At 49.4% G+C, this 71,103-nt stretch overlaps 1 protein-coding gene across 1 annotated transcript; it reads left to right on the top strand.

Moving 5' to 3' along the window:
- The first annotated feature begins 13,557 nt into the window (after positions 1-13,557).
- On the top strand, positions 13,558-33,173 carry LHX2 (LIM homeobox 2). Its single transcript, XM_070380106.1, has 5 exons — positions 13,558-14,214; positions 15,720-15,922; positions 16,829-17,232; positions 22,867-23,072; positions 32,856-33,173. The coding sequence occupies exons 1-5, from the start codon at positions 14,095-14,097 to the stop codon at positions 33,141-33,143; spliced, it is 1,221 nt and encodes a 406-aa protein (XP_070236207.1). The 5' UTR covers positions 13,558-14,094; the 3' UTR covers positions 33,144-33,173.
- Positions 33,174-71,103: the final 37,930 nt, after the last annotated feature.

Here is a 71,103-nt window from a genome sequence, read left to right as displayed (position 1 = left end):
AGGGATATTCCCTTCTGCCTTTCCAAACAACCCCCCACCCCCACCCCACCCCTGAACTTGCTGATCACTCTTTTAAGAACTCTCTCTTTAACAGCACATTCCCAGTTCCTACAAATTGCAAGCCCCACAGCTGACTTCAGGTCTCACCTTGAGAAAACCCTTCCTGAGCCCCCAGCCCAGGTCAGTTTCCCTGGATGTTTGGTTTCAACTGTACTCTCTACTCCTTCATGGCACTTGTACAACTGGCATGAAATAATCATGGAATTGGTATCCAGAGTCTCTCTCTCGGGATAGCCTGCAAATTGCATGAAGACAGACAGATGTGGGTTCAAGGCCTCTTAGTGTGTGATCTTGGGCAAGTCACATCCCTCTAAGTTTCAATTTCGTCACCTGTGAAACGGGAACGGTAACTACCTCTCTTTTAGGATTGTGGTTGGGATCATTCACGGTATGCCTCATGTGTCTATAGAAGGTTATTTATTCTGTCTAGCTTTTACTCAAAAAATTCATAATGAGGATTACACTGAGGATACAGCTATTCACAAGACAGGTTGTCTCTGAAGCCACATTCCATCCAGGAAACATCTTTGAAGCTTAAAAGTCATTCAGTGTATGTGTGTGTGTGTGTGTGTGTGTGTGTGTGTGTGTGTTAAGTCGGGGAGGAATAGGCTTTTTCCTGCTTGGGTTTAAGGACAGGAGAGAGTGTTGCCCTCCTGCTTGGTGTCAGTGAAGGAAGAACCAGCAAGTGCCAGGGCATGAGATGTTGAATCCATCTCTGAGATCTGCCCTGGGGACCACAGATGTTTCTCGCTAGAGGCTTTCCAGACCCCAGAAGAACCCACCTTTGGCTTTTGAGACCCCACGCTTGACCTTCCCAGCTGAACTGGCGTTTTGGTGGCTGTCTGGCCCAGGAGGCTGGGAGACTGGTTTTGCGGGGCACACTTGACACCTGGTGAGCCCTAGCCGCCAGGCAGCTGCCACAGTGACTGCTGCTCTTGGGTAAGTACGAACTCCAAGAGGGACAACCAGAGTCCAGGAACACTTCCCGCCTGCCCTCCCCGCGGCGGCGCCCCTCCCAACCACATCACCGAGAGCGAGCCACTTATTAACTCCTTTCAGACACGGAAACTGCAGCTGGGAGGGAGGAAGTGACTGGTCCGAGGTCTCAGAGCAGAGAAATGGACTAAGTTCTGATTCCGAGGCTGGGGCTGCTGCTTCAAGGCGGGAGAGATACATAGTCCTCCTGAGCATCGGGAGCAAGGAGGGGTGGAGAGTGAGGGGAGGCAGAAAGAAAGAAGAGAGTGTGGGTGATAATGGTGAGAACGACCGAGGAGAGAGGGTAAGAGAATCAGCACCACGGAGGCAGAGAAAACAGGCGCCGCGAGCAAGAGAGCTGGGGACAGCGGGAGGGACTGGGAGAGGAAGGTAGACAGAGAAACGCGACAGAGACCGGGAGATGGAGAGACACACGGGGAGGCGGGCAGAGACGGACCGACGGAACTGCCCGAGCTAGTGACAGTGCGGGGGGAGCGCGCGGCGGGCGCGGGCGGGCGGGCGGCGGGCGGGGGGAGGAGAGGCCAGGATGCGGCGCCGCGCGGGCCCCCGCCCCCGCCCCCGCCCGGGCCGCACGCGCCCGCAGCCGGATGACCGCCGCCCCGCCCGCGACGCCGGCCCGTGCGGACCCGAGGCGGCCGGCAGCTGGCGGCGCGGGCCGGGCCGGGGAGTCCCGAGCCCCGCAGCGACGGCGGCAGTGCCCCAGCTCGGCTGGCCCTGATTGATTTGTCAGCCGAGGGGATCCGCGCGACGGGTCCTCGGCTTCCCCAAGCGCGAGGCCTCCCTTCCGCGCCTCGCCCGGCTCCCGGGCCGGTCCCGCAGGCTGGAGCTCCCCTCCCCCCGCCCCGGGCCCCGACGCCCCTCCTCGTCCCCGCTCTCCGCGCCCCTCCTCCGGCTCGGCCGTGTTCGCCCGCGGGCCCTGGGGCTGCCCGCTGCCCCCTCGCCCCCCCTGGGCACCGTGCCAGCACCCCCAGCCCTCACCCTGCTGCTCCCCCCCAGCCCCGCGCCCCCGCCCCTCGCCCCTCGGCCCTGGCCCGGGGCCGCCCGCCGAGCCGGCCACACCCGCGGCGGAGGACTCGGAAAGGTAAGAGGGCTCCCCGGCCGCCCCGAGGGGCAGGGGGCTGCGGACGGGGGCACGGCGGGCACCCGCGTGCCGGGACTGGGAGACGCCGCTGCCACCGAGCGGGGACACGCGAGCTCCGCGGGCCGGGAGGGCGCTGGGCGAGTTAGAATCGCATCGGAGGACCCGGTGGGAATTTATGGGTGAGACAGTTGCCCGTCTTTCCGCCCTGGAACTCGGGGGTCTCACTCTGAGACAGAGATCTCTGCCCGTATCTTTTATCTTTTAAGGAATTCTCCTCCTCTCTCACCTTCATCTCAGAGTCTCTAAAAATTTATGGGACCGTTTTCCTCTGTCTCTTTTGAGGAATCACCTCTTTGCCTCTCTCTTTTTTCAGGCAAGAATCTCTTCTCATCCCGTTCCCCAAGTAAGCATAGTCTCTCCCTGCCTCACTGAGAAGGATTTTCTTCGTCTTTTTCACTCCCCAGTTGAGAAGCAGATTTTCTCTTCTCACAATTTACCACCGTCGTCTTCTCTCTTACCCATTATGAAGGCTAGAGTTCCTTCTCTGTCACCCTTTCACACCGTTTAATTCTGAGGATGCTGACTCCATTTGAGTTTTCAAGGAGGGGATGGACCTGTCTGTCTTTCTGGTGCAGGAGCCAGTTATGGGCACTCCTCACCCAAAACAGGTACCAGCCATCCCCATTAGCCTCCAGGCAAAGGGCAGCTGCCCAGGTGAATGGGGCATCTGTTTCCAGGGGCGAGGAGGGAAGACTTCACCCAGAAACAAAGAATTGAGACCAACTGAGACTGTCCCAGCCTCTTCCAAGACTGAAGAACCCCAGCTTCTGGGCTGAGGGCCCACATGGAGGCTCCCTCCCCCACCCCTTTAACTTTAAAATAGTTTAATGAACACAGAGAGAGAAATCATTTTTTTTTTTTTTTCTGCGTGGTGAGCAGTCTACAAAGAGAAAGGGTAAAGGAGGGAGAGGGCTTTAACTCTGATCCCCGCAATTAGTTCCCTGGGAGTGGGAAGGGGGGGCAACCTAGGAGCCTCAGTTCTTCAGATACAAAAGCATTTAGATCGCTTTAGACCGGTTAATCCTGAGTCTGGCTCGGGTCTCTTTTGTTTCCCAACTCCATTGTGGGTTTTGTGCAGTTTCTCTCTGTTCGCGTGATTGACTAGCCAATGGATGGTAATTATCCAAATGTCCCCTCTGTCCTTTGACTGACTTCTCCGTATTATGGGCAACTGTCATGCATTCTGTCATTCCATATCATATTACATGTATTATCATATGAAGTCTGCCCCCCTACCCCCGCATATAAAGGAGGGAGCCTCTGCCCAGATGCTGCTGCTTTTAGAAGGAAGGGCCCCGAGAAATTTGTTCTGGGCACGATTCGGAATACAGAGCAGGGGACTCCAGAAATGGGAGGTTCTGCAGGTAATTTGTTTTGCTGGCTGGGGTGGGGGTGGGAGGTGGTCTCTGGGGTTGGGGTTAGAAAGACTGTGCTGCAGACTTGGAGCAGGCTTGCCAGCTGGTATTCCTCTGACCCGATGATTGGAGCGGTTTCGACAGATTGGAGAAACTTAGAACCAGTTTCTGGTATTTTGACCTCGGAATATCAGAAAAGTCTGCAGGGCTGAGTCCTTTTTGGGGATATTGGAGCTTAGTGGCATGTGCTTAGGACATGAGATCAGCCCTTGAGATCCCAACATACACCCCTTCTACTTGTGTCTCTTCCTAGAACAAGCCCTTTGCACTCTTGTTCCCGTTTCCTGCCAAAGAGACTAGGGACAGAGGAGCCAGCCGTGTCTGTTCCAAACCCCTAGTATCTGATGCTGAATCTCAGAGAAGGGACAAGCTTTTCCAATGATGCTTTTTTTTTTTTTTTTTTACAGATACACTTAGTGCCCCTTGGTGCAATTGTGCATGCCATCACTTAAGAGGGAGGCAGGATTTATAACAAGGAGGCTTTGCAGATGGAGACTCTGGGGTCCTCTGAATCTGTGGGCAGGACTAGCCTTTCTTCTGCTAAAATGGGGGAGAAAATGTTTTATTATTACAGTGGATATGAAGTACCGCCCAGATGTACAGCCTCACAGTTAATTACCTTGTTCTTCATCAAATATATGAGCAATAAACTCTCCAGGAAGGGAAGGGTGTGTGTGTGTGTGTGTGTGTGTGTGTGTGTGTGTGTAAATAGATAGATGAAATCAGGAGAGAGAGAAACCAACACTGTTTTTAAGACCACAGAAAAAGATAGACTGTTTTATAGGAAGCTTGATACACTGCTGCAAGATGCTTTGAATTTTTCGATGATCAAATATACATGATCAAGCTGTGCATGTTAGGGTGTGAGGTGCACTGATGGTCAATGGCTATTGATCAGGCTGTTAAGTGTTTCTGCTCAGTTTTATAAATATAGATGGATCCCAAATGATTTAAAGAATTGGATAGTTAAGAAACTGGCATTCTACATTTCTTTGGAGAAAGGGAAATGGTTGGTCAGTTACAAAAAACACAAACCATTGTTTACTCCTCCCCCCACCCCACCCCCACCACACCTTGTAAAAGGAGAACTTCTTTTGCCAGGGGTATTCACGAACTGAGTAAAAATATTCCAAGTGTTTTGTTTGGGGTCTACTCAAAACAGTCACTTTACTTGAGCATTACACAGGCTGGGAGTCTACTTCCCTCTCTGTCTCTCTCTGTCTCTCTCTCACCCACCGATCCACCACCGCCCCCCCACACACAGAGGCAACCTCAATTTTGACCCAGACTGACGTGCTGCTGAAGAGATGGGGAGAGTGTCATTTTGGGGAGTAGGATCCAAGGTCCTTAAAACCCTTCTGGTTAGGAACAGGGTGAACTGGCCACATGGCCTTTCCAATTAGCTGATTTCTCACTAAAGATTTTTTAGAAAAGTGTGGGGGACATGGAGGAGTGAAGATTTAAAGATAACCTCTAATTGGTCTGGAAAAATTCAGCGAACACTTAGACAACCTCTCTATTTCTTTTACATTCTCTCTCTCTCTTTCCTCCTGTCTCTTTCACTTTGCCTCTAGAAATTAAAAGTGGACTTTGAAAGGAAGAGGCAATGAGGAACAGTTGAGAAGGGGGAGAAAAGAAAGCAAAGTCTTTATTTTTTAAAATTGTGTTGCATGGCAGTCTTATTTGTAATCATCCAATTAGTGGTTTTGTAAAAGGTCATGTTCAAGAAAATCAGCCTTCACCTAGATCAGTGAAACTTAAGCATACAGACAATTTATAGTTACGTTTTGGTTTTACATCTGTAAAAGACAGAGAGTGTGGATTTTAGATTTTTCTGTCTGGAAATAGCTTTTCCATCTAAGAGCCCCTCACTGGGGGAGCTCAGGCATTCCTATTGATAAATCCTCCCTGAAAATGGAACTGAAATTGGCATCCCTCAACAAAGTTGATTCACCTAGAAATGGATGAATCAGTCCTGATTGGGTGGACATGCCCTTTCACCTCACTGTGCCTGACCTATCACTTAATTAATCTCTCCCAGATGCAGAGCTGTTGACAATGCCAAAGATAAGCAGTATTTTGAACAAAGCAGAGAGCTTTTTAAAGCACAAGGCACAGGGAGGTTTGATGCTCTTAAAAATTTGTAAACCATCAGCATTTAGATGGAGTTTGTTACAGCTGAGACTCAGAGATGGTCCCATCTTTGCTAGAAACTTTCTAGGCTTTTCTTTAACTGCTGGTATCTATCTACACTCATTTTCTACCTCTCTTTTCTGTCTCTGGATCCCTTCTTCCTGCCACTCCCTCTCTCTGGATTCAGGCTATCCACGGCTAGTTTTCTCAAGATTGTCCTCTGCCTCCCAGCCTTGTCCCTGCCTCTTCAGATGCTTTTGATAGTATTAGGGCTATCGAGGTGGTCAGCTTCGAAGGCTTTGGGTGACAAAATATTGACTGCATCTGCTAGTGCCTTATGAAGGACATTTGTGCTGCAGGCACCTTGGTGACATACAGGGAGTAGTTCATTAATTAAAAGACTTGCTAATTGCTGCTTGAATGACTATACAGAGAGAATGAAATGAGTTTGTAAAAAATGACAATTTGGGGAATTTTTTTTTTTTTGCCTCAAACATTCTTATAAGCAGGTCCTAGGAAATGTGTTGCTTTTACTCATGCCTCTATCGTCAACTATTCAATTGAGCTTCAATTAATGATAATATATGGTCTGGGATCCTTACTGGGCTGACTGATGGAAGAGCTTTGTTGAATTTGGTGCAGGTGGCACTGTTTAATAAGCACAGGAAAGAGTGAATAATGTAGTGCTTGGAAAGAGAAGTAAATGCAAAATAGATCGCTCTAATTATGGCAGCCCCCAGAAATGGAGATGCAAGCTGAAATGGCCAACTACCCGGGAAATTCCAGAGATGATTGTCCCCTGCCTTTTTACTTTTGAGGACTGATGGTAGCTTAAAAGTAAATTTGGATGAGCTCATCTGCTTCAACACAAGCACAAATTCAAAATCTAGGTCTGATGACCTATCCACATTTGCGTTAACTGTCTAGAAGCCTTTAGCAGATAGTACAATTCAGCTCTAAAACAGGGCCATCTGAGCATTCCTTCCTGCAGGAGATCGGCACAAGCTCATTACTACCAGTCTTCATGCTTTACTGCAAAGTGTCAGGAGATTCTGTTTTTGTTTTTGTTTTGTTTTGTTTGAATTTCTTTATGCCTGGGAAAATGAGTCTATTGGAAATCAAAGTGTGAATACTTGAGCAAACAGAATTTCCCATATACCTGCAAGGGCCCGTAATGATTTTCATTCATGCAAAGATAATCGATGGAACATTAGTTGTTTTAATTAATGGAAGAATAAAAATGGGGGAGGGGGCAAGAGGTTGGGCTTCGGTTGAAGCTTATGTGGGAAATGACTCGTTCCTCACCTAAGGAGACAATGCCGGCTGCCCAAATAGCAGTAGAGGTTTGCTAATCAAGCCAGTGGAAAGTTGGGCTGGGGTAGAGAAAGGGCTCTGCTGAAAGCGCAGGGAGAGACGGTGACCACGCAGAGCATTTTCCCTTCCGTGCAACCTCACTGTTCCCCTCAGAAATGTACCAACCACTTCACAGGAGAGGAACCTTCTTCCTTCCCAGGAAGGTGCGATTTGTGCTAGGAACCAGTATGTTTTGTGATGGTAAAATAGTGCCAGTGGCTGGGAAGCCAAAATCAACATTCCTTAGCCGGGATTAAGGAAGGGCTGGGGCTGAATACTTGTGAGCTTCAGGAAATGGGCTGACGGACCAGACTGCGTGTGCTAGATGTGGGGCAATCCACATGCAGTAATGTGTCCTGTGTGTGCTGAGAGTCTCTGGTTGAGGACTTGTGGGAGAGCCAAGTCCAGCATCTTTAGCCAAAACCCCCTCTTTTTGTTCTATGGAAATGTTTACCAAATCCTCCTCCAGTCTAGTCAGCGCTAGCTGCGTACCTGCGTCGATTAGTGTATGTGAAGCTTATAAAAGGTTTATGAGGGAACCTTTGGTTGGAAATAGAGTTTAGGGGTATACTGCTGTTAGAGAGGGGTGGCAGAGATGTCTCTGAATGGAGAAAAGACTGTGGTAGGAATTTTTCCAGATTCAAGCGCATGTAGATACAAGAGTTGTCAGTCAAGAGTTCAGCTGCCTCCTCCCCCAACCCCACTTTTTTTCCCCATACAATCTTCCTGATTTTCCTTTTAGCAAAATGTGGTTCCCTGTGTGAGGAAATTCATTGCTTTTAGTTGTGCTCCTACCTAAAAAGCAACCAGATTAACAGAATGAGCAAAATTCTAGGACTAGGGTCCCTTCTAGGACTGAGTAGTATTCTGGGTTAGGTTAAGAAAAATCACTCTCAAGCAATAGTGGTAGGTACACCAGTTTTAAAAAATGACACGTTGCAATATTTACTTTTTTTGTGTGCTTCCAGGGCAGTTTACATCTTGCATGGAAATTAGAAGGTAGAGAGATGCAATTAGCTTTGTGTATTTGTTACAATAGTGCTTTCGGAATAATCTGATCTGACAGATTTACATTGTTGACAATGTGATTTAAGCGGACCCAGATACAAACTTTCCCCACCCTAATCAGTAATGGTAAATCCTCTGCTGAGATGAACACTCTCCAGCCTAGTATATTCATTTTTTTTTTGCCGATTCCCTGTAATAAAATTGAACATTTTGTCACCACTTTGAGAAACACTGCCAAACACCTTAAAACACATGTCACACGCCAGCAGCCCCTCATTTCCCTCCTCCGGGAGTTTCTACATCTGGAATCATAATCACAGATAAAAACCTTGACAAAATTGCATCTGAGCACATTCCTCTCCGCAGCCTTTACTTTCTCATAACATTTAATACAATATTAATACCTGCTACCGAAAGGCAGGAGGGAGAAAAGGGCTGCCAACCTCCACGTTTCCTGATGCATCATGTTCAAACCTGAAATTCACACTTCGTGTTTCATTTTAAGTTCAGTGCATTTAACAGGGCCCTAGAGAGAGGGCCCTGGTTAGTTCCCCAACCTGCTCAGCTGACGCCCTGGGAGGCGGTCTCGGAACTGTTCAGATCGCTGCAGGGATAAGAGGAGGAGGAATTGGGCTCTTCTCTGCCTGAGTCGGGCCAAGCCATTTATCTATCAACAGACGTGGTATTCTTCCTCAAAAAAACCTAAGAAGCAGCTAATTTATATTGTCAGTATGAGTAACCAGCAGATTTTTGGTAAGGTTTGACCAAGGCAAAAAGAGTTGATTTCATAAAGTGGCCATGCTTGAGCTGATTTGCTGCTGACTGACAGCCTCTCACATCAGTATAAAACACTCCCCTCTTTGCCTCTCCTGCCCAGGCCTGGGTAGAAGGGGGTCATTTTTGAAAATATGAGACTTTTCTGTCATCCTTGTGACTCGGCTTCACCCTATCTCTTCTTGGAGATGTCCACAACCCCACATTCCTGCATGGTGGCAAGGAATCACCATTCCTCTGCTAAACAAACTCAAGACAGAGGTTAGAGAGAAGGGGAAAGTGCAGGGAGCTTTCCCCACTGGGGGGTTCCTGGGGGCCTGTGTGATTCACTGGAAGTGGGCTTTCAGTTGGTAGTTTTGTTCAGTCCTCGCCATTCTCTAACCAGAATTAGAGTCAAGACAGACCCCAGCAATCCCAGGGAGCCCAACCAGCAATGCTCCCTCCCCTTTTTAAAGTTTTTAACCACCAGATTTTTGAAATGAATAACTAGCACCTCTAGTAACAGCCTCACTGTAGAGAGACACACCCCCATAAACACACACACACTTCCCTAAGCAAGACCTACTTCACAGCTGAGCAAGGTATATAATTTGCTGAAGGGTGCAACCCTGAGAACAGGAGACATTACACTTTACTCAGGGAACCGAGGCAGGCAACTGGCCCTGTGACTGCAGCCAACAGCTCTAAGAACACAGTTCCTCCTGCTGCAAGGCAGAGAAGAAACAGTTGTCTTCACCTCTTTCTTCTTTGCAGTTATTATCCAAAAGGCTTTCCCCACCCCAACCCCCAGCACAATCCTCAGTGTTTCAGGTCATCCGTTGGCTGTGCCCAAAGGGGGTCCCCGGCAGGCCGGTCTGGGGCCAAAGAGGGCGGCTCCCCCTGCGCGGAATCCTTCCCTGGTGGCTCCCAAATCAGGCGTTTTCTCTGCCTGCCTTTCCCTCGGGAGAGACTCGAGAGGCTGCAAAAATCTGGGCGCCCGTTCGCTCGCTTGTCAAGAAGCAAACTGTCTTCACATTCTCCAAGAGCAACATCCCTGCCTAGGAAAAGGAAAGAAGAGGCAAAATAAATAAAACCAGTTAATGTTGTAGTTAACTTGCAAATCAAGTAAATCTGTTGGTGCCGTATTTGAGAAATAAACCATCAGAGCGTCACAGCAAACACACACTTCTGAACGTCTTCATTTTGATTTAATGGTATATCAGCGTCAACTATCGCTTCCTCTGCTGGTACACACGGCCTGATGCCGCGGGAGGAGGGTGCCCATGTTTATCACCGAGTGAGATGACTAATTACACCTTGTCAATCACCGGCTATGAAGACATAAAACCAGCGCGCACAATGAAGTAGTTGCCTGCAGCGTCAATTAGTTGGCGATTCGGAGGTTATTGCGTGGCCCTGCTTTGGCCGCCTCTAATAACGGGACAGAGCGCCGGGAACGGCGCACTGATCAATCACCCTCCTTCCGCGGCTACCCGGCTCCCGCCCCCTCTTCCCCCGCCAGGCCCGGCCTCACTTTCTCTGGGCGGCATGTGCTTCCTCCCTCCCGGCCCCGGCTCCGTGGCGCCGGCAGCCCCGGGAAGTTTCCGAGCGGCAGCTCCGCAGCCGGCAGCCCGGAGCCCCGCAGCCTTCGGGGAGCGCCAGGGCTGGTGGCCCCTTTGTTGGAAGAGGCGTGGAGGGAGAGCTTTTGTTCTGAGTTAGTCACGGTGGCCGGCTGGAGGCTGCTACCTCATTATGCGCCGGGTCTGCCTGTCTGCGAGGAAGCAGATGGTGGGGAGGTAGGCAGCGGCGAGAGTAGCCAGACCTGAATTCCGTTCACCTGTCACCTCCCACAGAAGGCAGGTTCAAGCGACCTGGGGAGTCCTTTCCCGTACCTGGGGGAGGGGCGTCGAGGGGCCTCTGTTTCCGGCGCTTCCGAAGGTTCCATTTACCTGCGGATGCCTGCTCCCCCCACCCGCCGCCATCCTCGCGGCTGCGGCTTCTTGCACCGTGTAAATGTCACTCACGTGTCAAGATGTGTGTTTACAGCCTGTTCCTCTCCTTGTTTAGTCTCCGTGGACAGGGCTCAGCGGTTGTGCGATGTTCCCCTCACCGCTGGGGGAGATTAGCAAAGTTACCGGCCTCTGAATTCAGGGCTGGGGTGTGTGTGGTGTCGGGGGCGGGAGGGGTGCCCAGATCCCGTGGCGGGAAATGAAGTTTGAGCCCTTTGCCGACCCGAGCGCGTCCCAGCCAGACACGGAGGGATACATACGCGGGCGCACCCGGCGGCAATCCTGTCAGGGAATTCGGGGTCGGTCGGCGGTGGGTGTGGGCTGTTGGTCAGAGAGGTGGCGAAGAAAGCGTGTGCTTACAGACATGGGGGAAGTGAAGAGCCGCAGGGTGTGTTTCCACCTTTCTGGGGAAGCCCGCGGCAAAGAGTAACCGAGTGCTCCTCCCCCGCCCCGCAGCTCCGAAGGGAGCCAGCCCCTCGAGTTCTAGGAAACGCATTGCATCCTTCCAGCTTGGGCACAGAGCTGTACCACGGACAAACGCTCAAGTGCTGTTACATTTTTTTTCCCTACCCGTTGGGCAACCTCCCGATGAACCCCGGTGACTCCCAGATTAGATCTTCATTCCCTCCTTTCTTTGAAAGAAAGTGCCCCAGATGCGTCAGTAAAACATGCTTATGTGTACGCGTGCGGGCGTCAGTGTGCCTGGGCGCTGGCCTTGTGCAGGCGCTAGAGCACACACACGTCTGTGTGAACACTCGCGCACGCGCGTCTTTGGGTTGATGGTCCCGTTCCTCATTTGAGGGCATCTGTGCGTGTGCAGCATGTACACACATTCTTGTAACTTCGAAAGTTTTGCAAATATGCAAAACATGGTCTCAGAGAACCCTACACAGGCATCTCCATAGAGTTGTCTGAGAGTGCAACTTTACCTATAACTGCAATTTTCCAGTGTATAGATGCATCCTCCTGCCTGGCATTATATACTTACACTCGAAGTGTTTGCCAATGAAGATGAACATGTGCATTTGCACACAAAGCATGTCTGTGCTTGGGCATTACAAGCTCACATGTAGTTGTCTGAAATTCATGTAAGACTTGTGTAAAAGTATGTTTTGTACAGCCTCAGTTCTATGCCCTGTAAGGTAAACTACACAGATCCTGGCTAGCCCCTTACCTCTTATTGGCAATCAAGTCACTGCACACGAACCCGCCTCCAAGGCAGAGCCAGGAGACTGAGGTTCTGTAACTAGCTCATTCAGTTTTTCTCCACAATCACTTTTTATTCCCTAAATCCCTCTTCATCACCCACCCCGTCACTCCCAAGAGTCTCTTGGTGGAGCTTGAAGTCTGGGGGTTGGGGTGGTAGTTGGGACTCATGCGGCAGGCCAGGTTGTTGGAGAAGTGGTGCAGCCAAGCTGCAGGAAGGATGCCCTTCAGTAACTGGTCTGTGGCATGAGGCACCCAGCGGACAGCGCAATGGGCCTGTGGTTTTTAAGAACCTCAGTGATACCTAATGTAGCTCGGAGTGGGAAAGTTTTTAAAGGGAAGAAGAGAGGAAAGGAAGTGATGAAAGAATTTCCTTAGTGCCTACTATGTTCCAGGCATTTTACATTCGTGATCTCTTTCGCTCATCACATCCATGTGGAGAGGGCTTTCTTGTCCCTCACTTAAAAGATCAGAAACGGGCGTAGGGAAGTTAAGTCACTTGCCGAAGTTTACACTGCAAGTCAATGGCAGAACTAGGATCCGAACCCATGCCTTTCTCGTTCGTAAAGCCACGCTCACACTCACTCTTCCAGGTTGGAGAGAGACCGGGAAGAGAGAGTGGGAACTACACGCCGGGCCATTAATTGGGCCGTAGCTCGCTTGGAGCCAGGGTAAGCTGACTGGCCGCTCTCCCCGGGAGCCACAGCTCCCGCCGGTTCCTGCCGCTCTGGCTCAGCCGGGTCCGCAGGAGGCCTGCACGGCAGCCCGCAGCCTCGCAGCGCGAAGCCCAGGCGGAAGACAGGACTCGGCGGGAAGCGGCCGAAGGCTCCCCGAGCTCTGCTTCAGGCCGGCCTTCCCAGGCTTCCCCAGCCGGTGCCCGAGGGGCGGCTCCGGGCCGAGGGATTACCCGAGGGAGCCCTTCCTCAAGCATCTTCTGGCGGCTGCGCCTTCTTAGGATGGAGACGGCGGGGAGAGAAGGTTTAGTTTTCCTTCCCGAAGAAAATCGCAGCAAACTGTTTGTAGCTTAAAACTCCAAACCCCGCGCTCCCCCTCCTCCCTCGCTGGCTCCCGCCCCCGCCCCCCAGCCTCGCCCACCAGCTCCCACCATCTCGTCGCTCCTCTCCTCCTCTTGCGGTTCCCCTCCCTCTCGGGTCTCCCGCCTTCCCAGAGCACGCGCTGCCGGGGCCCGGGGTGCCGGGCGGCCAATGGCGCGGCGGCAGGACGTGATGTCAGGCGCGGCTGTAGAAAAGGCGCGGACGCTTGGCTGGCGCGGACTGCAGAGCCGGGGCTGGGCTCGGCGCGCTCTTGGAGAGCGTTGCGCGCGGCGGGGCCCGCGGCCGGCGGCTCCTCCTCCCACTCTGCTCCTCCTCCTTTTTCTCCTCCTCCTCCACCTCCGCCTCCTCCTCTTCCTCCTCCTCCTCTTCAATTCTCCTGGTGTCTCCGCTCGGCTAGCTGGCTCCGGAGAAACCCCTACTCCCATAGCCGACCCAGCGCCTAAGCGGGTCGCCTTGGGCTGGGGGCACACCCCGGGGAGGGGAGAGGTCCAGGCAGCTGGGCCGCCGCGGGCACCTAGTCGCTCCCTAGTGAGCCCCGACCGCAGCCGTCGCCGCCTCGGGCAGAGTTTGCGCTCCTGCTTTGCGCCCGGGGCGCCGAAGCCGGGCGGGCAATGCCCGCGGCGTGAAAGCGCCCGCGGCGGGGGCCGACCTCTGCCCTGGTCTCCTGCCCCCTCCCGCACCCCACCTCCTCCCCCACCCGCCCCGTGCCCTTGTGACCCTGGCTTTGGCGCCGCCGCCCAGGCGCCCCGCGATGTAGCTGCCCCCGCGCCTCGGCGGGAGGCGTCCTGGCCCGCGGGCGCCCGGGGCCCAGAGCCCGGCCTGGGGGCACAGCCGAGCTCGGGCGGGGCCGGGGCCGCGGTGGCGATGCACCGGGCCCGTTAGTGCGGGGAGCGCCAGGCAGCTGAGGCGGGGGGCAAGCCCTCCCGCGGAGGAGCCGCGCCCCCGGCCCCGCCGGTCCCGCCGCGATGCTGTTCCACAGCCTGTCGGGCCCCGAGGTGCACGGGGTCATCGACGAGATGGACCGCAGGGCCAAGAGCGAGGCTCCCGCCATCAGCTCCGCCATCGACCGCGGCGACACGGAGACGGTAGGCGCACGGCTGCGGGGTCCGGGCCAGAAGCTGGGACGCGGCCGGATCGGTCTGCGCCTTTGCTCTCCTAAGTTTGGGGGCACTTTGGGGAGTGTCCTTCGTGCCGCGCGGGACTGGACGCTGGGGATCTGCGGACAGGATGCAAGGCCCGTAGCTCCCGGCTCACGGGAAACCCGGCTGCTGGGGCGGAGGAGGGAAACAAGGTTGAGACCGAAATTTCAGACCCTAAAGGTGGAAGAGAGCATTTCTCCCGAAGTGGGAGCGAAGTCCTACCCGCGGCCCGATGGCTCTCTTCTCACTTCAAGGGGCTCTTTGGTCGCCAACCCCGCGCTCTCCTCGGCTCTGGCCGCCTTCGGCGCGGGGAAGGACGAACCAACCCGGCAGCACCGGGGTCTCCAGCCGACTGGAGCTACTCTCCGCCTCCTGGCAATCGGGGTTCCCGTCCCAGCACAGTTTCAGAGGTCGAAGTCTTCCAGGCCAGCGCTCTTCGTTGTTCGCATCTCGGGCCTCCTGGCTGGCCTCACTCGGCCCGGTTAGGGCTGGCCGTTCAGGCTCTGGCCTGGTTCTTGTGGAAGGAGAGTCCATTCGGATCTCCACACCTGGCTCCACCAGCCCAGCCCCAAATAGCCAGTTCCTTGCCTCCGACCTTCCTGGGGGCCAGACAAACAGACACTGCCCAAGCCAGGCCCCGCAGTGCCCTTTAGAGGCCAAGGAGGTGGGGAGCAGCAGCGAAGCTTCTCTGCTTGGAAAGCGAGAACAGCAGCCCCAGTGCCTCTTGTTTCCAAGCTCTTCTTCCGGAGTTGTACCCACTCAGCCTGTCAGGTTAGGAGAGGATTTGGATTGGGCCTGTCCTGCGTTGGGAGACTTTGAGGGTGCCCATGCACCACACTCAGCCTCTCTCAGGACCTAAGAGGGCCCCAGCCAATGTGGCAGAGGTGGTAGCCGCGCGCTATTTGCCCTGGCCTAAACCTCCGGCTTAAGAATTCAGAGATCACTGGGGTTAGGGGCCAAGAACTTGACCGAGTCTCTGGAGAGGAGTCTGGGTGGAGGGTGACTTTTATAATGGTCATCTTATCCCTTTTCTTGGGGCCCAGCAGAGTGGCTCCTTTAAGAAACAGTTTGGGGACAGCTTTTGGAGGGCTTGGCTGAAGTAGCCACGACTGCCCCCAGTCCTCCAACGAAGCATGAGCCCTTCGGGAAAAGAGCAGAGGGGACAGGAAGGGGGGAAAGTAAGGAGGAAGGTCTGTCCAGGCCAGCAGCCGGTCCCGGGCCTGCGACCGACTTGGGCTGCATGGGCGGACCTGGGTTCTGAGCCCCTTGGATATGGGCCTTTTGGCGTAGAGGAGGCGTACCACACACCCTGGCAGCCACCCCGCTGCGTTTAGGGCTAGCTCGAGCCACCGAGGGAGCTGCGGGTGCGTGCCTGTTTCCCCGCGGCGTGGCGGCGGTGGGGTCGCAGGCTGACGCAGGCGCTGCGGTCTCGCGCCTCCCTCCCTCCGCAGACCATGCCGTCCATCAGCAGTGACCGCGCTGCGCTGTGCGCCGGCTGCGGGGGCAAGATCTCCGACCGCTACTACCTGCTGGCGGTGGACAAGCAGTGGCACATGCGCTGCCTCAAGTGCTGCGAGTGCAAGCTCAACCTGGAGTCGGAGCTCACCTGCTTCAGCAAGGATGGAAGCATCTACTGCAAGGAAGACTACTACAGGTAGCCCCCACCTCGGGACCCACCGCCCCGGGGCAGCCAGGACCCCTGGTCTCAGATCCAGTCTTGTCCCAAGGGAGGGTTCCCTATGTAGATCCCCCCCTTCTCCAAGCCAGTACAAATTGACTGACATCCTTTTTAAGCAATAATCTGAGGGAACTCTTGGAAAGATCTGTGAAGTGTCGGTGGAGAGCCAGAGAAAAGCAGAAGCTGCCCTCTTTTTAGCTTAGACCAAAAATAAGCTTGAGTTGGGCACCCTTCTCCCTCTGAAGTTTCTTGGGTCAACTGGGGGGAACTGAAACAGGCACCCCCAGACCCAGGCAGTCTGGACTGGTGTGGAACAAAGTTGGAGACAGAGACGGGGATCAGATTGGGTGCATTTCCGGGTCTTTCCTGGAGATGGGAGTGAAAGCTGGTCAGGATTGAAGAACCGGAATCACTAACAGGCAGGCTCCAGGCTCCTTGGTTCTCTTCTCCTGGTTTAGGGTTAGGTCTGCTTATTTCAACCGCACCTCCCCTTCCCCTGCCTCTGTCTCTCTCCCTGTCTCTGTTTCTTAGGAATTACAAAGGTCTGTAGGATGCCCAGGCACTGGTGTGGAGGGCAGGGGTAGAGATTGAGGAAGGGATGAATGGGAAGTTTCCCTTACTCCCCAGCGAGGCTTTCCTAGGGCTTGCTCAGACTCTGGGTAAAGTAAAGCCTTTGTAGACACGAAAATGGTTAAGGGAAACTATGTTTCAGGGTTGGACCAGATATGGGCCAAAATCTAGTTCCCTCTTGCCCCATCCTCCAAGACCCGGTTGCCCGTCTTGAGTGGATTCCCACCAGTGGTAGCAGCGGTACCTGGAGGAGGGATACGAGGGGTACCCAACCGTGTGTCCCCACAGTCCCTCCCTCGATGGTCCCTACAGGCGCTTCTCTGTGCAGCGCTGCGCCCGCTGCCACCTGGGCATCTCGGCCTCGGAGATGGTGATGCGAGCTCGGGACTTGGTTTATCACCTCAACTGCTTCACGTGCACCACGTGTAACAAGATGCTGACCACGGGTGACCACTTCGGCATGAAGGACAGCCTGGTCTACTGCCGCTTGCACTTCGAGGCGCTGCTGCAGGGCGAGTACCCCGCGCACTTCAACCACGCCGACGTGGCGGCTGCAGCAGCGGCAGCCGCCGCGGCCAAGAGCGCCGGGCTGGGTGCAGCTGGGGCCAACCCTCTGGGTCTTCCCTACTACAATGGCGTGGGCACAGTGCAGAAGGGGCGGCCGAGGAAGCGCAAGAGCCCCGGGCCTGGGGCGGATCTGGCCGCCTACAACGCTGGTGAGTGCGAGGAGCCGCGAGCGGGCCCCGACGGGTTGAGGGAAGGTGCACAGAGTCAGAGGCTGAGGGCAAAGTGAATTTCAGTGTGCTGTACATGTTTACTGTCACTCTTGGCTTCCCCATGCCCACCAGATGACCTGGCAGAAAGCGCCATTAGCTCTCTGGGCTCCAGCCTTTGCGCCCTCGGCTGGAGTGGTCTTGATGCTCCCGGTGCAGTACCTCGAAGCCGAGAAATCTTTTAGAGGGTTTTTGTCTTGGGCCTTTTACCCACTTGGCTGAGCAGAAAGTGCAAGTATCGAGAAAGCATGGCAGAGCCGACACCACACAGGCTGTAGGCTGGCATGGCTGAGGGAGAGGATCTGGGGCAATGGTTGAGCGAGGCCGAGCGGCGGGGGTCCCAAGAGAAAGGACTGGCGGTGGCCCGGGGCCACCGAGTTTGGCCTGGCTTGCGGCCAGGTCATGTAAAGTTGTGCTGTGGGCGGCAGGCTCGGGAAACTTGGGCCCAGGAGCCTCTTGAGCAAAAGCGGGTTGTAGTGTCCTGCCCGATCCTCCTGTTCCACCAGGTCTCGGGTTCCCCCCCTGGTTCTTCTTCCGAGTTCCGGGTGACAGTGGGGCGCCGAGATGAGAGCTGCGACCCTCCAAAGCCGGCGCCCCAGGATGAGACCGAGAAGGCCTGGCTTTGCGCTGGGGTTGGGGTGGAGGGCTTGTTTCGAATTTCCGGCGTCTTTGAACCCTGTGTTGTTCCAGGAGAGGCTCTGCCCCCTCCCGCGTCCCTCCTAGCTCAGGACAGCTGCAGCGGTTCTGAGGCCCGTCAACATCTGCCCGAAGTCTGCACGGCTGGGAAGGTTTATGACTCCCTGGGCTTCTGAACTTGATAGAGTTTATTTGCAATTACTTTCTTTCTTTCGTTTGGGGCAGAATCGGATTCAGAGACTTTGTTTTCTTCCTCCTTTTCCCCTTAGTCTAATGTGCAAGTGGAAACAAAACAAAACCAAACCCCTGAACTGTGCGGAGAGGGCTGTGGTGGGGAAGAAGTCAGGATTATTTTCATCTTTAAAAATCTGAGCTGGCATGGGCAGGGGGTGGAGAATGATAGGTGGGTGGGGGTCCCCTGTTCGCTCCAACGAAGTTGTTTGTTGGGTGATCATGGGGCATATGTCTTGGTGTGTGGAGCTGGGAGGAAAATACAGCCCCCAGTCTGGTAAATGGTAAGGTGGCTGCAGCGAGGTCTGCAAGGCAGATTTAAGATTTGTTGAAAGCTCTGTAAGAGATGTGGCTTTCCAAAACTTGCATCCCTCGGTCACCCCCAACCCTGAACAGACTACCCTGAGTCCAGATCCGGTTCCCCAAAACAAAGCGGGTCTATTTATCAAGTGCGGTCGGCCTTCAGTAGAAAGCAGCGGGCGGGCTGGGCCACAGGGCTCCTGATGGGTGGGGAGCGGGACTATGTTTTCCCTGGGCAGACAGGTTTGCAATGGAAAGGTAGACGGTACAGCGATTTATTTGTGCTTTTTGCTGCTCCTCCACCTTCCCTGAGGAGGCCGCGCCACTCAGAGCAAGATGTGGCTGGAGGCTGAGTTTCAGAGAAGCTGGCACCTCTACAAGTCTGCCCCACGCATGCCTTCTCCTCCTTTTCTCTTTGGTCCCTTTCTCTTTTTTTCTCCTTTTGGGTCTCTAGGCCCCCGTTTCTCTCTCTGCGTGTGTCTCCAGGTTTCTCAGTTCCTGTCTCTTTCTCCATTCCGGTGTTCGTGTCTCTGGCCTTGGCCGGGCTTTCTAAGCTGGTGGAACCCGAGCAAGGCGCGCTGCCCGTGGCTGTGCGGATTGCTTACTCCGGGCTCCCGGACTAGATTGAGAAATGGGGGCGCCTCCCCGACCAGGCCTCCTTCTCCCCTGCCTGCTCCCGCTGAAGAGAAAGGGCCACAGTGTGGGCCGCGGGCTGTTGGGACTGGAAAGAGGGCCCCGTGGAGGGTGCGATTTCGGTGGTTATGTCCGGGCAAGTGTGTGTGTGTGTGTGTGTGTGTGCGCGCGTGATTCCGATTGTGAGGACTCGAGCTTGTTGGTGTGAATGTCCCACACCCAGGGGCCCAGCCACACGAACCCCCTGCAAAGCTCATCGCTGTGGGGGACAGTCGGTGGAGGAGCAGCGGCACCTTACTACGGGGCAGTGAGCTCGGGCAGAGTGGGGAGGGGGCGCCGTCGGTGCGCCCGGCCCTCGCTTAGGGAAGGACAGTTAGAGCGGCGGGGCCCGCAGGATCGGAAAGTCCTTCCGGGGCGGTGGCCGCCGCGGCTGGCCCTCCTCTGGAAGCCCCTCTGGTCCGAGATCTTAGCTCAGGTCCCGGAGGCAGAACTGAAACCTACCCGACCCCGGCCTCGGGCGCGGCAAGGCGGCCGGAGCCGGTTAGGGGCCCAGGCTCTGCGCCTCGCGTCCGAGTTTTCGCGCCGCCGCCACGGGAGTCCCGCGCGGACCGGCCGGATGCCCAGTTCCCCCAGCCCCAGCTTTGTGTGTGTGTGTGTGTGTGTGTGTGTGTGTGTGCGTGTGTGCGTGTGTGCGCGCGCGCCTGGCGGCGTAATTACTGATTTGATTCCAATCCATTATTTAGACAATTGAACCTACAATCTCGTCTTTAGTAAAATGAGGCGAAGTCAGATTTGATTACAGGTTCAGTCCCAGCGACAAGAGCTCGAAACCCGATGGGTTAATAACAGATCACGAGTAAATTATTCATGATTTTACGAGCTCTTTAGCTCCATTGAATCGGCCTAATTGAGAGGAAAAAAAAAAGAGAGAAAGCTTGGTTCTCCCCCTCCCCTCGTCCCCTTGCTCCTCCCCGGATCCGATCCTGGGGAATCTCACCCGGCTGGGAAGCTGGGGGCCAGAGTGAGGGGACCTGGGGCAGCAACCGAATCTGGGCCCAACAGCCGCTCCTTTGCCCCTAGTGCGGTCCCCTGCCCTTGCTGCTGGCCTTCCTGGGCCTCCCTACCTTGGGCCGAATTCTTTTCTGCCCTCCCCTCCTTTTTCATCCTTCCCCTTTTCCTCCCTACCCGGCCTGTAACGGCTTAGAAAAAGCCACGCCAAAGGGACCGGGCCTGCCCAAGACAGGGATTTAGTTCCTTAACCTGGACCCTCCACCACACCGCATCCCTACTATTTCTGGGCCTTGGTGACCCCTCTGGCTCTCTGTGTGTCTCCTGATTTTTTTCTGTCTTTGTAGCTGTCTCTCTCTGGTTCTTCCATATCCACTGCTTTCTTTTTCTCTCCCTCTCCTCTTTTTTCCTGGCTCTGTCCATCTTCCCCCATCCCCCTGCCCCCACCTCTCCTTTTCTCTCCATTCTCTCTTTTTTCTACATCTGTCTCTTTTTCTCCTTTTTCTGCCCTTTCCTTCTCCCTCCCCCAACCACCATCCGCGCCCCCCCCCAATATAGGCCGAGCTCAGGGCACATCCCTTGGGTGCATGGGGCGCCAGGGTCCCCATGGAGCTCATTAACAGCAGCAAGGCCCAGGTGGGGGCTGGGCGGAGGAATGGGCCCAGAGATCCCCTGTGGGGAGGCCTGCCCTACTCCCCAACCCCCCCCCACCTCCTGTGGAGCTGGGGACTAGGGGCAAGAAGAGGGTCTTTCCCCACAGCAGGGGGGCAGGGCAGTTTCCATGGATCACATTTGGAGTCATTCTCTGATCCCCTTTAAATTGCTGGATCCCCATTCTTTACTCTGGGTGCTCTCAGTGAGAGTAAAGCCCAGCTGGAGAACTTGGGTGCCTGGTTGCCTGTGGGAAGGGGACTTTAGGAGGTGTAGCTACTTGCTGACAACTTCAAGGTTAGGGATAAGACCTGCATCTTGCACACTTTTTCTGCAGGGGATTACTCCTCAGTTGGGCAGGGAGGAGTAGGCCACCAGGGGAGCAGGAGTGCTTCTGAGGTAGTATTGCCAGATAAAATGCAGGACTCCCAGTTAAATTTTAATTTTGGGTAAGCGACAATTTTTTTTTTTACTGTAAGTGTATCCCTTACAACATTTGAATTTTAAATAAAGGAAAAATACAATTTTTTAGTGTACGTGTATCCCACACAACATTTGAATTTTAATTCAATGAATAATTTTTTTTTAGTATAAGTGTATACAGTGCAATATTTGAGTTTTGGGCAAACAACAGATTAATTTTCAGTATAGGTATGTCCCATGCAGTATTTCAGATATCATTCTAAGAACTTGTTCATTGTTTATGTGCGATTCAAATTTAACTAGACAATCTGTATTTTTATTTGCTAAATCTGCAGCTCTGTTATGGGCATGTGATGAAACAGGAGATATATTCCCAGCTGCCCACTTTAGGGGGGACTGAATTAATCTCCTATGAGGTACTCCCCAAAGTAAGATGGCTCAGGATGTATTGAGGGGATCTTGGAGAAGGGTCCTGCATGTCCCCATCAGCCACCAGGTTGCTAAGCAACTTTCTGAAGCCCGAGTTTTCCATCCCTGTCCCCCACCCCTAGTGCCTTCCAGGCATTGGCAGCCCCAGCTGGGCCCCTTCTGGATAGGGACACGCTCCCCAAAGAGTCATGCTTCATCTTTGCCAGCCTTTGTGGTGTAGGGGAAAGAAACAGCAAGGAGGCAAGAACTGCAGTGTTGAATCTGGGCTCAGCCTTAACCAATGGTGTGGCTTCATTTCCCTTCCTGTTAGTTTCCTCATCTTTAAAATGGGGTGAATAGCAATTGGAGCAGTAGTGAAGCCCTCCCTAGCCCCACCCCCACCCCTTGTATGTAGGGCCAAAGGCATACCCTGGGTGTGGAATACATGTTAATTTCTTCCTCCAACTTCCTTCCCTTTCTGGCTAAGTACTGTGCCACTCCTCGAAATTTCCAAAGATCGCTTAACCTCTCTGCCTCATTGATCTCGTTTGTAAAACTGAAAAGCGGCTGCCTCACAGGAGTGGTGAGGATGAAGCTACAAAATACAATTTCCAACCTCCAGCCCAGCATTTCCGGCCCAGGGCTAAGGGGTCCTGCAGTACTTTGGGTGTGGGAACGGAGAGATGAAAGTGGGTGGAGGGTTTGGAACGTGAGTGGAAGTCTATGACTTCTAGGTGCCTGCCCCTGACCCTGTGTGGGAGCAAGGGGCAGGGAAGGCTGCAGACTGCATTTCTCCTTAGGAGTTCGGGGAGAAGCGGGAAGGTAATGGGCCTGCTGTGTCCGAGGTCAAGTGATTTCCCTTTAGGAGCCTCAGTTTCAACATCTGTAAAAAGGGGGGAAATAATGCTTGGCTCAAAAGGTTTTGAGGATGAAAATGTGCATGTAAAGCCCATTAGCACATCTTGTGGAGTTGAATGTCATTGACAAGTTGTCATTACTATTTTTATTGTAACATGGTGGCTCAGAATGTTTTTTGGAATTTCCTAGAGCTGGATTTGAATCCAGCATTTCCAAGCTGAGAGACCCCGGGTATATGGCTCAACCTCAAATTCCCCTATAAATCTATAAAATGGGATAATATCTCCATCTCAGCGGGGTGCGGCACCCGCAGTGTGGTCCTGAGGCTAGAAACATTTGGCGGATCGTGAGGTGGGTGTGGACTTGGCAGTGTAGGGGGGGGGAGCCTGGCCAGGAGGTTCACCTTCGGCCTCTGCCTTCCCTCCCCAGCCCTGAGCTGCAACGAGAACGACGCGGAGCACCTGGACCGAGACCAGCCGTACCCGAGCAGCCAGAAGACGAAGCGCATGCGCACCTCCTTCAAGCACCACCAGCTTCGGACCATGAAGTCTTATTTTGCCATTAACCACAACCCCGACGCCAAGGACTTGAAGCAGCTCGCGCAAAAGACAGGCCTCACCAAGCGGGTCCTGCAGGTCAGCTGGGCCGGGGCTACGGGTGGGGGCCTCGGTGGCGTCAGGACCTGAGGAACCTGTGAGGTGGAACCCCACAGCGGCTGTGGGCCGCGGAAGGACCTCCTGTTCTATGTCCGCGTATCTCTTTATCTTTCCCTGTTCTCTTTCTCCATCTTTTCAGTCTATCTCTGGCTGTATTTCAAGTCCCCCACCCCTACCCCCGCCCTTACTCTGAGGTGTTCTCTCTCCTCAAGTTTTTGTCCCTCGGTGTTTCTGTTTTGTGTCCCTCTGTCCTCTTTGTCTACACAATTTCTTTTCTTTCTTGTAAGCAATTCTTAGTTGCTATTTATTACTCAAGTGATACACAAATATGTTCATGTTGTAAAAGGTTCAAGCATTTCAGATAACTCTAGAGCTCCCCTCCCCACCCTGGCCCCTTATACCACAATGCCAGTCCAAGGCAACTGCTGTTAGCCCTTTGCTCCTTCTGCTGCTTGCTCCTCGCTTGCTCTCTCTAGTTTCTTTCTTTCTGTCTCTCTCTCTGGATTTTCCTTCTGTTTCTTTGTTGTTTCTTAGACTCTCCCAGAAGCAAGGTTTGGTAAGGGAGAGGGGTTAGGGCAGATCCCCTGGGTGGAAGTAGATGGGTGCCTCTGAAACTGAGCAGCCTTGCGCTTGTATGGAGTGTGCTCTCTCGATAGAGAGGATCCAGCGTTTTCACCAGATTTCCTAAGGGTCCCTCCATCCCCTCAAAGATGTTAAGAACCTCCTTTGGGGAGTCCAGGGTGACCCAAATTCACGACAGTGTCCTGGATCACCAATTTTTAAATCTTCAGCTCCTCCTCTTACTCATTTCCTTGATCCGTGGCCTTAAATCACTTAACCCCTCTGAGCCTCAGTTTCCTTATATATGAAATGGGCACAAAAATTATCTACATTACAGGAGCTATTGAGATAATATAAGTCCCCATCACGGTAGCTGGCACTTAACCACTCAGTGGATGGTGGGTGAGAGTAACATTAACTAGATTCATCAGTTAACATATTAAATAGTATAAACGATTATTCTGGTGGCTGGACTTCAGTTTCCCCATCTGTATAATAAGGTGGGAGAATATCTCCCTTTATAGCCAGTTTAACCAGTTTATTCCTCAGACCATGTGATTGTAGGGATAACAACGCACATTTTGAGGTAAGAAAATCGAGAGAAGTAGTGATCTGTCTGTGGTCTCATAATAGGAGGAGTGGTGCTGGGATTTGAGTGCAGGCTAGTCCGTCCCAACTTCCAGCCCCCAAGTCTTTGAGGACTGAGGGCCCAGGGGTGGCTGGCAACACCGGTAGGTGACGGGTGATGATGACCCTGAAGGCTGTGAAGCCACTCTAAGTTTTCCCGCGAGTCTGTTAGGACTTAAAAAAAAAAAACATTTTGGGGGTGACAGAAGTAGCAGAGGGGATTGTGGGGCGGGTGAGGATCCGCAGGTCTCCGGAGACCGTGGAGTCCGGGTGCCCAGTGCGGCGCACCAGGAGTGGGGTCAGGGGCAGCTTGGTCTTGCCGGTTCGGTGACGTAGCGGAGGGAACTGAGGGCCCGCCAATGGGACGCCGTTGCGCCTCTTGGGCCCGCCCCTCTCCCCCCTCCCCGCAGAGCTCCGCTAGCCCCGCGGTTGCGTTTGGGTCCGCCTTGCCCAAGGGTTTCTCTGGCTGGGGCTCGAGAAGAGGCGGGGACCCTGCCGCGTCCCCGCTCCGTTGGGGTCTCGGGTCCCGCTGGTCCATTTCCCTCGGACTTGTCCTTTTGGGGGTTAGATCAGAGGACCCTCCTTGGCGCCCCCTCTGTTCCTCAGCCCTGGGGAATTTGGACTGTAGGGAATTCCTGGGGGGAATTTGGATCTGCAGCCGCCAACTTCTCTCTGGTTAGTAGTCCTTTCTTTCTAAGATGCCCTTATGGTGAATTGGTGATTCTCACCTTTCCATGGAAAGGATACGTGAATCAAGCCCTTGGAGCAGGCAGGGTCAGGAACAGGGGCTTGAAGTCAGGCAGAGCTGGTTCCCTTCTGTCCCTGTACTCAGTTGGATGTGTGTTTTGGATGAACTAATTACTCCCTCTCTGAGCCATAACTCTCTTATCTGTAAAATGGGCACCATTATGGCACACACACCTCCACACTTAATCCAGATTAAATGAAATAAAGAGTAAGCACCTGTAGTTGGGTCTGAATGTGGAGTGAGGAGCCAGTCTCTTTCAGCCTTAGTAAGGCAGGTGGCTTGATTTAGGAGTGCTTTGCCATTTCCAGCATAGTTACCTTTCATCTGACCAAGTACCTATTGACATCAGGCCCTGGGGACCCAGAGATGGATGAGCCACAGCCCTGGCCCTGAAGAATTTCAACTATTAGGTGTCAAGACTGACCCACGATCAGTTTCCCCATAGTGTGATCAATTGGGAGGGGAGGGATTCTGTGGAAGACCAGGGGAGAGACCAGTTACCTACCCTGTGCATGAGGAAAGGTTCACCTCGGTGACCTGGGTCTAGGCTTGCCCCTCCTCCCCTAGAATCCTGAGCCAGGGCTCTTAGCACCTGCATGCCCTCTCCACATGGGGACTTGTAAGAGCCAGGACATAGGACTAGTTGACAGAGAGAGAACCACTGACAGTTATGGTATGTCTACTAATCAGTATATGCTTGAGTGGTCTCCTGTGTCTACTATGTGTTAAAAGGCTTATGACATACATTTACTCATCAAGTCCTCACTATCAGGCATCATGATAGTGATACTCCTCGACTGTATAGATGAGAACATTGAGGCCCAAATGATTTTCACTTGCCCCAGGTCACACTTTGCTGTTAAGTAGCAGAGCTGGATCCAAATCCAGGCCCATCTGATCAATGGGCATTGCTCCTTCTCCCTAAGCCAGTCCAGCAGAGACTGCCTCTGAGTATCGTTTAGAGCCTGAACGTCGCTGGGGTGAGGTCAGTTGTACCTGAAAGGCACGCTGGACCACTGTTCTCCCTCCTCCCCTTTCTCCCAATCTCCTGTACAAATCCTTAACATTCCCTAATGGCACAACGGGTCATGATTATGCAGCAGTTTGCGAAGCATTGTCTTTCCAGTCAGTCATCTGTCTCCCTTACCTTAATATTTACCTGCTCATTTGCAGATGAGCAGCTTAAGAACTAGTGAGATGAAGTGATTTACTTGAGGATACAGGAACCGGTATTGGCAGGGTGGGGCCCTCTCCCAGGTGTTCTGACTACTGATGGGCCAGCTGGGGGCAGTTTGGGGCCAAGCAGCCGGTGGGGCTTTGAAAGGTAACACCTTTCTGACATACCAGCAATGTGATTTGGACACTTTAACGTCTCCTCTCAGAGCCCACATCCTTGTCTTTGAAGTGGAGATAATAATAGTTCGCACCCTGAGAATTCCTGAGGATTGAGACAGTGAATGGGAAGCATGATACTGCTGCTACAAAGTAGGTGCCCATGAAATGGTTTCTCATCACTGGCTACACCAGCTTAATGGTGCTAGGCCTTGGGTGCCCCCTGCAGGTTGTGGTCTGCATGGTGGGGCAGGTTGAGGTTGAGGCTGTGTTCCCAGAAGTAGATGATGTAGGGGGTGTGTGTGTGTGTGTGTGTGTGTGTATCTAGGGGTTCTGGGCTGTTACCAAATCTGTGATACATAAGCACCATCAACATGGCGTGCCTGGGGTGCAGTATCCCTGCCGGAATTTGAAGCTGATATGACGTCCAGACTCAGTCCTCCCACTGACTCCCTGAATGGTTATGAGCAAGTGACTTAACCTCTCTGAGCTTCAGCTATAAAATGAGGATGATAATGCTTTCCTAGGTGGTTGCAGGGAGTAAATAAGATGACATGATGGGTAATTTATAAAGTACATATTAGGGACTCAATACATACTATATTTCATACACATGTACCTAGCACGGTTCAGTCTACCATTCCCTTTTGCACACATTTAAAAGTTTAATTATCTTCATTTTGCAGATGAGAAAACTGAGGTTCAGAGAGGCTAAAATCCTTGCACTGAGTCTCACAGCTAATCAGTAATGAGAGGAGTCAAGCCAGGATTGGTCTGATTCCGGAGCTTTTCCAGTATAGCATAGTATAGGGATTGAGATTCTCAGCGCCCCCTCCCCTTGGATCTGGTTGCTGAATGCAGCAGTGTGTATGTGTTAGTCACTCAGTCGTGTCCAACTTTTTTTGACCCCGTGGACTGTCGCCTGCCAGGCTCCTCTGTCCATGGAATTCTCCAGGCAAGAATACTGGAGCGGGTTGCCATTTCCTCCTCCAGGGGATCTTCCCCACCCAGGGATTGAACCTGGATCTCCTGCATTGCAGGCAGATGTTTTACTCTCTAAGCTATTAGGGAAGCCCTGAATGCAGCAGTACAGAAGGGAGACTAGGGAAGGAGTGAGTCGTAGATGCTACGTCTTGGTATGCAAGTGGGAATTCTGTTGTAAAGCCCTAGGGGCGTAAAACATGCTCAGAACTTTCACTACCAACAGCAGGACAGCCTTAATACTTGTCACCAGTCAGCAAAGTGACTGGGAGACAGAATGGCCCCTTGGACAGTGGTCCATTAAGACGTTAAGCTTTACCAATTCTTGGAGACCACTCCTCAGCACATCCATGCACCTCCGTGTTGCCTCTCTTTTCTCCTGGAGAGGTGTCAGGAAGACAGAATATTAAGGTGCCATAGACTTGGGGAAGGGGCTGATGAGCTGATGGATTTGGATGGGTGGAGGTCTCCCTAGGGGTTCTGGGTGTGACTTTGAAGGAGAATACATTTTAACAATCAACAGTTTAAAAACATTCTTCAGATGACATTAGTCATCACTAACCTATGTGAGAGCTCAAGACCCGAGGATACGAGCTTTCCTCTGTTCACTCACTTCAACACGTACCCTGAGCTGCCATCTTCTGGGTGGGGCATGAGGTACTGAGTATTCAGCGGTGACCCCAGCAGTGAACAGGCCTGGCTGGAACTGTATGGTCCAGGGGGAGACAATGTCCAGCAAGGTAGTGTATAAATAATTAAAATGGTGATAAGATTGAGCTCTATATTTTTCCATATATTTGAAATATCTCATAGTTAAAATATCTTTTAAGTGACTCCAGGACCATTTAAGTTTGCAATAGGCTACAGACTGACCGTGTTCTTCTCTTGGTGATCAGAGTACACTGGGGCTAGCACAGGTATTGAGAACTCTTGAGCAGATTCAGTGTTGTCTAATCCAACATTTCCCAAATGCTTTTGGCCACAGAGCTCTTATTTAACTCTTGACAAAAATAAAATAGAAGTGCTAGGATGGAAAAATATAGGGGCGCAACGAGAGCAGAAACGTGAGGCCCTGACCTGGGGAGGGTGGTGGTCGGGGTGGCTTCACTGAGAAGGTGAGGTTTAAACTAGGCCTTCAGTTCACTGAGCCTCAGCTTCCCCACCTGTAAAATGGGGACAGTGAACATTGTTCTCCTGCCGTTTGTGCAGGACTATAGAGACTGTTTGATCTGGAAACGGACAGCTGAAGTTGGAGGGAATTTTATAGATGATTTGGTCCAAATCTCCCATTTTAGAAGAAAGGAAACTGAAACCCATAGATGTAGACTAACTTGTCCAAGGCTCCACAGCAAAGTAGTTGTAGCCCTGGAGCTGGAATCAAGGGGTCATGATGTCCAGGCCACTGCTCACATTTTTTATTCTTTCAAGAAAACTTTCTTTAAAGTTTATAAATAGCCCCACCATACAGAAGGTTAGAAAAATAGAGGGGAAAATTACCCTTATGAGGACACAGGAAACCAATAATCCAGGTCTACAGTTTGGAGGTCAAGTAGTGGATGGGGGTATGGGCCCAGCCTGCAGGGACTCACCTCTCAGCTCTACCTCTTTGGCTGGACTGTAGGCCTCATTCTTCTCGCCTGACCATAATATTAGTGTCAGCCTTATATGGCACTAACCGGAGTTCACATGTGTAAAATGCTTAGAACATTGCTTGGCCGTTGCCTTGAGAGTGGATAATACTGATCGTTATTACTTGCTTTATGAAGTTATACCAGAGGATATGATTCATTATTCTTTTTTCCCTCACATAACATTCATTGCTTCCCTGGTGGCTCAGATGGTAGAGAATCTGCCTGCAGTACAGGAGACCTGGGTTCAATCCCTGGTTTGGGAAGATCCCCTGGAGGAGGGCAAGGCTACCCGCTCTAGTATTCTTGCCTGGAGAATTCCATGGACAGAGGAGCCTGGCAGGCTACAGCCCATGGGGTCGCAGTCGGACATGACGAGCGACTAAGCACACGTAGCACAACATTCGTTATAAGACGTTTGCTCTGCGACTGCGTGGCGTGGCTGGGTCCTGACTTCCACTTGTCCCATCTTTGGTAGATGCTTTGGGTGCAGCCATTAATTTTCACGTCATGAAAAAATGCCAGTGGACATTTTGGGGCTTGAAGCTTTGGTCTTCCTGCTGGTTTCCTTAGCGGTGGTTTTGAAGGGGATTTGTGGGCAAAAAGGGTTTCCCACTGGCCCTCCTGGCCTCCTTGATGAAAGAATCCTGAAGAAGGGGATTTGTGAGGCAAGGCGCAGCCTGCAGGGCCAGTGGGTATCTGAGGAGGGGGCATGCAGCCATGTGGGCTGCCTCATTCACCTGGGACTTAAGCCCCAACTGAGGCACCCCGCCCCCGCCCTGGGAGATGAATAGGGAGGGCTGGGTGGGTAGAGCAGGTCATCTTCCTTGCTGCGGTTGCCCTGGAGTCACAGCCTGTGAGCACCCCCAAGAGGCCATAGAGATGGTGTGGTGCGGGCCAGTCCCCTTCCTGTATAGACAGGGAAACTGAGGCAGACCCCGAGGTAGGAGACTTGCACAGGTCACTTGGGCAGTGGCAGAAGCACAACTGGAGTTATGAAGTTACAACCTGCGCTCTTTCCACTACACTACAGTTGCTTCTGTTTATTCACTCACGCATTCATTCATTTATTCATTCACTTGCTGACTCACTCAGGATCATGTGGCAGGGAGAGCATGGACTTTTTAACGGCAGATCATCCTGAATCCTAACCTCCGCTTGGCCTTCGTGTGACCTTGGGCAAGTGACTTTGCCTCTCTGAGCCTCCTCTCTGGTTTTCAGTCTATAAAATGGGGATAATGACAGTACCCCCCTACTTGGCCTGTCATGGAGATAAGTTGTGATGGTGCGTGTTAGAGGAGGGACTGGTGCCTGGCACAAAGAGCTCTGTAAATGTTATCTGTTAGTATTGCTATTAACTCAGTGTGTGTGACTTGACTCTTCATCTTTGCCAGTCCCTGTGTGATATCCCCAGGGACATGAAGATGGCTCAGACAGGGTCCCTGTTCTAATATCCTCTTGGGAGGGGATTTAAAAAAAAATACCCTGGAGAATTCTGGTGACGCCTGGCTTAGGGTGAGAAACAAACTCCACATAAACCCCCACGGCAACTGGCTTTTGCTTGAGTTGTTGACTTTCATCCACCAGATTCCCAGTGCCTCAGATCCAGTAAAGCAGAGAAGGCCGTTGTGAAAGATGGTGTCATTGTTTACAAACCACTGTTAGGGGCAACGCCGGAGCAATAGCAAACAGCCAGCAACTAACTGGTTCCAGCCCTTCCCAAGGGCTTGGAGCCCCAGACCAATGGGCGATGCACTGCCCCCCCACCCCACCCCCAGGCTTCCTGCTCCTGCTCGGAGAGTCAGACTCACAGGGTATTCATGGGGCCACACACTCTTAGGATAGGATGGTGGCAAGAGCATCAAGGCTCCAGCCTTCTTTGTCTCCCCCGTCTGCAATGACACTTTGGGGGAGTCGTCTTCTCTCTCTGAGGGTGTCTGGGGACACCTCCATCATTTTCTCTGTCAGTCATTCTCTGGCCCAGACAGACACACAGTCTCACCCCTGCAGATTTCTGTGGGTTGAGCAGGGAAGAAGCCCCGACCCCAACCAGTGCCTCTGGAGGCTGGTCTTAGAAGCACCGTCCTTATTTGTGAGCCCCCAGAAGAGGTGATGGGCTTGCTTTGGGCAGAAGGCCAGGGAAAATGTGCTTTCTTCCTGGAAGGAGCCAGCATGCATGGGAGAGAGCTTTGTTTCCCAACTTCACAGTGGCCATCTCTCTCCTTACCCCAGGATTCTTGAGGCTGTGCTTTTAAACTGAGCCCAAGTGGTATCAGGCCACCAAAAAGACAAGTTGGAGGCCACAAGCCCCCCTCTCTGGGGTGGTCCCCAGGGTAGGGTGGGGCCAGGAGTTGGTCCTTCCCATCCCTGTCTGAGACACAGGGAAGACAGGCAAATGCAGACACATCTGGAAATATGCAACTGGACACCCCAGAATCTGTAAAATTCCCTAAGCCCCTTTCTTTTATGGGGAGGTTTCTGGCGGGTGTTTTCCTCACGCAAAGGGAAGTGAAGGCGCCCAGCCCTTTGGCCTTTTTTTCTTTGCAAACTAGGACCTCCCACCCCCCTAGATTCTCTAGGCTTCTCCCGAAGTATTTTGAGGACCTCAGGGTACAGTGGGATCTCTCTATGCAGTTTGCTAGTGGTGGGGGGTGCTGCTGTGTGGACAAGTTTTGATGCTTCGTGTGTACAGGCTCGTGTGCAATGGTGTGGGCATGGATGTGTGCCTGTGTCTGCGCCAAGGGAAAAATGAAAGCAAACCCATATTCTCTCTCTCGGGCATTCTTTTCATACCAAGCTCAGTAACTGCCCTTTCCTCCCCCATGAAGGACGCTGGGACGAGGGCAGGTTGGGAGAGGGGGATCTTTAATTGGGCAGTTGTTCCCACTCTGCCTGGAGACCTGAAACCCAGTGGTCCAGGGTGCCTTCTCTGAGTGATGGTGGCAGGGATTAGGAGCGGTATCGTTTACCGACTTGAGTCCTCTGTGTTCTTTACACCCATTCTGGTATTTCCCAGACTTACCATGAAAAACTTGAAAATTGGTACCAACAAGGACTTGTGGGATTTTTGCCTGCTTAAAGTCGACTGCTGAGAAAAACCTGTCAACCATGGTCAAAAATGATGGAAATTTGGTTTGTGCGAATCTTCTAGAAGAGAAGAGAAATGCAACCTGAGCCACATACATAATTTTACATGGAAAATTTCCCAGTACCTTCGTTAAAACAAAAAGAAACTTGTAAAATTAATTGTAAGGCTATATCTTGTTTGGCCCAATTTTTCCAATAGAAAATATATTCATGAAAATAAAAGTGACCATTGAGATATTCTACCTCCTTCTGATATGGTTCTACCATTCTGATATATGGTTCTCAGCTACAGACCAGCTGTTTAGGGGCTAGGCTCATTTCAAGTGCTGGGTAGCCACATGTGGCTAGTGGCTAGGATATTAGAGAGTGGGGCTGAGTTCTGGAATCTTCTAACAAGGGGAGACCCCCATTACAGGCAGTTTGAGGAAAGGATGTTTTTATTGTATTAAGAACAAAGAATTGCCAGCCAAACCTTTTAAAAAAAAAAAAAAATTTTTTTTTTTAAATTTATTTGGCTGTGTTGTGTCTTAATTGCAGTACTGGGGGTCAATTAATGCCCCGAGGTATAAGGGACCCTGACTCCCCAACCAGGGATCAAACATGTGTCCCCTGCATTGGAAGGCTGATACCCCCAGGGAAGTCCCTAGCCAGACTTTTAAATAAATCCCCCCCCACCCCCATTCGAGCAGAACCCCCATTAGCATCTCTGGGCTTAAACAGTTGGAGCGATCTTTGCTCATCTCCTGTTCCTGCCCGCCCCGCCTTCCTCTGATCACCCCTTCCCTCTCCCCGACGCAGGTCTGGTTTCAGAACGCCCGGGCCAAGTTCAGGCGCAACCTCTTACGGCAGGAAAACACGGGCGTGGACAAGTCGACGGAGGCGGCGCTGCAGACAGGGACTCCGTCGGGGCCGGCCTCGGAGCTGTCCAACGCCTCGCTCAGCCCCTCCAGCACGCCCACCACCCTCACAGACTTGACTAGCCCCACCCTGCCGACTGTGACGTCCGTCTTAACTTCTGTGCCTGGCAACCTGGAGGGCCACGAGCCTCACAGCCCCTCGCAAACGACTCTTACCAACCTTTTCTAATGACTCTCGGCCCCACCCCCACCTCTGCCCCCGCCCCACAATTTCTTTAAAAAAGAAATTATCTTTAGTTGAATTCCAAGTGTATTTTAAAATAGAGGCTTTGAGCAACTAACTAACCACATTTTAGGATCTCGCCTGGAAACTGAGGAAGAAAATAATTGCGCCCCCCCACCCCCGGCTGACACAGCTCTGTGGACTGGAATTACTTGGAAGATCTATCTGCAACACAACATTTGTGTCACTGTACAGTTTTGTGGACTGAGCGAGGAAAAACAACAAATAATTTAAGTTGGCTAGAGCTTCTGTATTTTCAAAGACTGCCACGTGCCTTAGGAATACTGTTTTATCTCCATACTTTGGATGACTTGTTCATTTTTTCTCTCCCTCTTTTTCTCTGTATATTTATGACCAGAGCAAAAATGTAAAAAAAAAAAAAGGAAAAAAAAAGTTTGTTACTTTGAATAGTCCTAAACAGAAAAGAAAAAAAAAAAAAAGGAAAAAAATCAAACCCCCTCCAACGGTCGCTTTGTTGTTTTAGAATTTTAAGGTGGAAGTCTGTTCGAATATCAGAATTTGTAAAATCTAACAAGTAATAAAACCACTTATTGAAACTAGTTGGTGCTGCTGCTGTTGAGTGAGGTGTGAAATTCACAGGACTTATAAAAGTCTTACCGAAACCCAGAGATAAATTCCAAAGTCTTCCCCTCTTTATCTATGATATTTAATTATAATGATTTATAAATATTTATAATATTTGTGGGGTCCCTCTTTGTGCCAGACTTTGGGCTGCTTGTTGGGAACCAGAGATGAAGTAGACACAATCCTGCCCTTAAGGAATTTAGAGTGGAGGCAGCGACAGACAAGAGATCATCTTAGCATGTGTGTTATGTACCAAGTGAGGAGTGTGTAAGCAGAATGCCATTCATTTATGCATTTGGTCTTTCAAAGATTAAATAAGTGTGCCATGCTGGATACATGTGACAAAGGTCAGAGGCCATCACACCTGCCTTTTCTGCTCTTCTCTGGGCTGGAAGGGTATGTCACGCAAGGAGGGAGGCCTGTTCGCATACGGAATGAATGCCGTCACCAAAGGGCAGCTTAAGCTCAAGCTTTCCTAATGAAAGACACAGAATTTCAGAATCTTCCACTGGGGCAAAACCAAATGAATTCGGTTCCTTTACTAACAAAGCGTCAGGTAATCACAGAAATCCAGAGCAAAGATGCATCCAGAGAGGACGGACGACGAGAGCAGGCCGAATGACGCTGGACTCTACTGTTGAGCAGTGTGAGCTGAAGGAAGTCGTTTCATCTCTCCCGGTCCCAGTTTCCTCAGCGAGGGGTCAATCATGACCCTTATGTGACAGCTGTAGTAGCGGTGAAGGGAGATGTGTTGAAGGGCCCAGCAGAGGACCTGGCATCCGCAGGAGCTCAGTGTATTTCATGGAATGACAAGTGACATCTTAGGACCACCTTGCAGGTGGAGAGCAGGAATGTGTGTATCCAGGCATTGCCTTGCTAGATGGATCAAGCAGGTGTGGCAGCGGTCCACTGGGCATCTTACATCCCACCGTGTTTTGCCCCAAGCTGTGCCACAGTGCACTGTTTTTGTTACCAGCTCGATCGAATGCCAGCCATCCTCTAGCACAAAGCCCCGCAGTGGCCCACCAACTTGAAAATCCGGAGGGAAAATCATGGCTGCTTTGAAGAGACAACAGCCAGGCAAGATTGGGCAGGGGAGCAGTCCAGCCCAGGACGGTGATCTGTCTCCCTTCCGCCTCCTGCCATCATGATGGGGAGCTGGCTGGAGAAGGGAATAGGGAAGAAATGTAAAGCCTGAAGTGCCTCACTTTCTGAAATGTTAAACACACCCACACTCACAAAACACTATTGTTGCTATTTAATGCCTGGTAAATAGAGATCAATCAATTTTTTGAAAACTTTTATACTGATGTATAATGTGCATAAAGGGTGCATTTCTGAAAATGAACAGCTTGATTGCTGTTTCCAAATGGACACACCCATGTAACTACCACCCAGATCAAGACACAGGATATTGACAGCACCCAGAAGTCTCCCTTGGGCCCCCTCCCTGTCAGCCCCTCCCAAGGTGGCTCCTATTCTGACTTGTAGCACCAGGGATTAGTTTTATCTGGTTTTGATCGATACATTTTTGTTGAATGAATTCAGGATTGCCCAAGACTAACCAACTTGCCTGGGGTCAGGCAGCTAGTGGTAGAGGAGCCAGGATTTGAACCAGATCTGTCTCCAGATGCCAAGCTCTCAACCTCAAACAGATACATTCATACTCACACACCCAAGCATGGAGGTTAAGAGCCTCAACTTTTCTGCCTGTCAAATAGAATAATAGAATCTACACCTCATTGATGACTGGGTAAGAGAATGCAAGCAGAGGACCTGGCCCATGGACAGCCACACATATATACCCTGACTCCACAGACATGCACACGTATACTCTTGAGGCATTAAAAGGATGGATAGACCCACAGGCTAAGATGCTCACTCCCAGACAGCCGCACATATCTTGCAGACAGACATAAACAGGCCCAGACGCTCACAGACCACCCCACACAGGGAGACCCGCACACAAACCCGGATGTGTACATATGCAAACATTTGCAGGCACCCAGACGCCCCCGCAGAGCCAGGCTGTGCCCCTGCTCAGGCCCGGACAGAGCCGAGTCTGATCCGTATCTCTGTCAGCACTGCCACCCAGACAGAGCAGGCCCTGGAATGATGCCCGGGGGTCCCCCGCCCCCTACTTGGGAGCAACTTCTGTAGCAGCACCCGCTGTTGGGCCAGGGAAGGGGGCGCTGCAGAGGAGGCTCTGCTCTCCCCAGAGTCCAGACTGAGAATAACATACACGGAGTGCGACACTCAGAGAGGACAGGGACAGGGAGGTGGGGAGGGAGGCAAAGAGTGGGACACAAAGAGAAAGGGACGGTGATGAAGACACACAGGCAGAGACGGAGAGGACAATAGGGACAAAGATAAGGGCAGAGAGGCAGAAGGACAGATCCCTAACAGACAGGGAAAGGGAGACGGAAAGAGAGAACAGCCACAGAGTAGCGAGAGAGATGGAAAGAGAGGGAACAGCCACAGAGTAGTGAAGAGGCAGAGAGACACAGACAGGGACCCAGGTTAAGAGACAGAGTCACAGGTGGACGGACGGCGTGATGGAGACAAAGGAGATGGAGGCTGAGAAGAATCAGAGATAAAGGGAGGTCCTGAGAGATAAAGGGAGAGCCAACAGAGACTGAGACAGAGCAAGGTAAACAGGTATGGTCGCTTTGAGGCTGGTGAAAAGTGACAGAGGGAGAAGGTGGCACCGGAAGGACAGCAGAAATAGAGGCTCAGGTTGGAGGGCAGGCACTTGGTGGGGCAGGGGCGGAGTCTGGGCTCAGGCTGCCAGCCCAGCTCTGTCCCCTGGTGATGGGAGGGAGGAGATGTTGTCATCATTGCCACATGAGACTCTGAGGCAGGTTCCCACCTCCCTATATGCTCCTCCAGAGGGGACCAAGGGACCATCACCAAAGCCTTTTGGGCTCCAACCTGCTGTGAACACAGAGAGCCTCCTGGTTCCTGAGACCTACACCCAGGAACAGGCATTTCCATTTCCAAACTGCAAATTAGGCAATTTGCAGGGGCTGACGTCTTGACTATGAATGTGCTCCGTTCTGTCCCATCCTATGAAGTCTCCTTTCCCCTGGAGCAGGGACATAGGGGGCAGATGGAAAAGACCTTCCACAGTCTTCTTTGCCTTGCAAGAATTCTGGCAAGGTACTTAGTCACTCTAGACCTCAGTATCTTAATCTGTAAAATGGGACCAATAGTATCCACCTTATATAGAGGTATTGTTAGGATTCCATAAATGAGTGTACACAATGCTATATTCGTGGTCTGACTAAATATTAAGGGAGCTACAGGGGAGAGGTGAGAAATTGTTTGAAGAAGTTGGGAGAGACTCCAAGAAGGTGTTGTGTGAGTTGGGATCTTGGACAAACCAAAAGTGACCTGGTGGAGAAGGGGAGAAGGTGAGCATTCCTGGTGAGAACACAGCAGTACAGGCAAGGGGATTCAGAGCACCCTGGGGAGTGGGGAGTAATTTGATGGCTGCGGGTGCTCTGGGAGGTGGGTCAGCTTCAGCTCACAGACACCTTGGATACCAGCTGGGGCTTGGCCCTGGGGGCTTGGGGAGATACCTCTGATCGCCATGCTCTTTCCTGAGCAGACCGCCTTCCCCACCCTGTACTCAGGTCGGAGTCCCACGTGGCAGAACCAGCTTCCTGGAGAGGAAGAGTTGGCCACTGTGGCTGGTGGGTCCTGCTGGCAAGAGTGGACACCTCCAGGCTTCATCTGCCAGCTGAAGCCCCAGGGAGGGGCTATCCTGGATCCTCCAGCCCCTGGAAACTCTAGGAGTGCCAGCAGGTCCTTCGTACCATCCTTTCCACCTTTCCCTTCCTCTCTTCCTCCCTTCTCCATGGCCCGGTGCTGGGCATTGAGGTCTGCAGTGCCCAATGGCTCAGTCATGTCTGACTCTATGACCTGATGGACTGTAGCCTAAAGGTACCCAGCCAGTGAGCATCAGAACTAGGTTCATCTTGCTAAAGGACATTTGTTGTTGTTGTTCAGTTGCCCAGTCGTGTCCTACTGTTTGAGACCCCATGGACTGCAGCACACCAGGCTTTCCCATCCTTCACTGTCTCCCGGAGTTTGCTCAAACTCATGTCCATTGAGTTGATGACCCCAACCAACTATCTCATCCTCTGTCATCCCCTTCTCTTCCTGCCTTCAATCTTTCCCAGCATCAGGGTCTTTTCCAATGAGTCAGCTCTTCGCATCAGGTGGCCAAAGTATTGGAGTTTCAGCTTCAGCATCAGTTCTTCCAATGAATATTCAGGGTTGATTTCCTTTAGGATTGACTGGTTTCATCTCCTTGTTGTCCAAGGGACTCTCAAGAGTCTTCTACAGCACCACAGTTTGAAGGCATCAGTTCTTCGGTGCTCACCCTTTTTTATTGTCCAGCTCTCACATCCATACATGACTACTGGAAAAACCATAGCTTTGACTAGATGGACCTTTGTTGGCAAAGTAATGTCTCTGCTTTTTAATATGCTGTCTAGGTTGGTCATAGTTTCTTCAGGCATGTCCTGTGCTGGTCACTGAGGATACCAGTGATAAGACAGCCCCTGCCCTTGTAGCACTCAGAGTCTTGTGAAGGATACCAATGTCAAATAACCTCAAAGTGACTATGGATGTCTGTGACAAGGTGTATGTGAGACCATACACACAGGTGAGGGAAAGAACAGCTTCCTGGAGGAAGGTGTCACAGAGACCAGATTCATGAGTGGGAATTAACTCAGCAAGTGGGAGGGGAAGGTGGAGAAAAAGGAGTAGCAGCATGTACAAAGGTCCTGAGTCGAGCAGGTCCGAGGCACTCAGAGGTAGCTAGAATGCCTGGAGCTTTCAGAGTAAGTCTGAGTGGTGGGAATTTGGGGCTGGAGACATGGCCATTTGCTTTCCAGGCAACTTGCCTGTATCTTTATTCCAAGAGCACCAGGAAACTGGAAAAGATGTCCGGGCAGTTGGGAACAAAGATAAAGGTGCAGTCAGATGATGGGGCACCCGACTGCATGGAGGCAGAGGAGATGGGCTGGCTATGGGAGGGAAAAAGGGGACAGAGCCACAACTGGGTGGATGGTAGTGCCTTTCGAGGCAATGGGAAAATCTGTTGGGAAGAGGTCGGGGGGCAGGGGAAATGACCAGGGATTTGGAGTTTATGATGCCTTTAAGACATTGAAGTGCTGACCCGTCCTTCCCATCAAGGGGCCCTGAGTCGCGGGAGGGAGGTGTGAAAGGCACTTGGGACATTTACATTGCTTCTCTTCTTTGAGTTTCCCATCCCTCCTGAGCAAGTGGGTCCTTAAGCTGGTGTGTGAGACTTAAGTCACGAGTTGGCCTCTGCCCACCTCTCTGGTGCAGGACTCGGGCCCTGTCCATCTCTGGGTTTAAAGCCAGCCAAGTACACACCAAATTCACCCATGCTTTATACGCTGGGTGAGCCCTCTGCCTGGGGGTCCTTCCCCCTTCTCCCTTCAAAAACTCCTGCTCAGTTGCTCCCTCCTTTATGGACGCTTGCTTGCTTAGCCTTCTTCCCTCCTGACCCTGTTGTAACTCGGGCCCTCAGAGTTAACTTACCACACAAGCAGTGATGTGTGTCTGTCCCCATTCACACCCTGCCACAGGCTCCCTGGGGCTGGCCCCTTCCTGCCTAGGTCAGCACAGCCAGCACACCGCTGGACACGGGGGTTCCTAGTAACATATCTAGAGCAAGTGAGCAAAGTCATGATGAATATGTAGGTGCATGCTTAAGGACTATTTTACTCTCTCACCACTGTAAGCTCTATGACTCAGTGTCCCTGTGTTCTTTATATCACACCCAGTCCGGTGCCTGGCAGGTGGTGGGTCCTTAAAAAAAAACACCTCCTAGATCCCGGAGAGATTAAGTGTCAGCATGGCCTTCCTGCGGATCAGAATCTGGCCCTTACACCTTTGGCCCTAGACGCTGTGCTGCTACCTACTTCTGAGATCCTGGGCGAATTACTTAACCTCTCTGAACTTCTAGCATCTTAAATCTGTAAAACGGAGGTAGTGCTTAACACCTACTTCACAGAGTTTCGTGAACACTGAAGGATATAACTCAGAGTGCCTGGCATGTAGGATGCTCTGCTGGGGTGGGGGTGGGGGGACGGGGGGAAGTGTTGCTATTTATTGAATTCAATTCAGTCTTTCACTTCAGGCACCTTTATGAGTCTTTGCTCCAACAGAAGAGGCAAGGGAGGGGGCTCCACTGTGGGACGGCCTCAGAATTTCTCAGCCAGAGGCTGGGGTGGGGGTGAGCTTCGAGGCGGTTCCGGGCAGAGGGGGTGGCTGCGGAGCCTGGAGCTGCTCGAGGAGGCCTCTGGGGACTGGGGAGGGGGCGGAAGCCGGAGCTGAGGTCGGATCCGGCAGGGTGAGGAGTCGAGACATCCTGCGGGGGCGCCCGCGGAGACCTAACCGAAGCTCCGGGGAGCCGCGCCGGCACCGTGGGGACTGGAAGAGGGACGCCAGGGGTGGGGCAACAGAGCCCCCGCAGCGACCGGGCGAAGGGCTCCCCCTGGCGGTGCACCGCGGCATTGCTCTGGTGGGGTCCGCACTGTTGAAATACCCTTCAGGGAGGTCAGATATCTGTTGTTTTAGTCGCTAAGTCTTTCGACCCGATAGACTGTAGCCCGCAAGGCTTCTCAGGCCATGGAATTTCCCAGGCAAGAATACTGGAGTGGGTTGCCATTTCCTCTTCCAGGGATCCTCCCGACTCAGGGCTTGAACCCTCATCTCCTGCATTGGCAGGCATTTTCTGTACCACTGAGCCACCTGGGGAGCCTCAGCTGAGAGACCTGAGAGCTATTCTATTTGGGGCTCTGGACGCTTTCCTCCGCTTCTGCTTTGGAGTCCCTAAGGTGTGCCAGGTACTGCATTAGGCAGTGTCCAGGGCTGTGACGGCATGGACTCACACAGCTCAGGGATTGGCACCCAGGAGGTCCCACCAAATGTCCTCCTTTCCTTTAGGCTCAGTCCTGCAAGCCTCTGGGCAGACATGTTGGGCTTAAGCCTGAGGTGTTCCCCAAGTATGGAAAGAGAAAAGGAAGTGCAATTCCAATTCCAGGCACCCATCCTGGGCTCCTCTGGGGGCTCACTCTGCACCTCCCTTCCCAGTGGCCTCCATGAATGAGGACTGAAGCCCATCTGCCTGGTGTGTGATGGGTGGGCAGGTGTGGGGTGTGCTGGGTATAGATTGGGGGGAGGTGTGTTTTGATGTCAGTTTCTGTTTGTGTCATGTTGGTGTGTATGTTAATTTGGGGGTGTCTAAAGGCAATGGCACCCCGCTCCAGTACTCTTACCTGGAAAATCCCATGGATGGAGGAGCCTGGTAGGCTGCAGTCCACGGGGTTGCTAAGAGTCGGACACGACTGAGCGACTTCACTTTCACTTTTCACTTTCATGCATTGGAGAAGGAAATGGCAACCCTTTCCAGTGTTCTTGCCTGGAGAATCCCAGGGACGGGAGAGCCTGATGGGCTGATGTCTATGGGGTCACACAGAGTCGGACACAACTGAAGTGACTTAGCAGCAGCAGCAGCAGCATGTCTTTGTTGGGGGTTTCCCAGGAGGCGCAGTGGTAAAGAACCCACCAGCCAATGCAGGAGATGCAAGACACTCAGGTTTGATCCTTGGGTGGGGAATATCTCCTGGAGTAGGAAGTGATAGCCCACTCCAGTATTCTTACCTGGAAAATTCCATTGACAGAGGAACCTGGTGGAGTAGTCTGTGGGATCGCAAAGAGTCAGACATGACTGACCATGTATGCGTGCACACATGTCTTTGTTGAGATGTGTGTGTCTGTGATCAGGTGTGTGCATCTTTGTTCAGGGATGTTTGTCCATGTGCGTCTATGACTAGGAGTGTGTGTCTGTGTCTGTGATCCAGAGTGTGTGTGTTTGTGATTAGGCATGTGTGTCTTTGTTCAAGGGTGTGTTTAAACACAGGGATAAGAGTTCAGATGAACACAGGTGTTCAAGGGGGTGTCTGTGTACTCCAGGTGGGGGGTAGGAATGCTGCAGTTTGGGGGTTTGTGTTATGGGGCTAAGGGTGATCTGGGCCTGCCTGAGGAGGGGGTGAAAAGCCCTAACCATGTTTGTACCCAACAGAGGAGTGGCCAGGCCCCTACCCTGTCCCCTTACTGCAGCCCGTCAGGACCAGTGCTTTCCTTTCCTCCCTCTTCCCTAAGCCCTACCCATATTGAGTCTAGCTCTCTATGTTCATCTTGGAGATGAAGAAACCAGGCCTCGAGCAGGGAGAGACTGGCCCAGGACTCTCAGCCAGAGGGCAGTGGAGCCAGGGTCCTGGCCAGACTGCCAGCTCCAGCCTGAATTCTTTCTTCTCCAGGAGGGCACTGCACACCTTGCGCCCAGCCTGGGGCGGGGGTGGAGATGGGTTTCTGGGCTGGGCTGCGTGGGGAGTAGGGCACAAAGGCCCAGTGTCTGCCCTGGCCTCTCCAGCCTGGCCCTGCCCTGTTCCGGGAGCCGGGTGGGTGTCCAGCGCCAGGCTGGGCGAAGAGGGCCACCTGTGACATCCATGCTCACCTGGGCCTGGCCCCAGTGCTGGACCCACCTGCCCCAGCGCCCCGTGTGCTGACTCTCACTGGGTGTGACCAGGAACTAACACTTTGCCCACATTCGGGGCTCATCGTGCCAGCTCTCAGCTGGCACCCACTCAGGCCCAAAGTGCTTCAGCTTGCCCTGCTTAGAGGAGGGGTTGATGAGTAATTAGGATCGTGATGATACCAACACATATATTAATAGAATCATAATAGTGGCTACTGTTTGCCGAGGCCTCACTATGTGCCATGTCTAAGGTTTGAAACAAGTTCAAGGGTGGCAATGGTGCAGGGTGGTTAGGACCTTGGGTTCTGGCGCCAACCAGACTGCTAGGATGATTCCCTTGCCAACAGTTCCCTTGGGCAAGGTCTTACAATCTCCCTGCCTCAATTTTTCCAGCTGTAAAGTGACTGGAGATGGGTTAACATACAAAAATCACTTGAGAATCCTGTCTGGCAATGACTAAGTGTGCAACAAATACTACCTCTCACCACTGTGATCTCCTTGGTGCCTCACGGCATCCTAGGAAGTACATACTATTATCCTCACTTTACAGATGAGGAAACTGAGGCTGAGCCATTAGCCATACATTGCAAAACAAGGGGGCATCCAGGCTGGGTCCCGGGAGCAGGCCTGATACCAAAGCCTGTGTCCGAGGCTGTGTTCCCCACACAGGCCTTGACGTGATAGTCCGTAGCTGATAAGCTCAGTTCTCTGAGAGTCCAGAAGGTGCATCAGCTTGTTAGAATCTTACCAGAGCCTGAAGATGGTATTTAATGTTAGCATCTCCCCCGATGAATGGAGAAATTGCAGTCCACAGAAAGTGCCTGGCCCAAGGTTGCACAGCAAGCGAGTGGCAGAGCCAGCACTTGACTCCAGGTCTTTCCACTGTTAAATAGCATAGTATGTGTTAGTCGCTCAGTCATGTCTGAGTCTTTGCAACCCCATGGACTGTAACCTGCCAGGCTCCTCTGTCCATGGAATTCTCCAGGCAAGAGTACTGGAGTAGGTAGCCAATTCCTTCTCCAGGGGATCTTCCAGACCCAGGGATCAAACCCAGGTCTTCTGCAGTGCAGGCAGATTCTTTACCACCTGAGCCACCAGGGAAGCCCTAAATAGCATCATTTTATGTAATTAGGGTTTCAGGGTGTTCCTACTGTGTGCCAGGTGTCATGTTAGCAGTGTGCCCACTTTAGCTTTTGTGATTCATATAATATTCTCTTTTTAAAAATTTATTTATTTTTAATTGGGGGATAATTACAGTGCTGTGTTGGTTAGTGATTCCTTGCTCTCTGTAATCCTCTATCTCTATCCTCTAGGCTGGGTCCCCTTAGAGGACAGAGCCAGAATGTGATTTATCTCTGGGTGCCCAAGGCCTGGCCTGCAGGGAGTGCATAGTCTGGGGTGGTAACATGGGTGAAGAGGGCTGCTAGAAGGAGCGGATGAAGGGGGACTTGGGAGGGAATGTAAGTGGGGCACCTACCTAGCCCTCCCTGGGGGTCAGGAAAGGGTACCTCGAAAAGCAGATATTTGTGTCAAGATGGAAAGGGCAGGTAGGCATAATATATTTACATCTGTGGTGACTTGTTTCTGTGTGATGCTGTGTGCCTGACATAACAATGATAAGTGTGATTTAAAAGTTTTAGGGAGTTCCCTGGTGGCCTAGTGGTTAGGATTCTGGGCTTCCACTGTTGAGACACAGATTTAATCCCTGGTCGGGGAACTGAGATACTTACAAGCTGCATGGTGCAATTAAAAAAAAAAAGTTTTATAGTCATTATCACATTTAATCCTCAAAATGTCTCATTTAATTCTCAGTACTTGAGGTTGCTACAAGAATTAGCCCTATCTTAGGGACTTCCCTAGTGATCCAGTGGTTAAGATTCTGCCCTTCCAATGCAGGGGACCTGGGTTTGATCCCTGGTTGGGGGACTAAGATCCTACATGCCATGCAGTGGGGCCAGAAAAAATAATAATAAAAAATAAAATAGCCCTATTTTATAAAGATACTTGGGCATAAGCTGATGAGGTTCTGGAGCTGCTGGAGCTGGAATTGCAACCTTGGTCATCTCCCTCCCTCCAGGCAAAGATGGAAAGGGGATAGGGATTGGGTAAGAAAACCCTCAGCTGTCTCATTTCTTTCCATCCAACACCTCTGTGAAGGTGCCTTAGCGCTCCTTAGTTTTAGAAGCAAGAAAGGAGGTGCCATGTGAAGATGAGGTTTCCCCCCTAATTTCTTGCTAGCTCTGCTTCCCTGGTGGCTCAGATGGTAAAGCGTCTGCCTGCATTGCGGGAGACCCAGGTTCAATCCCTGGGTCAGGAAGATCCCCTGGAGAAGGAAATGGCAATCCACTCCAGTACTCTTGCCTGGAAAATTCCATGGATGGAGGAGTCTGGTGGGCTATAGTCCATGGGGCTGCAAAGAATCGGACACAACTGAATGATTTCACTTTCTTTCTGCCCATCTTCAGTTCTTCCCTGGTTCCCATACCTCCATCACCGTGTTGCCCCAGAGCAGGGCCAGGCATGCACCAAGCACTCAATGGAGTGGTGCTGATGGATGCCTGGACCAGCCCCTCCTGGGCTCCAGGCTTGGGCGAGGACAGGGCCAGAGTTGGAGGCCCAGGCTGGTGCTAGGGCTATGGGAGAGTGGTTAAGAATGAGCATTAATTAAATGCCTCCTGCATGCTGGGCTCACGTGCAGGGTGGCTTGGGCTTGAGGGTAGGGGCTCTGGGTGGCCTCCGAAGAGCTGGGCTTCTAGCACATGGGACCCCCAGAGTTTCGCTGGAGCCCCCAGGGGAGCTGTCAGGACAGAGCCTCTCCGGGGTGAGCCAGCGTCTGGGGCCCACGGCTCTGAGCAGGCCAGGAAACGCCTGCTGGTGCATTTGTTTTTCCATCAACAACAGGCTTACGTAAACTCCTCGCCGGCTCTGAAGGCTGCCAGCACTGGGGAGGCGGCCTTATCTGATGGGGGCTCTGCCAGGGCCGGGGTTCCCTGCGTGTCCCAGCACAGGCCCCATGGAGAGAGCCCCACAGTGGGTGGGGGGGCGGGGCTTGGCACCGGGCCCGTTTGTCCCCCAAGATTACCAGGGGGAGCCAATCTCTGCCCCAGACTCCAGTTCCATGTTTCCAGTCCTGCATATGCCCATCAGGTACAGTACCCGCTGTACCTGTGCCCCACAAAGGGAAGCAAGTGGGCTGCAGTGAGGTGTTAGGGTTGCCCAGTCACCCCAGGTTTGTGCTGACCCAGTGGTTCTCAGAATACAGCTTGCTTGGGAGAAGAGTTTGGTTCACAAGCCTTACCTTTAGAGATTTCTGATTTAATAGGTCTGGGGTGGGACACGCTATCAACAAAAAAATAAAAACTTTTTAGTTAGAAAACACTTCAAAATTACAGGAAAAGTAGGAATTTTAATACAGCAAATTCCCATACAACATTCTTAGAGTTACCAATTGTTTTTTTGTGTGTGTAGTTGTTGGTTTATTTATTTATTTTTGGCCACACTGTGTGGCACGTGGGGTTCCCTGACCAGGGGTGGAACTTGTGGCCCCTGCAACGGAAGCTTGAAGCCTTAACCACTGGACCTCCGAGGAATTCCCTGTAGAGTCACAATTGTTAGCCTTTTGCCACTTTTGCTTTCACTGTCTCGCTCTCCATACTCTCCCCTTCCAATTCTTGACATGGATATTATGTATTATTCCCACTTTACAGATGGGGAAAACTAAGGTTTAAGAGCTGAAATAACTTGTCCAAGAAAGTGGTGGAGCTGACATGTAAACGCAGATCTCAGATGCAAACTGTCACCATTTTTCCTTCTTTATGATTTTCTTGTGTTTAATACTTTGGATTTTTTGGCATTATTCACACTTGCACATAGTATTGGAAGGTATTACGTATGCTGTTTCCTCACTTTAGTATCTTAGCTCCTTACTTAAAGGCAGGGTTTGTTACCAGTTTCATGTGTATCTGTTCAGAAATACTCTAATACGAACAAAGCTAGTGGAGGTGATGGAATTCCAGTTGAGCTATTTCAAATCCTGAAAGATGATGCTGTGAAAGTGCTTCACTCAATATGCCAGCAAATTTGGAAAACTCAACAGTGGCCACAGGACTGGAAAAGGTCAGTTTTCATTCCAATCCCAAAGAAAGGCAATGCCAAAGAATGCTCAAACTACCACACGATTGCACTCATCTCACACGCTAGTAAAGTAATGCTCAAAATTCTCCAAGCCAGGCTTCAGCAATACGTGAACCGTGAACTTCCAGATGTTCAAGCTGGTTTTAGAAAAGGCAGAGGAACCAGAAACCAAATTGCCAACATCCACTGGATCATGGAAAAAACAAGAGAGTTCCAGAAAAACATCTATTTCTGCTTTATTGACTACGCCAAAGCCTTTGACTGTGTGGATCACAATAAACTGTGGAAAATTCTGAAAGAGATAGGAATACCAGACCACCTGACCTGCCTCTTGAGAAATGTGTATGCAGGTCAGGAAGCAACAGTTAAAACTGGACATGGAACAACAGACTGGATCCAAATAGGAAAAGGAGTACGTCAAGGCTGTATATTGTCACCCTGCTTATTTAACTTCTATGCAGAGTACATCATGAGAAACGCTGGGCTGGAAGAAGCACAAGCTGGAATCAAGATTGCCGGGAGAAATATCAATAACCTCAGATATGCAGATGACACCACCCTTATGGCAGAAAGTGAAGAGGAACTCAAAAGCCTCTTGATGAAAGTGAAAGAGGAGAGTGAGAGAGTTGGTGTAAAGCTCAACATTCAGAAAACGAAGATCATGGTATCTGGTTCCATCACTTCATGGGAAATAGATGGGGAAACAGTGGAAACAGTGTCAGACTTTATTTTTTTGGGCTCCAAAATCACTGCAGATGGTGACTGCAGTCATGAAATTAAAAGACACTTACTCCTTGGAAGAAAAATTATGACCAACCTAGATAGCATATTGAAAAGCAGAGACATTACTTTGCCAACAAAGGTTCGTCTAGTCAAGGCTATGGTTTTTCCAGTGGTCATGTATGGATGTGAGAGTTGGACCATAAAGAAGGCTGACCGTCAAAGAATTGATGCTTTTGAGCTGTGGTGTTGGAGAAGAGTCTTGAGAGTCCCTTGGACTGCAAGGAGATCCAACCAGTCCATCCTAAAGGAGATCAGCCCTGGGTGTTCTTTGGAGGGAATGATGCTGAGGCTGAAACTCCAGTACTTTGGCCCCCTCATGAGAAGAGCTGACTCATTGGAAAAGACTCTGATGCTGGGAGTGATTGGGGGCAGGAGGAGAAGGGGATGACAGAGGATGAGATGACTGGATGGCATCACCAACTCGATGGACGTGAGTCTGAATGAACTCCGGGAGATGGTGATGGACAGGGAGGCCTGGTGTGCTGCGATTCATGGGGTCGCAAAGAGTCAGACACGACTGAGTGGCTGAACTGAACTGAACTGCACTGATGGCCTAGTTTCCCCACAAATGGTGGTGTTTTGTTCATGTTGTTCTGCTCCTTGCTTCCTCCTTGCCCTTAGCTACATAGATTTTTCCACACTGTAAATATAAAACTGTTCCATTCTTTTAAAACAGTCCAGGCAATCCCCTGGCAGTCCAGTGGTAAAGACCTGGTACTTTCACTGCCAGGTCCTGGGTTCAATCCCCGTTTGGAGGACTAAGACCCTGTAAGCCTCTGTACGGCCATAGAAAAAAGCAAACAACAACAAAACCCCCATAAAAAACAGTCCATAGTATTACACCAAATAGATGTTCCACAATTCATTTCACTGTTGCTCTGCTGATGGCAAGTTAGGCTGTTTCTAATCTATTGTTATTATAAGCAAAGCTGCAACAAGTAGCCACATCTATACATCAAGTTGCATGTGTACAAGTGTATTTGTATGGCAGATTCCTAGAAATAGACTGACTGGGCTAAAGGGTATGTAGGTTTTTAATTTGCTTAGACATTGCCAAGTCTTTCTTCAGGGAGGTTGCACCAATTTGCCGTCCCACTTGCAATGAATGAGAATGCCTGTTTCCCACACCCTTGCCAACACAGCATGTTATCAAACTTTTTGATCTTTGTCAATCTGTTAGATATAAAATGATATCTCGTAGCTGTAATTTCATTTCTCCTGCTACAAGGGAGGTTGACCGTGTTTTCATATGACTAAGAATCATTTACATTTCCTTTCCTGGGAACTGTTTGTTTATATACTTTGCCTATCTTTTAATTAGGTTGGTTTTTTCCCTTCCTGATATGTAAGAGTTCTGAAAATAGCAAGAATATTAGCCCTTTCTCAATAACATCTGATATGTCTATAATATATATGCCTTTTGACTTTGTTTGTGTTACTTTTCATGAAGAATTAAAATCATTTTTTGTGGCCAAATTTATCAATCTTTTCATTTATGGGTTCTTTTTTTCTTTTTTTTTGCCATACTTCATGGCATATGGGATCTTAATTCCCCTACCAGGGATTGATCCTGTGCCCCCCTGTGGTGGAAGCACTGGGTCTTCACCACTAAACCACCAGGGAAGTCCCTAGATTTATTTATTTTTTTAATTATACTTTTAAAGGCCTTCCTTACTCTGAGAATCCTTTTGCAGTTATTCCCCAGTTTTATTCTAGAATTTGCTTTGGTATGCAGTGTGAGGTAGGGGTTCAGCTGTTTCTTCGGATGTCTGTTTTGCTGACCCACTGCTATTTACTGAATAATTCACCTTTTTATTATTGGTGAGTAATGTTACATATATCTGTATGAATTTTGGCAAAATATCAATAGGAATTTTAAAAGAAGCAAGCTGACTCTAAAGTCCTTATGGCAAAATAAGTAAGGGAATTCTGAGAACCTGAAAAAGAAGAGTAATGGAGGGTACTGGTTTTGACAGATATCAGAGCACAGCATAAATCTACAATGGGCATCCCTGGTGGCTCAGTGGTAAAGAATCCACCTGCCAATGCAGGAGTCCTGGGTTTGATCCCTGAGTCAGGAAGATCCCCTGGAGAAGGAAATGGCAACCCACTCCATTATTCTTGCCTGGGAAACCCCATGGACAGAGGGGCCTGGTGTGCTACGGTTCATGGGATCTCAAAAGAGATGGACATGACTGAGCAACTAAACAATACAACAAGCTTACAGTATTTTCAACAGTCTGCCACTGGTGCATTTTAGACAGATGGATCAATAGAACAGAACAGGAAATGTGAAACCATATTTGTAGTGGGTAAAACTGTATCTCCCCCAAAGATATGTTCAAGTCCTAAGCCCTAGGACTCAAAAGTATGATCTTATTGGAAATAGAGTCTTTGCAGATGTAATCAAGTTAAAATGAGATCATACTGAATTAGGGTCATTTTGGATTAGGTTTTAACCCAGTAGCTGGTGTCCTGATAAGAAGAGGGAAATTTGGAGGAGAGGTCCTGTAGGCCAAGGCAGAGATTGGCATTCTGCTGCCATAACCCTAGGAATGCCAAGGCAGCTACCAGAAGGTACGACAGGCTAACTGGGTGATTTGTTCCACCAGAGTCACCAGAGGGAGCCTGGCCCAGCTGACATCTTGATTGCAGACTTCTAGGCCCCAGAACTTTGAGAGAAAAACTTTCTGCTACTTAAAGTTACCCAGTTTGTGCTAATTTGCTATAGCAGCCCTTGGGAAACTGATATCGTAGCCAAATGCCTAGGGGAACTTAGTCTGTGACAAATGTAACCACTGCCTTCTATCATCTCAGATAGTTTTGTCTGTTCTTGAACTCCATATCCATGGTGTAATACGGTAAGGACTCTCTTGCGTCTGGCTTCCTCGGTACAACACAGTAAAGATGTGATTCATCCACGTTGCAGCTGCCGGCGGTTCATTCCCTTATGGCCGTGTCGTGCCCTGTCACAGAAATACACGACAGCTCGGCGATCCAGTTTCCTGTTGATGGCACTTAGTCCTTTCCAGGTCTGGGTCCGTTATGAACCCGGCAGCTATGAACACACATATCAGGTATTCTGGTCGACGTATGCACTCAAGTCTTGAGCATACACCCAGGAGTGGAAAAGCACATATTGATGTTACCTTTGTTATAAAACAGGTTTGGAAAGATTGACAAATGATTTGTTGTTGCTTTAAAAGGAGTATGTAGAGAGTGTTGTATGGGAGGTGAATTCAGAGCTCTCTGGCCCCCCAGTTCTAGTGTCCAGGCTGTGTGGTTGGATTCCAGAGGGGAAAGTCAAGACAGGCATGGAGGATGAGGCATGGAGGACAAGAGCTGTGTCGGCTTTCAGGCCCCTCCCAGGGAGGAGAGGACAAGGTCGCCCAACACAGTGTCTCGATGGCAGTGTGCTGACACTATGGGCAGTGGGCAGAACTATGAGGTTCCTGTAAAGAGTCTGCTTTGGGGCCTTACTCTCCCCACCTGTGCAATGGGCTGGGGAGTCGACTCAGTGCATTTCTGAGGCTTTGGGGTCTTTGAGCATCTGCCTGACAGTTTTTTCTTTCAGCCCCTTTCTTCTGCGCCCCCAGGCTGCTGTCTGAGGCAGTATTGACTCTGGCAGGTTTTAAAGGGGTAGGGGGAAGGTCTCTGAGCCCTACAGCTTCTTCCAGAATGAACTCTGTGATCAGGGCCCCAGAGACCTCCTCCCGCTCTACCCAGGCCTCAGGCTCCCTGAGTATCCAAGGGAAGAAGGGATGAGGCGTGCCAGCCTCAGCTATTTCCATGAAGTCAGAACAGCTGCCGTGCAGAGTCTGGGAAGTTGTTGTTCTGCCAGGGGGGCACCCCAAGGGAGATGCCAGAAGCAGGGCCCTGGCCACATCTGGGCGATCAGATCACCCCCAGATGAGCTCAGGACTTGCCCCCATACCTAGCGGCTGAACAGAAGTCCTCACCAGCCCAATCAGATATTCTTTGGTCTGGTGAAAACTGTCAGCAGGGCATTCAAGTGACTCCACAGCCCAGCACCACCACCCACAGGTGCCAGCCGAAGACACACACTAACCCGGGAATAATGCTTAGCAGTCCATGGTAGCATTCACTCGTTTGGAAAAAAAATGAAAACTGAACTAAAAATCTCAGAATGGCTCTGGATCAACATCCTCTCCCTGCCCCTCCTTGAACTACGGTTCTTCTGTGGGGGTATTCACTCCCTTGGTGGTTTGCTGGGAGGATTAAATGAGATGATGTCTACAAAGTGCTTCTCTCTGTGCCATCAGCAGTGATACACCAGATTGTATTGTTGCGGTAGGATCACGTAGCCCTTGGGAGGCAGTCCTGGGAGCCGGGGCTTTGACCAGGGAGGGCTTCTATACACAAGGCACGTGAGTGTTATCTACAGCTTGAAAGCATATGGGACCCTTCAGAGTCCTTTTTAGGTATGTTCTCCGGCTCTCCTTTGAATGTGTTTACAAAGTCCTGCCTCACAGGGCTTTCCTTTGTCAACCACACCCACTGTCCAGTTCTTCTGGGCACTGGGTTTCAGAACTGTTGGACCTGAGCCCTGTGTAAACAGCTGATTAGAGTGTATCAGGAGTAGTATTGATACTACTAATAATAACAATAGTATCATAACAAAGGGGCTTCCCTGGTGACTCAGTGGTAAAAAACCCATTTGGTCCCTGGGTTGGGAAGATTCTCTGGAGAAGGAAATGACAACCTACTCCAGTATTCTTGCCTAGGGACAGAGGAGTCTGGCGGGCTACAGTCCATGGGGTTACAAAACAGTCGGACACAATTTAGCAACTAAAAAGAAAACAAAACAATAATAGCAATACAATTGATATTATTGCATGTCTGGATATTTGTATCCGCATTATGAAGAAATAGCCACATGAATCGTTTGAAGGGTATATTTAGGACGGTCAGACTTGTTCTGTTAGTTCGCTCAAGCTGTCATAACAAAAATAATACATACTAGGCTAATAAACAGCAGAAATTTATTTCTCACAGTTTGTAAGTCCAAGATCAAAGATCTATAAGATTGGTGTTGGGTGAAGACCTCTTCCTGAGTCAAAGACAGCCATCTGTCATCACGTGGCAGAAGTGTAAGGCGCTCTCAGGAAAGCTCTTTTATAAGGGCACTAACCCCATTCATGAAGGCTTTGCCCTCTTGATCCAGTGAAGTGAAATGAAGTGAAGTGAAAGTCACTCAGTTGTGTCCGACTCTTTGCAACCCCACGGACAATACAGCCCATGGAGTTCTCCAGGCCAGAATACTGGAGCCATTTCCTTCTCCAGGGGTCTTTCTAACCCAGGGATCACACCCAGGTCTCCCACATTGCAGGTGGATTCTTTACCAGCTGAGCCACAAAGGAAGCCCAAGAATATTGGAGTGGGTAGCCTATCCCTTCTCTAGCAGATCTTCCCGACCCAAGAACTGAACCTGGGTCTTCTGCATTGCAGGCAGATTCTTTACCAACTGAGCTATCATGGAAGCCCCTCTTGATCTAATCACCTCCCAAAGGTCCCACTTCCGAATACCATCACATTGGGGTTAGGATTTCAGCATATAGATTTGGGAGGAACACATTCAGTCCATAGCACTTGATGTTCACCACATTACTCAGAGTGGCTCAGGGTATAGGGGCATGGGGCAGGGTCAGAAAGATGGGCAGGTGTCCTCCAAGTTTCTCAGACTGATGGTCAATGGTGGGCCATTTGCTGTCTGGCTGGGGGGCCTTGTATTAAAATGGCACAGACAGAGAAAAGGAATGGGCTTCAAATATGAGCTCCAAATCAGTCATTGAACATGGGAGTTAATTTGTGATCAAGTTGCTTCAAACACTGGCATCTCTGTGTAGCTTCTCCATGATTAGTAGAAGCAGGAATTGATTTATTTTACTGTGGGTAATTATCTCCCTGGTTACACAGGAGAAGCCACTTAATAATAATAACAAGAACTGGTATCCGTTCTTTCTCTGTGCTAGGTACATTTATGCATTTTATCTGCCTTATTACTTGAAATAACTCAGGGAATGGATGTGATCATTAGCCCAGAGAGATTAAATAACTTACCCAGGTAGTGAGTGGCAGATCTAGGATTCAAACCCAGGTTCACCTGTCTGATGGCCAAGGCCATATTCTAAACATCTAGCCTATACTGCCATGAAAGTGAAAGTGAAAGTTGTTCAGTCTTGTCTGACTCTTTGTGACTCCAAGGACTATCTAGTCCATGGAATTCTCCAGGTCAGAATACTGGAGTGGGTAGCACTTCCCTTCTCCAGGGGATCTTCCTAACCCAGGAATCAAACAAGGATCTCCTGAATTGCAGGTGTATTCTTTACCAACTGAGCTATCAGGTCAATCTTAAAGGAAATCAGTCCTGAATATTCATTTGAAGGACTGATGCTGAAGCTGAAACTGATACTTTGGCCACCTGATGCGAAGCACTGACTCATTGGAAAAGGCCCTGATGCTAGGAAAGATTGAAGGCAGGAGGAGAAGGGGATGACAGAGGATGAGATGGTTGGATGTCATCACCATCTTGATGGACATGAGTTTGAGCAAGCTCTGGGAATTGGTGATGGACAGGGAAGCCTGGTGTGCTGCAGTCCCTGGGGTCATAGAGTCAGACAAGACTGAGCAACTGAACTGAACTGAGCCTATACTGCATCCTGCCTTGTGACCTGCATTTTACCAAGTCCAAAGCTCCTGGTCTTTCTGGCTGGAACTGCAAAGGAATTGATGTTGCTGGATATGAGATCAACATAGAAAATCCATAGTGTGCTATCTATCAGAAATAACCAATTAGAAAATGTAAATGTAACAGGAAAAGGATAGGTTTTAAACTATAAACTCTAGTAATCAACTAAAGATGTTTCTCAATGAAGAAATAAAAAAGTATTATTGAAGAATACACACATGCACATAAGAATAATTCAGAAAACTAAGATCATTATATCCAGTCTCGTCACTTCATCGCAAATAGATGAGGGGAAAAATGGAAATAGTGACAGACTTTATTTTCTTGGAATCCAAAATCACTGTGGATGGTGACTGCAGCCATGAAATTAAAAGATGCTTGCTCCTTGGAAGAAAAGCTATGACAAACCTAGACAGCATATTAAAAAGCAGAGACATCACTTTGCTAACAAAGATCAGCCTAGTCAAAGCTATGGTTTTTCCAGTAGTCATGTATGGATGTGAGATTTGGACCATATAGAAGATTGAGCACCAAAGAATTGATCCTTTTGAACTGTGGTGCTGGAGAAGACGCTTGAGAGTCCCTTGGACAGCAAGAAGAGCAAGCCAGTCAATCCTAAAGGAAATCAATTCTGGATACTCATTGGAAGAACTGATGCTAAAGCTGAAGCTCTAATACTTTGGCCACCTGATGAGAAGACTCATTGGGAAAGACCCTGATGCTGGGAAAGATTGAGGACAGGAGGAGAAGGGGGCAACAGAGGATGAGATAGTTGGATGGCATCATCAACTCAATGGACATGAGTTTGAGCAAACTCCAGGAGATAGTGAAAGACAGGGAAGCCTGGTGTGCTGCAGTCCATGGACTTGCAAAGAGTAGGACACGACTGAGCAACTGAACAGCAATCATGTTCATGAAAAGGAAGACTCACTATCATAAATACTTTAATTTTCAAATGAATTGATAAGGTCTATGTAATTTCAATTAAAATTTTAATAAGATTTCTCATTAAACTTGTTAAACTGATCCTAAAATTCACACAGAAAGGTGCACAGATAGCTAAGACAAATCTGAGATAGAGTAACAAATATCCTAACTGACAAAACATCATGGTATTGGCAGAAGAACAGATACATAGGTCAGTGGAACAGAATCAAGAACCCTGAGACAAGCCCATGCATATATGGCCAATTAATTCATGACAAAGGAGCAAAAAACACACAGTGAAGAAAGGACAGTCTCTTCAATGAGTGGTATAGGGAAAACTGGACAGCCACATGCAAAAAAATGAAACTTGACCACTACCTCATTCCACATACAAAAATAAACTCAAAATGGATAAAGACTTGAATGTAAGACCTAAAACCATAAGACTCCTAGAAGAAAACATAGACAGTATGCTCTTTGACATCAGTCTTATCAATATCTCTCTAGATATATCTCCTCAGGCAAGGGAAACCAAAACAAAAATAAACAAATGAGTCTTCACATAAACTAAAAAGCTTCTGCACAGCAAAGGGATCTATCAATAAAGAAAAGACAACTTACTGAATGAAAGAAAATATTTGCAAATGATATATTTGACCAGGCGTTAGTATCCAAAATATATTAAGAACTTACACAACTCAACAACAAATTAACAATCCAATTAAAAAACAGGCAGAGGGAACTGGATAGACATTTTCCCAAAGACACAGAGATGGCCAATAGGCACATGAAAATGTGCTCAGCATCACAAGTTATTAAGGAAATGCAAGTCAAAGCTACAGTGAGGCATCACCTCATGCCTGTCAGAATGGCTATTATAAAAAAGACAAGAAGCAAGAAGAGTTGCCAAGGATGTGGAGAAATGAGAACCCTCACAAACTGTTGGTGGAAATGTAAATTAGTACAGCCACTATGGAACATTGTATGAGTGTGCCTCAAAAAATTAACAGCAGAACTACCATATGACTGAGCTTTCTTACTGCTGGGTATTTATCTAAAGAATAAGAAAACACTTATATGAAAAGATATATGCACCCTATATTTCACTATGCTAGTATTTACAATAGTCAAGATATGGAAGTGAGCCAAGTTTCCATCAATGGGTGAATGGAGAAAGTAGTTGTGGCATGTCTATATAATGGAATACTACTCAGTCATAAAAAGGATGATATCTTGTCATTTGTGACAAAATGGATGGCCCTTTAGGGTATTATACTAAGTGAAATAAGTTAGTTGGAGAAAGACAAATACCATATGATTTCACTCATATGCGGAATAAAACAACGAAGCAAAAACCAAAGATAAATGAACAAGCCTAACCAAACAAAAACAAACATAGGGATTTAGAGAGCAGAGTAGTACTTGTTAGAGGGGAAGAGGTGTTGGGGGAGGATAAAATGAGTAAAGGGGATCAACTGTGATGATGAAAACTAAATTTTGGGGGGTGAGCACAGTCTTGGATATACAGAAACAGATATGCATATGTGCTCAGTCACTCAGTTGTGTCCAGCTCTTTGTGACACTGTGAACTATAGCCCACCAGGCTCCTCTGTCCATAGGATTTACCAGGCAAGAGTACTGGAATGGGTTGCCATTTCCTTCTTCAGGGGATCTTCCCGACCTGGGGATCGAACCTGGATCTCCTGCACTGCAGGCAAATTCTTTACCACTGAGCCACCTGGGAAGCCCACAGAAACAGATATGCAATAAATTAATGACATTATACACATGAAACATAAAACACTATAAACCAATGTTACTTCAGTAAAAAAAGTCTTTAAAAATCCTGATTTATAAACCAATGTTTCTTCAATAATGATCAATCTTTAAAAGTCCTGATTTATTATGAAGCTTTGATAATGAACACATCCTGGTTACTAGCACAGTGGTAGACAAATAAATCTATGAAACTGAGAAGAGAACACAGAAACAGACCCAAGTTATATGGAACCTTGATGTATGATCAAAAAGCATTGAGGGAACGGAGGGACTATTCAAAATTAGGGTTTGGAGAAGCTTTCCAAGTGGAAAAAAAAATTAAATTAAACCCTGTCTCACACCATACAGAAAAATAAATGAGATGAATTAATAAATTACTAATACACATGACATCATTTATATAAAATTTAAAGCACAATAATATTATGTATTATTGGGGGATTTAAAAAATGGACTGGGTGGGTGCATACCAAATTCCTGATGGTAGTTTGCTTCTGTGTAAGGAAGGGGATGGTACTGGGAAGGAGTATAAAAAAGGACTTCAATATGAAAATCTTTAACATTGGTTCTTTTATTAAAAATGTCTAAAGCAAAAATGATGAATCATCTACATTTATTAACTCAGGGTGGGAGGTGTGTGTGGGTATTTGTTACTTTATATTCACTGGGTTCTAGTTATTCAGTGTGTCAGTTCAGTTCAGTCACTCAGTCGTGTCCGACTGTTTGAGACCCCATGAATCACAGCACGCCAGGCCTCCCTGTCCATCACCAACTCCCGGATTCACTCAAACTCACGTCCATCGAGTTGGTGATGCCATCCAGCCATCTCATCCTCTGTTGTCCCCTTCTCCTCCTGCCCCCAATCCCTCCCAGCATCAGAGTCTTTTCCAATGAGTCAATTCTTCGCATGAGGTGGCCAAAGTACTGGAGTTTCAGCTTTAGCATCATTCCTTCCAAAGAAATCCCAGGGCTGATCTCCTTCAGAATGGACTGGTTGGATCTCCTTGCAGTCCAAGGGACTCTCAAGAGTCTTCTCCAACACCACAGCTCAAAAGCATCAATTCTTCGGCGCTCAGCCTTCTTCACAGTCCAACTCTCACATCCATACATGACCACGGGAAAAACCATAGCCTTGACTAGACGGACCTTTGTTGGCAAAGTAATATCTCTGCTTTTGAATATGCTATCTAGGTTGGTCATAACTTTCCTTCCAAAGAGTAAGCGTCTTTTAATTTCATGACTGCAGTCACCATCTGCAGTGATTTTGGAGCCCCCCAAAAATAAAGTCTGACACTGTTTCCACTGTTTCCCCATCTATTTCCCATGAAGTGATGGGACCAGATGCCATGATCTTCGTTTTCTGAATGTTGAGCTTTAAGCCAACTCTCTCACTCTCCCCTTTCACTTTCAAGAGGCTCTTCAGTTCCTCTTCATTTTCTGCCATAAGGGTGGTGTCATCTGCATATCTGAGGTTATTAATATTTCTCCTGGCAATCTTGATTCCAGCTTGTGCTTCTTCCAGCCCAGCGTTTCTCACGATGTACTCTGTTAAGTCGCTTCAGTCATGTCTGACTCTGTGCGACCCCATAGACAGCAGCCCACCAGGCTCCCCTGTCCCTGGGATTCTCCAGGCAAGAACACTGGAGTGGGTTGCCATTTCCTTCTCCAATGCAGGAAAGTGAAAAGTGAAAGTGAAGTCGCTCAGTCGTGTCCGACTCCTAGCAACCCCATGGACTGCAGCCCACCAGGCTCCTCTGTCTATGGGATTTTCCGTCTCTGCATATAAGTTAAATAAGCAGAGTGACAATATACAGCCTTGACGTACTCCTTTTCCTATTTGGAACCAGTCTGTTGTTCCATGTCCAGTTCTAACTGTTGCCTCCTGACCTCCATATAGGTTTCTCAAGAGGCAGGTCAGGTGGTCTGGTATTCCCATCTCTTTCAGAATTTTCCACAGTTTATTGTGATCCACACAGTCAAAGGCTTTGGCATATTGAGTGTACATCTGTGACTATATATGTATCTGTGTACATAAGTGAATTTCAAGCCTTCACTTAAGGGTGTGTGCATTTATGTGTATTTCCCGTGTTCCTGCTTGTTCTGGCTGCCTTGCCAGCATCTTCTGCTCACTCTGGCCTGTAACATGGGAGGAGCAGCCCTGTTGGGGCACCCAGTGACCCTGAGTGATGAGTACAGCTGGATGGTGTGTCAGAAACCTGCTTTCTTCATACATCTTCCTGGAGGCAGCTCCTGAATCTTCTGGATAAAAAACGCCTCCAGGGTGGGAGCCCACGGAGACGCATACGATTCCTCTGGACTTAGCAGGAGCAATGGCAGAGGCAGGGGCTGCCTCCCACAGGCTCCTCAGTCCACTCTGAATGCCTTGATTCCTGGAAGCCAGAATCACAGACAATAGAAGTACTGAATGAATGCCTCCCCAAGAAAGAAGAAATGACCCAGCACCAGATGCGGGATGGAGCCTTGGCTGGGCAGGGTCTGTCTCCTTTGTGCATTGTCTTCCTTGAGACCACAGGAAAGTGGCTTCCGTCTCTCAGCCAGACACTAAGTCAAGGGGATGGTTGAGAACAGGATTTCCAATGATGCCATCTCCACGTCACATGTCTGCATCTGTGGAAGACATCAGTAATCAATCAGCAAATTTTCTGTCTTAGGTCCCACCTAGCTTCCAAATCCTTCTCAAACAAACCTCTGAGACCAGTCTGCCCCAGTTGCATGGGAGATGAAACCACCCTTGGTGTGGACGAGCCTTCAGGGTCTTTCTGACTCAGATGTTCTGAGATCCCAACCTCTGGGTGGCGGTAAAACACCCTGGGAACTTTCTCAGTTACCTAGTCCGGAAAATGGGACGAGAATCCCTCTGAGGTCTGCTATTAGACTGATTGAGGGAGAAGACATGGAATGAGCTCACAGCAGACAGTACTGAGCACAGGAAGGACATTTACACTGAGCACGGGAAGGACATGTAGAAAGTACAGTAGAGGCTGATTCAGGAGGAGGCAGTTAGTTCCCAGGTCTATCGTCACTGTCTTCCCCACTTCTGCCTTGGCTGTGAGGAGCAGCCAAGATGTCCTGGGCTCACGTGGGCATTGTATTGGATCCATTTCATTTCCTTCTTACTCATAAGGTTAAATATAATTATTATAATGATGATAGTAGCAAATAGATATAGCTTTATGTGTCTTGTCTGCTTATTCTAAGTTTTTTACACATATTAATTCATTTCACATAATTAGTTAATTCATGTTCACAGCTGCCCAGTAAATGGGTACTGTTATCATCCCTACTTTACAGATGAGAAAAACTGCAGCACAGGCTGGTTGAGTCACCTGCCCAAGCTTACCCAGCTGGCAAGTGTCAGAACAAGAATTTGGACCCGGGGAATCCCAAGTGTGAGGTTTTCCTGCCATTCGTAAGGTGCGGGCTGCCACCATTTAACAGATGAGGAGACTGAGCCTTGGAGAAGACAAGTGCCCAAGTTGCCCAGGCCTCCCTGAGTGGACAGATGAGAGTTTAACCCCGTTTGTCTGGCTTTTTTCCTGTACCATCCTAGTTTGCCCTGGGACCTGCACGCTCTCAGGAAGAATAGCAGAGCGTAGGGGCTCCAAAGTGGGGCCCTTTGAGCCTGCAGGAAGTCCATACAGAAGGTATGCCGCTGCCCTCAGGAAAGGGCGAGACTGCCACGTGGGAAGGTGCTGTGGGCCCTTGTGGGCAGCCTCATTGAGGCTGAGGAGGGGGCAGAGTTTGGGATTGCCATTGTGGTTGGGCCCTCCTTAGGGTGTAGGACTCAGCAGGGCTGACCACCCTCTTCGGGCCAGGAGGACACGGGAGCCAGGGCCTTTCTAGGCTGTGTCATGACGGTTTATGTACAAGATTGCTTCTTGGAGCCCAGATTCCTTAGGCTCTTCCTCCAGGTTATTTAGACCTGTCTCTGCATGGAAGCCATACTGGTGGGACCGAAGCTGGTGTCTGAGCATCATTGTTAGAGGAAACTTGAGGGGGTGGGCCAAGCTGGCACTGAGACCATGTCAGAAACATGTGCATGTGCACACACACACACACACACACACACACACTCATTGTCCCACTCATACTCTCACATACAATCTCCAGTTCACACTCAATAGACCCACCCACTGGAGGTCATGAGTGAAGAGGGAGGATCCTGGTTCACCAGCCACTTAGGACCTCTTTGTTGTATGGCCTTGAACAAGACACTTGCCTCTCCCAGGCTTACTTTCCTCATCTGTAAAATGGGCACGACAGTCCAGTAGAAACCTCGTGGCTAACCTGATTGGTTCAAGCAGTTGTTTAGGTAATCAGAAGGTTGGCTAAGAAAAGCAGTTGTTAAAAGTGAATTCATAAATACCTTAAATATGTTCTAACATAAAAAAGTCAGTCGGGGCCAAAGCTGCTGCTTTGAGTTCAAGTCCTCTGGCTGGAGTTCTGCTTTGTTTCGCCTGTATACACAGAACATCGCTGAAGATTTCCAGTTCTGTTTTTTCTTGTTTTTAAGTGGAATGCAAGGACACTTGTGAAGCAATTTGAACTTGGAATTCCACATTGTTATTATCCCCTCCCACTCAGAATTTCTGCCATAAGGAAATCAGCAGATTTATTTTTAGCAATTCATCTTTATTGCATATTTCTGAAGTACTGGACTTAGTTTTTCTCAAAACATTACTTTCTCTTTCTTGCAATTAGATTTCATGAGTTTTGTTTTATTCAGATAAATTGTATGATTACAACAATAAATACAAATTGGTCCAAACTTTTGGGGAACAGGCACTTTCCTAGCTGTCAAGTGGTTAAGACTCTGCCCTTCCACCTCAGGAAGCATGGGTTTGATCCCTGGTTGGGGATCTAAGATCCCACATGCCATACACACACCAAAAAACCCCCCCAAAATAACCCCAAACTTTGGGGAACAAACCCTCCTGATTCAGCTGGTGGGAACAGAGCTTGGGTAGGGTGAAGAATGCTGTAGAAGTCTGAGCCATCAGCACTGGTAGGGAGCATCAGTGACTTCTGACCAGGGACTGGAGGGCCGCCAATAACCCGGTATGTTGGTTAAATGCAGATCAGTTAAGATAACGTCTCTGGAACACGTGTCAGGACTGTTGGGAGCATGAGAAACAATTTAGGCCTCTGGTCCAGCCCACGGGGGCCCTCAGATCTGTGGCTCTGGCTGCTACCCTTCTATAGCTCATCATAGCACTTGTCACCCTGACTTGTGAGGGTCCATGTCTGACTGCCTGCACTGTGAGGCTTCTTGAGGGCATGGTCCCCTTCTCTGGCTCTTCAGAGCGCAGTGCCAGGGTTTGATATGGTGTCTGGTTCCACAGACCAGACACCATATCATATTGTGCTCTTAATCACTGAATACACACGCCTAAGTACTGCAGGCACAGCAGCACTGCCAGTTGCCAAACATCCTTCTAGAAACCAGAAAAAGACTCTGCCTTTAACAACCAGTTTCCAGGTCCCTTGTGAGTGTGCCCCATGGAGGGTCCTGCAGCTGACCTCCTGTTTGGAGCCATGGTCCCAGGCCCTGAGTAGAAGAAAGGAAGCAGTTGGGATAAACACTCCATCTGGGTACCCCACAGCAGTCCCTAGGGTTTGTGACCTTACTGTGACCTTCCAAGTCACTAGATAAATTCCCAGAATGAATTTAACCTCCTGATGAGGGATGTTTAAGTTGTCTCTAGCCTTATCAAGTTACAAGCCATAGTGCAATGAACATCCTTATTTACACATATTTTTAGTCTTTGTTGTATTAAAAATAAAGCTCAAAGCTCAGTTGTGTCCAACTCTTTGTGACCCCATGGACTATAGCCCGCCAGGCTCCTCTGTCCATGGAATTTTCCTGGCAAGAATACTGGAGTGGGTTGCCACTTCCTTCTCCATTGTTGTATTTCTGTAGGTTAAATTGAAAAGTGGCACTGCTGGGTCAAAGAATATATGCATTTTTTCACTTAAGTAGCTGTTTTAGGAGGAGAACTGTAGTGGCAGCCTGGCCATCCCAGACTTCACCGGCCTGTACATAAACATGCTGTCCCACTGACATTAGCCCCCAAGTCCCAGTGGTCCTGGTCTTTGCCTAGTCGCCTGCAAGGCTTCAGCCATGCCACTGGACTCTCCAGCTGTTTGGTTCATCCCCAGTGATGGGAGGATCATCCCTTACTTGCCAGACGCAGCAGCAAGATGTGTTCTGATGTCCACTGCTGCCAGGACCCCTCAAGGTAGCCAAGTTGCACTCTGGTTGTGGAGGACAAATGGGGCTGTGGGCAGGGGAGCAGGATTCCCCTTTCTCTACCTCTGGGTCACTTTTTGTCTGCTGGGCCCAGAAGCAGCACTACCTGGCCAGGGCCTCATTGGATCTATCCCAAACCCAGTTCCTTCAGTCTCTTGGGCTGATCCTTTCGGCACAAAGGCCTAGAGAAGACTGGATTACTGTTCCTAGCTCTTCACTGTTTCTGTGAAATACCCAGGCACATCCTTTGCCACCCAACTTTGCAGTACCTCCCAGGAGAGCAAGTGGTGCATATTCTAGCTTGCTGTGAGGTTGGGCCTCCTGGTAACCAATGAGTTTGGTTTCTTCCTGGAAACCAATTGGTTTCAGCCAATGAAGAGTTAGCAGTCATGATGCCAGCAGAGCTTTAAAAGCACCTCTGTTGTTCGGGCTTAGCCATCCATCCTGAGAGGAGCACACCCTGGGTAGCTGGCCGCTTCTCCCAGAATGAGAGACACACAGAGCAGACTTAAACTTGACCTACAGCCTGCAGCTAAGCCCAGCCTACATCAGGAGAGCCCAGCAGGGCTAGCACAGTCACTGACTCATGAGTAAAAAGTAAATGCTTATTGTTACTTTCTAGTTTGGGGGCTGTTTGTTATGCAGCTTTATAACAATAACTAATACAGGACTGAAAAACAACCCTTTGCTATAAGGTCTTTAGAACATCCACTTTCTTTTCTAGGATCTTCTGCATCCAAAATAATTTGACATGTACATACTGCTTCTTATTTATTTATTTATAAATAAAATATTGCACTGGGTCTTTGTTACTCCACTCGGGCTTTCTCCAGTTGCAGAGAGCGGGGGCTACTCTCACTGCAGTGCGCTGGCTCTCACTGCAGCGGCTTCTCTTGTTGCAGAGCACAGGCTCTAGGTGCAGGGTTTCAGTAGTTGTGGTTTGCAGACTTAGTAGCTATGGCACACGGGCTAAGTTGCTCCTTGGCATGTGAAATTTTCCTGGACCAGGGATAGAACCTATGTTCCCTGCATTGGCAGGGGGATTGTCATCTACGACACCACCAAAGAAGTCCCCAAATAATTTATTCTTATTCAACAACCACAATACTAAAACTCCCATGATGTCAACCCATGCTAAGGATGGCTAGTTTAGAAGTTCCATAACCAATCAGACTCATTCCTGGCTTGGGCTTATCTGCTATATAATAATAGCAATAGTTATTCTTCTTCTGGAATTTCTGGCATAAAAAACCCTTTCCTAGTCCTGATCTTATCGATAGTCACAAACAGACTCGTGAAACAGCTGTCCCCACCCCCATCTTACAGGAAAGAACTGAGATGACTTGGTCAAGGTTCCCAGGCCTCGTGAGGTCTCTGGGGACCGATGGTTCCTGTGCCTTCTCTATCCAGATATGGTCCTGCGCCCGCATCCTTGTCAGTTCCATCTAAGCCCTCTTCCTGCCACCTGCCCAGGTCCTGGAGGAAGCTTGTGTCTGCGTCATGCCTCTTTCTTCTTATCTATGCTGAAGGCCAAAGTGAGTATCTCTCTGCCTTCAGGTTAGATCTTGCACCTTCAGGACTTTCTCAACATTGCCTCCACCTAGAATTTCCTTCTTCCCCCATCTCCATATGTCTGAATCCTACACACTGTGGTTAAATATTCATAACGTAAAATTCACTGCTGCTGCTGCTAAGTTGCTTCAGTCGTGTCCGACTCTGTGCGACCCCGTAGACGGCAGCGCACCAGGCTCCCCCGTCCCTGGGATTCTCCAGGCAAGAACACTGGAGCGGGTTGCCATTTCCTTTTCCATAAAATTCACCGCCTTACTGTTTAAAGTCTACAGCCCAATAGTGTTACATGCATTCACATTGCTATACAAACAACTTCCAGAATTCTTTTCATCTTGTACATCTGAAACTCTACACCCATTAAGCAACAACTCACTGTTCCCGTCTCCCCCACCCAGACTCTGGCAACCACCATTCTACTTTCTGTCTCTAAGAATTTAACTGCTCTAGGTACTTCAGATAAGTGAAATCATACAGCATTTGCCCTTTAGTAGCTGGCTTATTTCACTTAGTCTTTAAGATTCTCTCATGTAGCATGCATCAGAATTTTCTTTCTTTCTAAGGCTAAATAATATTTCTTTGTGACCTCATGGACTATACAGTCCATGGAATTCTCCAGGCCAGAATACTGGAGTGGGTAGCCTTTCCCTTCTCCAGGGGGTCGTCCCAATCCAGGCATCTAATCCAGGTCTCCCTCATCGCAGGCAGATTCTTTACCAGCTGAGCCTCAAGGGAAGCCCAAGAATACTGGAGTGGGTAGCCTATCCCTTCTCCAGAGGATCTTCTCGACCCAGGAATTGAACCAGGGTCTCCTGCATTGCAGGTGGATTCTTTACCAACTGAGCTGTCAGGGAAGCCCTAAACAATATTTCGTTTTATGTATATGTTGTATTTTAAAAATTCATTCATCCATCAGTGGACACTTGGGTTGCTTCCACCTTTTGGCTTTTGTCAATAATTCTGCTATAAACATGAGTGTAAAAAATATCTTCCTGAAACCCTGCTTTCAATGAATGTGCGTGAAATTTCTGGATCATGTGGTAACTCTATTTTTAATATTTTGAGGTTCCTCCTACTGTTTTCCACAGCAACTGTGCCATTTTACATCTTCACGAACAATGCACAGGAGTTCCAATTTCTCCACATCATCTCCAGCACTTGTTATTTTAAGCTTTTTTTAGTAGTAGCTATCATAATAGGTGTGAGGTGGCACCTCACTGTGGTTTTGAGATACACTGCCCTAGTATATCCTACCCATTCTTCAGCGTTTAGACCCGATGTCACCTCCTCTGTGTCATTTTTCCCGCACCTCCCTGTCCCCACACAGCTCTGGACTGTTGTATCTCCACTCTCGCTCTGCCCCTCCCTCTTTTTCTCCCTCCCTTCCTCCCCATCCCTTCTCTCTGTTTTCCTCCTTTGACTCTTAATGTCTGTTGTTTGCATCTCTTGGAAGGCCCTGAGGCCTTGCACTCTTGACTACCTCTGTCTCCCGCTCCTGTAGGGCGCGCAGGGACCTTGACTGAGCCACCTCTGGGCTCCCAGAACTGGGACGTGTTCACAGAGCAGATTCACAGGGATTTGGGAGTGACTGAACAATGAATGGATGGGTGTGTGGATGATGGGAAGGAGACGGAAGCACGAGTGAGTGTGTGGATGGTGGGTAGATGAGTTACACGACCGGGAGATGGAAGTGTGGGTGAGAGAAGGATGTTGGATTTCTCTCTGTCAAATGCTTTCCTGTCACTTCTAGACACTGAGCATTTTCATGACTCTACTCCAGAGACCTCCAAAGACAAGCCCCCTTGGGAGCTCTCTTATTTCTCCTGAACCCATTCACCTGGGCCTTTTTTCTCTTCTGATTCACTTCCCTCAGAGTCATCAAGCAAGGGGCAAGGAATGCCTGAAATCCAGCCTTCATTCTGCCTGCCAAGTTGCATGCCTTGGTAAGAGCTTCATCCATCAGTAGGAAGAGGCATTTTCTTTACACACAATGTGTTTCTCCCAGCCAAGTTTGAAGGGCTGTGATGGCTCAGAGGGGTGCCTTTTCCTCATTTAGATGAAGACAACTGTTAGGTAACAGGTGGCTCTGTCTCCCCAGTGGTTCTCACTCTTCTGTCTTATTTCTCTTCCTTTCTTCTTGCTCTTCTCCCTCCTCCATCTCCCCCCAACTCCCACCCATTTATTCTCCCTTCTTCACTCTTTCCTTCTACCACGTGGCTGGGGAAAAGAGCCAGGACTGGGAATCTAGATCAACTTTGGTTTTAAGCTGCTATATTTTTGTTTGAGTTATTGCACCTTTCTGAGCCTCAGTTTCCCCATCTGTAAAATGGAGCTAACAGTTCCCAACCATCAGGGTTGTGTGAATTAAATGACATAATGTGTGCAGAGTATCCCATAACAGGGACAGTAAAATGGTAGTCATTGCTTTTATCAATATGATCATCATCAGCTTCTCTTATATATATAAAAATATCACACTGGAGACCCGGGTTCCATTCCTAGGTTGGGAAGATCCCCTGGAGAAGGAAATGGCAACCCACTCCAGCATTCTTGCCTAGAGAATCCCATTGACAGAAGAGCCTGGCAGGCTACAGTCCATGGGGGTCAGAGGAGTCGGACATGACTTAGCAACTAAACCACCGACTACCAACACCACCAAAAAAAAAAGATCTGCCATTTATATACCATGACACACTAAACATCCATCTATTGCATTCTTTCTACCCTTTACCTGGAGCTCTTTTTTGTAAATTGAGCCTTTAATCTTTCACGACTGTGTCTTTTAAATAAAATACCCAGGCACAGGCTCACAGAGGTATCATTTAAATAAGTGAATTGATTAAATAAAGTCTGCTTCTAAGTGTTTGTTATCCATTCACTCAACCAGTGATCTACTCTTCTACGTGAAGTACAGTCATGAGAGCCTGCCCAAGTGTAATTTCACGAGGCTGGGGCTTGAGTCAGTCATTCATCTCTGTAGCTCGGGTGCGCAGGACAGGACCTGCCACAGAGGAAGCTCCTATAAGGATTTGTTGAATAAGGGAATGAACGGTGTGGCTGTTGGGCACATGTTGCCAGTGCCTTACCCATGTCCCTTTAGCCAAGGTCACCTGCAGACAACTCCCTATAAGCTGAGGGCCTACTCTCTCTACCTGAGGGTGTCCTCTGGTCATGCTCAGCCTACCTGTGGGCAGTCAAAAGTGCCCTAGCAGAAATCCTCAACAAGGAGGGCAGGGAACTAGAGCCCCATCAGCTGGAAACTTTTAAGGCATATCCTCTTGAGGATCCTCAATGGGATTAAGCTCCAGTTGCCCATAGTCATTACCCCTGCTGCTGCTGCTGCTAAGTCGCGTCAGTCCTGTCCAACTCTGTGCAACCCCATAGACGGCAGCCCAACAGGCTCCTCTGTCCCTGGGATTCTCCAGGCAAGAACACTGTGGAGTGGGTTGCCATTTCCCTCTCCAATGCATGAAAGTGAAAAGTGGAAGTGAAGTCTCTCAGTCGTGTCCGACTCTTAGCGACCCCATGGAGTGTAGCCTACCAGGCTCTTCCGTCCATGGGATTCTCCAGGCAAGAGTACTGGAGTGGGGTGCCATTGCCTTCTCCGGATCACCCTTACATTGACAGACAATTTATCAGCTTTTTATTTTCCCTATGTCACTTCCCTAATCCCTCACCATCTTTCCTGGGATGGTGTCCCAGATAAACTATTTGTGCCCAACTCATTGTCTTGAGGAATCCAAACTAAGACAAATGATATGAAAATTTTGTCTTTCAGCACATGAATCATTCAGTGTAGGAAAGCTAATTTATTTGAGTAGTTATGAATCAACTCATTATTCTGGAGAACAAAAATAGTTATGGTGTTTTAGCCTGTCTTTTAATTAATTAACTAATTGGCTGCACTGCACAGCGTGTGGGATCTTAAGTTTCCCAACCAGGGTTCGAATCTGTGCCCCCTGCGGTAGAAGCATAGGGTCTTAATCACTGGGCAGCCAGAGAAGTCCCAGTAAATACTCTTTGAAAGCTACAAAAGAGGGTTCTATGTTTGTTGAATGTGCAGACAATAATGTAGAGAGCAACGGTGAAGAATGTGGGCTTTGAATCAGATGAGTGGAAATCTTGGTTTATCACCGAGTAGTTGGATGACTGATGAAAAGTCCCTCTGCCTTCCTAAACCTCAGTTTCCTCTTCTGTAAAGTGGAGATAATAACTCTATACAGTGGATCTCATTTTGGTCTTTGGATTCCTTTACACTCTTAAAAATTACTGTTCTTCCCAAGATTTGGAAATTTCACAGCTGACTGTTTCTAACACTTTCATTCAATTAACAAATATTTATTGATCATCTTCTATTGTTATATTAAAATTATTGTTTCACAAACAAAAAGAGTTTTAATTTATGTTAGTTATTTGTTGTTGCTGTTCAGTCTCTAAGTCGTGTCTGACTCTTTTTTGACCCCATGGACTGTAGCCTGCCAGGCATCTCTGCCCATGGGATTTCCCGTGGAAAAACACTAGAATGGGTTGCCATTTCCTTCTCCAGGGCATCTTCCCAAGCCAGGGACTGAACTTATTTCTCCTACTTTGCAGGGTGCATTCTTTACTGCTGAGCCACCAGAGAAGCCATGTTAGTTATATGTATTGATATTTACTATATTATTAATAACATTGAAAGTAAAAATTTAAGAATATTGATTTATTGAAAAAGAACAGCACTAAATCCATTATCTATTAACATAAATAGCATAATTTTGATGAAAAATGTTTTCCAAAACAAAAATATGTTGAAAATATGGCATTCTTTTACATTTTGCAAATCACTTTAATGTTTGGCTTAATAGGAAAAAACTAGATTCATATTTGCTTTGGTAGTCAATGTGTTGTGATATGCTGTTTTAGTTGAATTATATACAAAAATCTGACCTCATGCAAATACATAGTTGAAGAGAGGAGTATTTTAATAGCTTTTTCAGATAATTATGGATATTCTTCTTTGTTACTACACCAAAACTTGACAAGCAGTCATTTTCAAAAGGTTAGTTGCAATGTAAACTCTGAATCATATTGATAAACATTTTATATTCTGTTTTATAAAAATCTGTTGGCTGGTCTTGCATTTTAAATGGATCTATGGACTGTGAAGAAGGCTGAGCGCTGAAGAATTAATGCTTTTGAACTGTGGTGTTGGAGAAGACTCTTGAGAGTCCCTTGGACTGCAGGGAGATCCAACCAGTCCATTCTGAAGGAGATCAGCCCTGGGATTTCTTTGGAAGGAATGATGCTGAGGCTGAAACTCCAGTACTTTGGCCCCCTCATGCAAAGAGTTGACTCATTGGAAAAGACTCTGATGCTGGGAGGGATTGGGAGCAAGAGGAGAAGGGGACAACAGAGGATGAGATGGCTGGATGGCGTCACTGACTCGATGGATGTGAGTCTGAGTGAACTCTGGGAGTTGGTGATGGACAGGGTGGCCTGGCGTGCTGCAATTCATGGGTTTGCAAAGAGTCAGACACGACTGAGCGACTGATCTGATCTGATCTGATTACCTACACGTGACTTTGTAGTATCATGCATCATCACTTGGAAAATATTGGTTGACTGTATTAGGCATATCTTCCAAATAGTGACATAGCTCAATATACAATATCAAAAAGTTATACTTGACAACACCTCATTAGTCTACAATTGTAAGGAAGCTATCAAACTCAGTTTTCTGTTGAAAGCTCAATTTTATCATTGGCGACAAATGCCAAGAATTGTTGTCCTGGAAGTGACAGGCTCATTTCTTTCATTTTTGAAGAAATGTCCGTCAAATGCCCAAGTCTGATTAACTAAAATTTATATATCATGTGAAAGAACTTTCAAGTGAAAATGGTATTCTGTGAAAAAAGTGGGTAGTTGAGCTTGCAACTCAAAGAGTCATACATTCCTTTTCCTTGTACTGAAGCATGTAGCAGAGGGAATTCCCTGGTGGTCCAGTGGCTAAAACTCCACACTCCCAATGCAGGGGGCCCAGGTTCAATCCCTGGTCAGGGAACTAGACACCCCCATGCCACAACTAAGAGTTTGTATGCTGCACTAAAAGATCCTGCATGCTGCAACTAAGACCTGGCATAATAAATAAATATTAAAAAAAAGAAACATGTAGCAGAAGGGTTTCCTGTGTACTCCCCATTTTTAGTGCTTAGTCGCTCAGTAGTGTCCGACTTTTTGCGACCCCACAGACTGTAGCCCGTCGGGCTTCTCTGTCCATAGGGATTCTCTGGGCAAGAGTACTGGAGTGTGTTGCCATGCCCTCCTCCAGGGGATCTTCCCAACCAAGGGATCGAACCTGGGTCTCCTGCATTGCAGGCAAAGATTCTTTACCGACTGAGCCACCAGGGAAGACCATCCCATTTTCTACACAGCATATTAAAAAGATATTAGACTCTGATGCTGGGAGGGATTGGGGGCAGGAGTAGAAGGGGACAACAGAGGATGAGATGGCTGGATGGCATCACTGACTCGATGGACGTCAGTCTGAGTGAACTCCAGGAGTTGGTGATGGACAGGGAAGCCTGGCGTG

Source organism: Bos mutus, chromosome 11, assembly GCF_027580195.1.
Source record: "Bos mutus isolate GX-2022 chromosome 11, NWIPB_WYAK_1.1, whole genome shotgun sequence".
In the NCBI taxonomy this organism is placed as follows: domain Eukaryota; kingdom Metazoa; phylum Chordata; class Mammalia; order Artiodactyla; family Bovidae; genus Bos; species Bos mutus.
This window is presented reverse-complemented; position numbering and strand designations above follow the sequence as displayed.

Bases quoted from the DNA above. Each gene is read 5' to 3' on its own strand.
- LHX2 (XM_070380106.1), top strand. From the start codon at position 14,095: ATGCTGTTCCACAGCCTGTCGGGCCCCGAGGTGCACGGGGTCATCGAC. The intron at 14,215-15,719 runs GTAGGCGCACGG...CTCCCTCCGCAG, and splicing joins ACCGCGGCGACACGGAGACG to ACCATGCCGTCCATCAGCAG. The intron at 23,073-32,855 runs GTCAGCTGGGCC...TCCCCGACGCAG, and splicing joins TCACCAAGCGGGTCCTGCAG to GTCTGGTTTCAGAACGCCCG.